Consider the following 71361-nt stretch of genomic DNA (forward strand, 5'->3'; position numbering starts at 1 on the left):
TCGAATGATGATCATGAAACACACAAACGGGTGTAATTCCATCGTTAGTTACTTTAGTGTTACAATAAAACCGTCTCTCGGCAATATGATGGAAATAAGCGTCACTGTCGGTAAATGTATACACCGGTCCCAAAGAGTCAGGGTCAATTACTTTTTTTTAAGAAATATGTTTAATGTGTATTATTATTATTATAGTTTAATATAAGCGTATTTTATAAATTTAATCTCCATTGATTCTATCATCATATTTTAAAATCAAAATGCTATGTTTTAAATTCTATTTGGGTTTCTCTCTCTCTCTCTCTCTCTCTCTCTCTCTCCCTCTCCCTCTCCTTCTCTCCTTATTAATTTAGATTCGACTATGTAGAAACGGAATTTAATTTCCAAATTAAAACACTGCATTGTAACAATATTATAATCGGTCTGCTTTTCTTTTATCGATGATGACAATAGAAATAAGGGTAGGGCGTGTGTATGTATCACCGCCGGTCAGTGTACACACCAGGTCACAAAGCTTTAAAGAAATATTTTTAATTGTTATCCCGAATATGTGTGTTAGAGTAATTCGTTTTGGTATATAATCATTTTGGTATACTAACAATTTGAACAAGCTGCCTCTACGCGCCTAGTCGTAAATCCAATCCTAGATTCTATATTTACCGATATTGCGCCCCCTATATAGTTTTTGATAAATTACTAATAATGTTATGGTATCGATAGATTGTAAGCCAGCTGAATGGTTAGTTCTTGAGTCTCGTAATGTAACGCTGTAGCATTAGGCTAGGGTTCGAGAATTGATTTGATACATATATATATATATATATATATATATTTTTAATATTTGTTTTACTCACCATCTTCTTTATTGACCATAGTTAAGGTTAACTACACGCGATTTGTCAACAAACAACGAAACCGATGAATGATTGTCGATTACACTGATGTGTATGTGTGGTGCGCGCTTTTAAATTCGTATTGAATATATCGTGCCTCCTCTTCCTCCTACCCGGCTTAATTTGCGTATGGTTTTCGAATGATGATCATGAAATACACAAACGGGTGTAATTCCATCGTTAGTTACTTTAGTGTTTCAATAAAACCGTCTCTGCAATATCATGGAAATAAGCGTCACTGTCGGTAAATGTATACACCGGTCCCAAAGAGTCAGGGTCAATTAATTTTTTAAAGAAATATGTTTAATGTGTATTATTATTATTATTATAGTTTAATATATTAAGCGTATTTTATAAATTTCATCTCCATCGATTCTACCATCACATTTTAAAATCAAAATGCTATGTTTTAAATTCTATCTAGGTTTCTCTCTCTCTCTCTCTCTCTCTCTCCTTCTCTCCTTATTAATTTGGATTCGACTATGTAGAAACGGAATCTTCTCTCCCTCTCCTTCTCTCCTTATTAATTTGGATTCGACTATGTAGAAACGGAATTTAATTTCCAAATTAAAACACTGCATTGTAACAATATTATAATCGGTCTGCTTTTCTTTCATCGATGATGACAATAGAAATAAGGGTAGGGCGTGTGTATGTATCACCGCCGGTCAGTGTACACACCAGGTCACAAAGCTTTAAAGAAATATTTTTAATTGTTATCCCGAATATGTGTGTTAGAGTAATTCGTTTTGATATATAATCATTTTGGTATACTAACAATTTGAACAAGCTGCCTCTACGCGCCTAGTCGTAAATCCAATCCTAGATTCTATATTTACCGATATTGCGCCCCCTATATAGTTTTTGATAAATTACTAATAATGTTATGGTATCGATAGATTGTAAGCCAGCTGAATGGTTAGTTCTTGAGTCTCGTAATGTAACGCTGTAGCATTAGGCTAGGGTTCGAGAATTGATTTGATACATATATATATATATATATATATATATATATATATATATATATATATATTTAATATTTGTTTTACTCACCATCTTCTTTATTGACCATAGTTAAGGTTAACTACACGCGATTTGTCAACAAACAACGAAACCGATGAATGATTGTCGATTACACTGATGTGTATGTGTGGTGCGCGCTTTTAAATTCGTATTGAATATATCGTGCCTCCTCTTCCTCCTACCCTGCTTAATTTGCGTATGGTTTTCGAATGATGATCATGAAATACACAAACGGGTGTAATTCCATCGTTAGTTACTTTAGTGTTTCAATAAAACCGTCTCTGCAATATGATGGAAATAAGCGTCACTGTCGGTTAATGTATACACCGGTCCCAAAGAGTCAGGGTCAATTACTTTTTTTTTAGAAATATGTTTAATGTGTATTATTATTATTATAGTTTAATATAAGCGTATTTTATAAATTTCATCTCCATCGATTCTATAATCATATTTTAAAATCAAAATGCTATGTTTTAAATTCTATCTAGGTTTCTCTCTCTCTCTCTCTCTGCCCCTCTCCTTCTCTGCTTATTAATTTGGATTCGACTATGTAGAAACGGAATTTAGATTCCAAATTAAAACACTGCATTGTAACAATATTATAATCGGTCTGCATTGCTTTTATCGATGATGACAATAGAGATTATGCACATAAGGCATGTGTATTGTTAGATTGTACACATAAGGCATGTGTATTGTTAGATTGTACACATAAGGCATGTGCATTGTTAGATTGTACACATAAGGCATGTGCATTGTTAGATTGTACACATAAGGCATGTGTATTGTTAGATTGTGCACATAAGGCATGTGCATTGTTAGATTGTACACATAAGGCATGTGTATTGTTAGATTGTACACATAAGGCATGTGTATTGTTAGATTGTACACATAAGGCATGTGTATTGTTAGATTGTACACATAAGGCATGTGCAGTGTTAGATTGTGTACATAAGGCATGTGCATTGTTAGATTGTACACATAAGGCATGTGCATTGTTACCGCACAAAATAAAACTGATGAGAAATTTAATTTCATTATGCAATTTTATCTTAATTAGTCAGTAAAACATTTTTTCATGGCTTACTAATGGAGATTTTGATGTAGTTTTATTTGATTAACAAATGGTAACATGCATTGATAGTTGACAAACATTTTGTGGTTTTAATAAAATGAAATAATTTATTATATAATATAGAGTAAATTACACAGAAAAAGTAATGTGATGATGTGTGTTTGCCTAGCCTTTGTTTACTGTGCACTTTCACATTGGCTGGAAAATGCCAGGGCAATTTACAGTCATTGTTGTCTTTCAGGTTTAGACTTATTATTATTAATTATAGAAGTGATTATTAATTTCCAATAGACCATATCATAAAAACCCATCAAAAACTGCGTTTGTGATTTTGTTCTCTTAGACCGTGGGCTGATGCTCAAAATTGTGACTTGTCGTGGTGCCACCCCTGGCAGCTACCCAGTTTTTATATATAAAGTTGTAAAAAAAATTTAAAACATAAAACACCAACTCGCCATCGTCGTAAATAAACAGTTTTAATAAAAAACGATAAACTACGAAGAAAAATCAACAGTTAAATACCAACGGTTGGACCAATCACAATTAACCTCTCATATGTGAGAAACAATCTCATCCAATGAGAAACGTTTTAACACAGCCGTGTGGCTCGGTTCATCGCGTCAATACAGAAACATGGCTGCGTCGGATGATAAACAAACGTTTTTAGAGGAAGAAGATGAGGAAAATACTCCAGATTATTGCTGTATGCACGTATCAAATTCCAAAGGAAAACTAGTAAAATTAACTGGGAAAGGTTATGCGAAATTTAAAGAATGCTGCTCACGTTGGAAGGTTCTGAATTGCCCTGAAAAGTAAAATTGCATCATCCTTCGTGTTCGAAGAATATGAGGCCACTAACAGTACACTACTCCTACCTAGTAGTAGTAGTACTACCGCCGACGAAGACGAAGAAGGACCGTCTACTAGCACTGCTAGTTTGACGTCTAGGTCAAGAAAAAGGTTAGCATTTTCTTTGTCTGTATTTTAAAACTATGCTAGATTGTTCGCTTATAGCTTTATATCGATTTATACGCTAGTGTAGCTAGCTAAAGCAAATTAACGCCGATCGAAAGCGAGGCAAGAAGGCTATGCTGGCCTCTACTTTAGGCTAGGCTAGGCTAGGTCTAGTCTATACCTAGTAGAAGTTTCTAGCTAGAATTCCGAATCGGAGCCTAGGGCCTTAGACTATGAATTCCGATTGTAATGTCCGATTCTTTTGGTATTGTCAACTGTCTACATACTAGATATTCAAATAACACAGTGTTGTTGTTACATTGTTTTTTTGTAGGATTAAAAGTGGTGGGATTCCTGGATACCACACTGAGTGTTATTCCAACTTCTGCAATATTATTATTACTAAGATTAAACGAGCTGAAGCACGGGACTTAAAGTGGAAAGGTAAGTTTCAGAATATATATAATAATAATAATGTCAAGCACCTATTGCCAAGGCATCTAAGCGAATAAAAATGAAAGGAAAAGAAAATATCTGTGAAAAGTATAACTGTACTCAACTGGTAAAATGTGTTCATTCATCGGCAACTTGCCTTTATTATTCCTAAATTCATCCTTTAGTTTCATTCCTACTCCTTTAACTGTCATTGTAATTTAGTATCTGGTCACATAGACACTGTAACAATAAATATTAATTATTGAACACTATTCTTTCAAAGCACAAGAAGTTTTGGAACCTAGTCCAAATGTTGAGGAAATTGCAGGTGATGAACACAACACAGCACAAGCTTCCAAGATTCTTTTGCGATCTATGATGCCTGAAGACCGTCCACGTGTTGATCGTGCACATGTGTTGCCACCGATATGTATTATTTGTAAGCGTGTACAATATGCAACTAACAACATTCAAGAAAGCGCAGAGTGGAGAAGTTGGTGCAGTGTGAGACCATTGATGGAGGATGTTTAAAAACAGCAGAAACGCTAAAAAAGGATCAAGAAATGCTGTTAAAAATCCACGATAAAGATTTGGTAGCTATTGAAGCTAAGTATCACCGATCGTGCTACTTAAAATACACAAGTGTATGTAGACGCTACAGTCGAACTGAAAACCCAGAAGTGGATCTGTACTGTCAATCGTATAACATCTTCTGTCAAAATGTTATTGAGCAGAGAATCATTAAAGATAACCAAATTTCATTATTTGCCAAATAGAATATCCTGTAATAATATATGCAATATCCAAGTCAAATTTATTAATTTTGTGATAATTGTAACTTGGTATATAGTATTTATGTTACCAAGTCTCTAATAAATGTGATGAGTATATAAATAAAGGTTGTCTATAGTATTTTACAATTATTATACACACAATACATTGACATAAAAATCATCTTTATGTTTGTTCTTTAAAATTGAAATAAAATAATCCTTTTCAATCACGTTTCCACTCTATTTTATAATTTATAACGTTTTGATACAAAATCAACAACTTCCAATGTAATATAATACAGTATCTGTGGTACTGCTATGTCTTACTACTGTATTACTATACAGACAGGTACAGTATTGTGAGCTTATTTAATTTATAAAAATGCGCCCTCTATTGGCAAACATAGATATTGTATAATGCAAAAGAATAGGGAGTTTTACATTTTGGCAATAGAGGGCGCATGTTTTTAATTAATAATCTTAAAATCGTTCTAATTAATTAATGTGCAACTTTTTTCACTGGCGAGTTTGGTTTTTATGATATGATATATGTGTAGAACAATTCTACAAAAGATGAGGTAGCTGCCAGAGGGTCACCACGAAACTCAAAAACTAAGCCACTTTTCAGTGTTCAGCCCACGGCCTATCTGTTATATAAAATCTTTTATTTTCTATTGAATAGGCTGACATGCAAGACTGATTTAGGAAGTCAGGTGATGCACAGAACGCGGCAAAGAGGGTGTTGGCACTTTGCATTACAATAAACACCTTATAGGCTGGTAGCGGACAATCCCATTGCTGGACCAGTGAATGGAGGATTCTTTTCCAGACAAATGATGTAATTTTATGGTTAACATTATTTATGAATTCATTAGTGTGATGTGAGTTATATATTTTTTAAATTTCATTATAGTAATTTGACTTTTAAGCTAGTAGAGCTTGTTGTATGAAGGTTTAAACAGTCTGGTTTAAAGCTAGTCCGTAATAATACAACACAATGGTTCATACAACAAACAGTAGCCAAAACATATTTTGGTTTATAATCCAACAGATATGTTGTGTGAGAATAAATGCTGTTTTAAATGTCTTATTAATTCTTTTTAATTGTGGTTTGCTGTCTTTAAATTAGCTTTTGATTGCCATGTTAATACTGAGACTATCTTACCTATTGATTGCCATGTTGATACTGAGACTATCTTACCTTTTGATTGCCATGTTTATACTGAGACTATCTTACTGTACCTATTGATTGCCATGTTGATACTGAGACTATCTTACCTATTGATTGCCATGTTTATACTGAGACTATCTTACCTACTGTAACAAACAATATTATTTATGTAATTATTAGAATCAGGGACATTTCGGATCAGTCATAGAGGAAACAATTAAATAGTTTTTTCCTCCATAGACCCAGATCCCACAATTAGGATATAAATGGGTGGTAGTTTGCAATAGTTATACAATTTTAAAAGAATGATTTTTTAAACTGAATAATCAACTATTTTATTATATGGTTTACAATTTTTATAAAAATGTTGATTTTCTCTTTGTGAAAAAAATTGGTCATACTTAAAATTGCAGTGTAAGGCAATAATTGTCCTTTTTAAGTGCTTATAACATCATGTAATTGTGCGTTATTTTATGAATTTCAATGATTGATCATAGATTAAAAACCAAAAGTCATTTAGTATTGGCACTTTGACAAAATTTAAGTCATATCAAGGGAAAACTTTCTACGGATTAAAAATGGCATGTTTCACAAGAAATTACGCGCGCAGCGCACACGCATTTAAAATTTCAAAATGCATTTATATTTACAAATTCTCGAGTACGATGATATTGACTGTGTAATTTTTGTGTGGCAACACTCGCGTCATCTACTGGGTCTTGAACTCGCGATGAAATTGTCATTCCATCGCAAGACAACGCCTCATGTACTGCGCCACGGAACTTGCTTGAAGAAATTAAGCAACTAAACTATTTAAACTATGCATACATAGCGCCTTCATTTGTTATTAGTCCTCCCTAGATGTGATGAAAGACCGTTTGTGATTGGTTAATACTCACAGTAGTAACTCAGTATGCGCGCGACGCGGTGAACATCCGGTGATTCGGCACGAAGAAGACGAATTATTATTTATTCGACCTACCTGATTATGATAATATTAATGTATAGGCTTATTGGTGGAAATTCTTCTGTTATTATTTAAACGACCTAGGCTAGTGATTATTTTATTGCCAAGGAATCAGTAATTACTGTATCTGTATATTATTCTTCGCAAGGTAAGGTGTCTATGCAGCTTGTTTACATACAATAAAAAAAGGAGGCCTAGCCTAGCTACCAGACCCAGCAGATATTCTACTTGTTGTTGGCTATGTAATATAACAGATATCGCCTTATATATCCTATCATAACAAACTATTCAAAACTTTCTATTATTTAAAAATCGAAGAAAATCGGGTCTCAGATCCATCCTATATATGTGTTTCTCGGAGACTTGGTTATCGGAGGGAAAGTCGGATTGAACGTTTTGAGATTTGTGGGTTCCAGTTATTTTGAGGAATTCCCTGCTACAATTGTAAATAATAGTGCAATGACTTTGCACAATAATAAAGTTAAACAGCCTAATTAAATTGCACAAGAGAAGCTGTTGCACAATTTGATACCACAAAAACCTAATGAGGAACATACATAGCCAATCCCATCACTCACTGCACAGCCGACCACTTTTCTTTCCAAAATTCTCCTCCACAATATTAGTTTGTGTGTGATTTGTATTTATTTCTTCTAGGTTGCATTTGCTATGTATTATTTGTATGGCATTTGATGGAATAAATGCTTGTTGAATTGAATTGAAGTCCTGGGTGGGCTATTGCACCATTGGTGACCTCTTAAGATCTAAAACTTTGGCATTTCTACTATACTAGTGGTACAGTAACTCACTGACAGACTATAGTAATCTACAGTTTAATTTCTGCGGACACAAGTTTGGACTGAAATATTGGAATCTAACAATGAGTAATCTAACCAGGCAGTTTTCTTGGGTGGTTTATAAGTTGTATTAAAGTCCAGTAATTGTTGTTACAAATAACTACATATCAATATCAATCCATGTGTTATTACAACATAGAAAGAATGTTGTAAACATTTTAAAATAAAGATTATAGATCCAATATGTGCTTCTACATGTTCACAAGTATTCCTTACATCATTGACAATCAATTTAATCATTATCATTGTCAAATTGACCTTTCACCTGCATTTAGATTAATATTTTTTCAAATTTTAATTTTTCCTTTGCTCTTCATGTCAAGCAATTTCAGTTGTTATTATTAATAACAATGTTAATATTTCATTTTATTATCACTCTGTGTAAATATAACCAAAATGGTAATAGTACAGAGAGTTATAAACTGCTGTGTGTTCTATTTATTATCTTTGTTTAACATTAGAATACAATGTTAATATTAAATCTATGGTAAAGATTATCTATAAACAATTGTATAACAGGAACTCAATAAAACAAAACAAACAAATCATTAATAACAATGTTAATAAAGATTATCTATAAACAATTGTATAACAGGAACTCAATAATCAAAACAAACAAATCATTAATAACAATGTTAATATTAAATCTATGGTAAAGATTATCTATAAACAATTGTATAACAGGAACTCAATAATCAAAACAAACAAATCATTAATAACAATGTTAATATTAAATCTATGGTAAAGATTATCTATAAACAATTGTATAACAGGAACTCAATAATCAAAACAAACAAATCATTAATAACAATGTTAATATTAAATCTATGGTAAAGAAATCTATAAACAATTGTATAACAGGAACTCAATAAACAAAACAAACAAATCATTAATAACAATGTTAATATTAAAATCTATGGTTTAAGATTATCTATAAACAATTGTATAACAGGAACTCAATAATCAAAACAAACAAATCATTAATAACAATGTTAATATTAAAATCTATGGTTTAAGATTATCTATAAACAATTGTATAACAGGAACTCAATAATCAAAACAAACAAATCATTAATAACAATGTTAATATTAAATCTATGGTAAAGATTATCTATAAACAATTGTATAACAGGAACTCAATAATCAAAACAAACAAATCATTAATAACAATGTTAATATTAAATCTATGGTAAAGATTATCTATAAACAATTGTATAACATGAACTCAATAATCAAAACTAACAAATCATTAATAACAATGTTAATATTAAATCTATGGTAAAGATTATCTATAAACAATTGTATAACAGGAACTCAATAATCAAAACAAACAAATCATTAATAACAATGTTAATATTAAATCTATGGTAAAGATTATCTATAAACAATTGTATAACAGGAACTCAATAAAACAAAACAAACAAATCATTAATAACAATGTTAATAAAGATTATCTATAAACAATTGTATAACAGGAACTCAATAATCAAAACAAACAAATCATTAATAACAATGTTAATATTAAATCTATGGTAAAGATTATCTATAAACAATTGTATAACAGGAACTCAATAATCAAAACAAACAAATCATTAATAACAATGTTAATATTAAATCTATGGTAAAGATTATCTATAAACAATTGTATAACAGGAACTCAATAATCAAAACAAACAAATCATTAATAACAATGTTAATATTAAATCTATGGTAAAGAAATCTATAAACAATTGTATAACAGGAACTCAATAAACAAAACAAACAAATCATTAATAACAATGTTAATATTAAAATCTATGGTTTAAGATTATCTATAAACAATTGTATAACAGGAACTCAATAATCAAAACAAACAAATCATTAATAACAATGTTAATATTAAAATCTATGGTTTAAGATTATCTATAAACAATTGTATAACAGGAACTCAATAATCAAAACAAACAAATCATTAATAACAATGTTAATATTAAATCTATGGTAAAGATTATCTATAAACAATTGTATAACAGGAACTCAATAATCAAAACAAACAAATCATTAATAACAATGTTAATATTAAATCTATGGTAAAGATTATCTATAAACAATTGTATAACATGAACTCAATAATCAAAACTAACAAATCATTAATAACAATGTTAATATTAAATCTATGGTAAAGATTATCTATAAACAATTGTATAACAGGAACTCAATAATCAAAACAAACAAATCATTAATAACAATGTTAATATTAAATCTATGGTAAAGATTATCTATAAACAATTGTATAACAGGAACTCAATAATCAAAACAAACAAATCATTAATAACAATGTTAATATTAAATCTATGGTAAAGATTATCTGATAACAATTGTATAACAGGAACTCAATAATAAAAACTAACAAATCATTAATAACAATGTTAATATTAAAATCTATGGTTTAAGATTATCTATAAACAATTGTATAACAGGAACTCAATAATCAAAACAAACAAATCATTAATAACAATGTTAATATTAAATCTATGGTTTAAGATTATCTATAAACAATTGTATAACAGGAACTCAATAATCAAAACAAACAAATCATTAATAACAATGTTAATATTAAATCTATGGTAAAGATTATCTATAAACAATTGTATAACACAGGGAAAATTTTCATTTAAAAATTTTGTTTAGCAATATTGCTAATCAAACTGATTTTTAGGTCGAGAAATATAGTTTTGTATAGTATTGTTTGCTACACAATTTTCAAAATGTGTAGCAATAAGGTTGTTTTGTATAGCTTTTTGCTACGCTACACTGGCGAAAATGTTCCCTGTAACAGGAACTCAATAATCAAAACAAACAAATCATTAATAACAATGTTAATATTAAATCTATGGTAAAGATTATCTATAAACAATTGTATAACAGGAACTCAATAATCAAAACAAACAAATCATTAATAACAATGTTAATATTAAATCTATGGTAAAGATTATCTATAAACAATTGTATAACAGGAACTCAATAAACAAAACAAACAAATCATTAATAACAATGTTAATATTAAAATCTATGGTTTAAGATTATCTATAAACAATTGTATAACAGGAACTCAATAATCAAAACAAACAAATCATTAATAACAATGTTAATATTAAATCTATGGTAAAGAAATCTATAAACAATTGTATAACAGGAACTCAATAAACAAAACAAACAAATCATTAATAACAATGTTAATATTAAATCTATGGTAAAGAAAAGATTATCTGATAACAATTGTATAACATGAACTCAATAATCAAAACAAACTAATCATTAATAACAATGTTAATATTAAATCTATGGTTTAAGATTATCTGATAACAATTGTATAACATGAACTCAATAATCAAAACAAACTAATCATTAATAACAATGTTAATATTAAATCTATGGTAAAGATTATCTATAAACAATTGTATAACAGGAACTCAATAAACAAACAAAACAAACTAATCAATTAATTTTTTTTAATAACAATTTTTACCCTGGATTTCTGTATAAATGTTATAATGAACTTTGACTTGTATTAATTGAGAATACCTGTTTTTAATCCCACTATCAGAAAGGATTACATAATTGCAGCCAATAAAAATCTAATTCAAACCAAATTAATAATAATATGTCTGAGAACTTACTTACAGTAGACAGATTAATTAACAATTGCAAAATGATTTTTTAAGCATTTTATAGCAATTATTTATAATAAAAACTAGATTTGAACTTGTCATGGTAATGAGTTAGGCTATTGCACAATGCATTGTAACACACACATACTATTATGTGCAATTGTACGAACAGCATAGCCGTAGGCTTAATCCATTTCAGTCGATCAAAGGGGTATTTCTACCGTTCAACAAGCGTCAACATTTGACCGTAATAGCATTGTAAACAGTTTAGTTGATGGTTAGTTTTTATTTTACGCAACTCGCGTTTATTTAAACATTTGAATATGATGACTTTTTCAAAATGAAAAATAAATTCATATGTCTGAAAGATACTTGTTTGAGTAAATTGGAAGAAAACTGATAAAAATTAAGTAAGGCAATAAGATGATGTAGCTGCTCACAATTAAAATAGTGAGATAGATAGTAGTTTTTGTTTCATTATGCAATGATAAATAAAAAAATAAAATTAATGTGAAGTAGGATTGCCCTTCCCATGGATTTATTTTTTCCTTCTTGATATACCTTACCAATAATTAACCAGTTTATAGGCCAATAAATAATATTATCAATACTATTATCACAATATAAAATGGCATAGTAGGCCTCTACTAACCAAACGGAGTCTCCCTAATTAGCCTTTAGTGAAAATTGTTTTTTATACCTAAACAATTCCTTCAAAACACACATTATTATCCTAAAGCACAACATATTATTAATTTGCACTTTTTTTTATAAAGCTAACATTATTATTATTGGTAATTTGTGAATCTTTATTTTACAGTTTTAATTCTACATGTTATCCTATTTCTTATAGAATTACTTTACATTTACCTACTCAATGTGCAAGGTGTCCTTTAAATTGAGTAAATGGCTCAGCCCAGAGATATATAAAGAGTTACAACATTGAATGATTAGAAGCCATTTGTTTATTTTGTATAGCGTTTTCCTGTAGTTCATGCATTATTTTTAGATCTATGAAATAATGCTTACGCCCGTATTCTTAAACTGGACTTTAGTCGTAGTTCGAGCTAAAACTAAAAAAATGACGTCATTTTAATTCATAAACCGAACTTCAACTAAATCGCCGACTAATTCAGGCTAACCTCGACTAAATCGAGACGGATTTTGATCGATTTTTTTAGTCCTGAAGGAGGCAGGCTAAATGGTCGACTAAATGGTTTTTAAACGATGTTTATAAAAAACGTAACAGTCATTGAGTTGTTATATTGGCCAGATATTGAAGAATGAAATATCTATATTTATATTAGCTTAATTAAATATACATTGGTATAAGTTATAATAATGAAAATAATCTTTATTTAGAACTGTATACAAATTACATTATTTTCTTCGCGCAAGTCCGACTTGAGCTACGTCACGCCATAGCGACAATGGGAGATGCGGCAATTCACCACGCGATGGAATGTTTAGGGGGCCTAGCGCTTTCTTGTCACGCTATGAAGTGCGTGGTTCGTCGCGATCATACTTTGTTGGGGGCCTAGAAAATATAAAAGTTACCGTACCGCCGTGGTTCCTAAATATATTTTGAAGATTTTATTTGTTGTTAATCAAATATACTTCACTGTTAAATTAATACTGATCTTGTTCTTATAATTAACGATTAAAATTATTTTTCATGTATATAGTCCTGATGCGTAAAAAGTGTTGTAAGAAATGGAAAGTGATATCAATGCGCAAAATTTCGTCTGCTCCTCAAATACTCTCTTGTCATTGGCCAATGTATAGCCTTTGTTACCCAGACGTGTGCAACTCGACTAAAAGCTCGACTTCATTAAGTCGAACTGCAAACTTCGACTACTTCGTTTTTTAATCGAATTTGAAGTAATAGCTCGAACTACGACTTTTTCAAGTCGAACTTCGAACTACGACTAAAGTCCGGTTTAAGAATACGGGCGTTAGATTCTGTTTATATTTTAGTAATTTATTTTATTAATGGTCTTGATTCGGTAGCCTATATGTATTTTTTATAATGAACAAAAAAATAAATGCTACATGCAAGTTGTGATAAATCAAGTCATATAACACACATATTCATCCCTCTTTATGGCTCTGTGTTTTTAACACAAACTGCTCCACCAACTTTATTAAAGATGTATTGTCCCTTGAAACACAAAAAAATGAAGGTCAAAATATTCTAAATTTAAATTGGCCATATCAAAGTAATATTAAAGTTATACACTTTAAGTCAAAAATTTTAGCCAAAAACAACAATTTTGCGTAATTAACAGGTAAATTAATTTGATTACATTTCGTCTGGAAAATCGTCGCGAGCGAAAGATAAACAAAGATTTCAAACCATTATGCATGATGCTAATTAGGATTGTTTACAACTCGTCACGGTTGAGAAGGTGTTCTCACACAGATCGAGAGGAAGTTTCATGATTATGCATACAGCGAGTAGCCAGACATGCGCGTTGCATTATAAGATGTGTTTTGATCGAAAACTTTGACTGGAAGTCAAAGTTATTTTTTGAACAAAAAAACATCTGTATTTCAGTTAAATGATTGAATTTTTTCCGACTAATTTTTGGTGAAAGTTTAATAACTATTATGATACTTCGAAATGAACCACTTTTTTCGGAAATCTTTTTTTAAATATTTGTTTTGAATTGGTCAAAGGGACAATACATCTTTAAATTTCCAAGACTCGTTCATCATTTCATTTGTAATAATTTGCCTTTATTATTTGCCTTTATTATTTTCTTTCTTTCTTTCTTTCAATCATCAATAAATCTTATAATGTACTAGCCCAATTATTTATTCTTTGCCGCAAGTACTTCCAGTGTTCTCCCCAGGATTCACATCAAGCGTCATGCTTCCGTCCCCCGATTTTTGGTAATTGACACCCTAGATGGCCGGAAATTCATGCTGAATGACACCTCTAGTTTGGTCGGAAACGACACTTATAGTGCACTACCTACTTTTACGCGATAAGAAAACAATTTTTCGTTCATTACGAATGTCAGGGGGAAGTCCCCAATTTTAAAAAAGGCCTACTCATCAGTAGGACAACTCTAATTGGCCGGAAATGACACTTCATAGCGCGTTAGCAAACAGCAAAACGATCGTAGCCTACTTTTTCCGCGGGTAAACATACGCAATAAGAAACATTTTTTGCGTTCATTACAAACGTCAGGGGGAAGTCCCCAATGACAAAAAATAGGCCTACTCGTCAGTAGAACAACTCTAGTTGGCCGGAAATGACACTTAGCGCGCTAGCAAACTGCAGAATGATCGTACTGTAGCCTACTTTTTCCGCCGGTAAATATACCCGATAAGGGGGATTAGTTCCCGATGAAATACAGCCCGACTAGTTAGTAGGACACCTTTAGTTGGCCGGAAAGGACACTTCATTTTTTTGTCTTTTATGGGCTCGTCCCACTTTTATTTCAGTTTGCAGTAAAAATTAAAAACAAAGGTCATGTTCTCCATTTTTCTTGTCACATGCAAGTGACGCGTACATATTTGTGATTATTGTTAAAACTTGTTTTATTTTAATGACATAGTATATTTAAAAGTGAATAAAAAAAAAATTTACAATTATTAAAAACATTTACTTATGACCTACATATATATACAAGCATGCTGAATATTGCGGATTTCATATAAATTATTAAAATTGTCTAGAAACATAATCAAGGGTTACATTTAAAATCACTTGAAATAAAAAAGGGCTACACATTTATATTAAAACTTATACAGCATATGTCACACAAATATAAAATACAATTGTAAATCGTAGGGAGAGAGATCTCCAGCACATATATATTTTAATTATTCAATAAGTCAAATATCTTGTCTTTACTATTTTTCCATTTCTGATCAGCAGTATAAAAGTCATACGAATAGTCATTAGATATGAGGTTTATAATTTCATTTTTAAATAGACCCCAAATATTTGCAGATTCTTTTTTTTTCTGTCGTTTCTAGTTCTTTATATATTATGGAGGATTTATATACAAAATGTAAAAACTGAAATTAATTCGTTTACAAGTTTGTTTGTTGTTCCCAAAATTACATTAACCCACTTTGGGAAGTCTTGCTGTACTGTAACCTCATTTGGAAGACACTGAACCAGCATATCTTTAAGCTTTTTCCAGACTGGTTGAATAGTTTTACATGCAATTAATAAGTGTTCTTCATTTTCTATATGATTTTTACACTTATTACATTTGTCTGTTGTGGATAATTTCCATCTTTTTAGTATTTTTTTACATATAAGGATTCGATGTAACAACTTAAAATTAAATTGAGCTACTTTTACGATGTGTTTCATTCTACATACTTTTCTATTCCATATTTCATTCCTGTCAATAATTTCATCTCTAAATTCTATTTCCCATTTCATTTGAGGAAAGGACACTTCATAGCGCGCTAGCAAACAGCAGAACAATCGTAGCCTTCTTGATTGGAATGCAAATGTATGATCGATGCAGCTAGCAAATGAATTGCGCCTAGCAATTTAATTATTTTTTATGGTGTGTGCATACGTAACCGACGAAAGAGTAATTAAATTTTACCAATCCATAGAGAGTCAATTAATTCAGTGTGGTATTGAAAATATCATTAATAATTTATTTGTTAATGCACATAACATTTTTACAAGAAAATATACAATCATTATTTTAACTTTATTTACAATATACAAGTTACCGCATTTTAAACGATTCAGGCAACAGCCAATACTAGAGATCGAAAGAGGAACATGGCAGGAACAAAACATGAGTTTACATCTCTCGGTGGCGGCCGATGAAAGTGCGTCTCAGTCGCAGTAACATTTTGTTACGCAGTCTTTTGTTTTTCGTCTAGTGGTCATGTCACGTGTCTCGTATGCATTGGGCACTTTATGCATGCCTCAGCTCTAGAAAGTACCTGCCTGTTATTAATCCATTTTTAGAAAGGTTGTGGTTGATATTTTTAAGCGTCACGGATAAGGTTTTAAGCGTCACAGCCGACCGTAAAGCGTCACGGCAGAGAACCCAAGCGTCACGATACGGTGACGCTTCAAGGGCCTGGGGAGAACACTGAATTACATTTTTTTAAATATAAGAAAACGTTTAAAGTATTTTGTTGCTCCTAATCTATACTTTACATGGGTTAATGGAGATAATTTTGACACAATTTGATCTGTATATCACATGACTTTTAAGTTTAACCCAATGTCGTAACTCTTTGTATATGGTACTGGCTCCGCCCATAATTTGTTCGTTTACATTGGTTGAATAGGAATTATGATATCTTCCTAACACTATCTTTGTTTATATTAAGTTTGCAAACGATAGATAGGTAAACACGATTTATATTTTCTATTTAATAGGCTGGTATGCAAGACTGATTGGGAAGTCATGTGACGCACAGAAGCAGTGACAATTATAAACACCTTATTATAGTCAAGTAGCGTCTGTTGATGTAGAGCTGTTAGTCAGACTGATTTACCAGTGGATGGAGGATTGTTTCCAGAGTAGGGTACCAACAATTCTGTTGTTCAGATTCAGTTGTAGTGTGAGTTTTTTATATTATTTTAACAGAATATTTAATTTAACTTTACAGAATTGTGCTTTGTTTTATGACAATTACAGGAATAGCAATACTTTGTTTGGAAATGTTGGTTCATGGCAACCCAGTTGCATCCATTGAAGTGTTTCTCAACTATTTTATTTTTACAGCAAAAATTGCAATACAATAAAATTACAGATTTTAATTCGAAATTCAGAGGCTTAAAAGGTAATCTTGGTGAACACTACAAGGGTGATCACTATCTTTTGCTCAAATTCTGCCTATGTTATCACTTACCTTTCATTTCAGGCTTTTCATTTAATAGCACATAAATTGTTCAATAAACTTGTGTTAAAATGTTAATATCAAACGTACTAATGTCTGTTGTTGGAGAGTACAAAGGTCACAGAAGTTAGGCTGCTGAATATCTTGTAGTACTAAGTATATATTGAACGAAACATGTCTGACATGAAAATAAAAAAAGGTGTATTAGCCTGATAGTACAGTGATACGCCCGTATTCTTAAACCGGACTTTAGTCGTAGTTTGAACTTTGACTTTAAAAAGTGTTAGTTACTGTACAGTTACAGGCTCTAGACCCCTTGATTTCTATGCTACAATTTACCCAATAAATATAGGCATATTTTGAACTTTAAAGGTCACTTCTTTTTAAAATTGAAAAAATGGATTGACACAATTATTGCGCATCAGTTTTTTGCACACAGTATTTTATTTATGCATTATGAAAAATGGAAAAAGTGGCTACCCTAAATCTGATTAAAATTGCCTCAAAAGACGCTAGAACGCGTTGCTTCAAGGGGCTTCGCCATCTGGACCCCCACCGGGGGCCCTTGGCGGCCCCTCCCTGACACCCAGCCTAGAGAGAGATTAACCAAATTATTAACCAAATAACTGATACGTTTTTCTGATACTCACAATTGCCTAGAGGGATGTTTTTGCCGTTTTTTTAGGGTGTAAAGTATAGCGGCCAAACTGAATGGGAGCCATTTGTTGTGTATTAATTAAAGAAAAGTCATAATTGCCGTTTGGGAAAATGAATCCACAAAACAATGTTTCCAGTTGTTGATCTTTCAATCAATTATTATGAACAAAATAATAATCTTCATTCAGTAACGCCAGCATACAAGTCATCTTCATTCAGTAACACCAGCATACAGGTCGTCTTCATTCAGTAACGCCAGCATACAGGTCATCTTCATGTAGTAACACCAGCATACAGGTCGTCTTCATTCAGTAACGCCAGCACACAGGTCATCTTCATTCAGTAACACCAGCATACAGGTCATCTTCATTCAGTAACGCCAGCATACAGGTCATCTTCATTCAGCAACACCAGCATACAGGTCATCTTCATTCAGTAACGCCAGCATACAGGTCATCTTCATTCAGTAACACCAGCATACAGGAGTCATCTGCATGCAGTAACACCAGCATACATCTCATCTTCATTCAGTAACACCAGCATTTATACAGGTCATCTTCATTCAGTAATATGCAGACATACAGGTCATCTTCATTCAGTAACGCCAGCATGCAGGTCATCTTTATTCAGTATCACCATACAGGTCATCTTCATGCAGACGTAACACCAGCATACAGGTCATCTTTCATTCAGTAACACCAGCATACATGTCATCTTCATTCAGTAACGCCAGCATACAGGTCATCTTCATTCAGTAACACCAGCATACAGGAGTCATCTTCATGCAGTAACACCAGCATACAGGTCATCTTTCATTCATTTAATGCAAAGGTTTCTGTCTGATGGAATTATGTTTTACATTCATATTTTCAGAAGAGAATGTGTAGTCTTACTTTTACACTAGAAGCTATCGGCATTAATAATTGTTAAATGAAGACACTGTATTTTTGCAATGGAAAGGTACGTTTTTAACAATTATTTCAAACAAAAATAACCAGCTCCAATATGTGTTGATATTATTGAAATATGTAACTATTAAAAACAAATTAAAATGTTTGAATAGTTATATTGACATACTTTATAATCAGAATTTATAGTTCAAACAAAAAGAAAACACTTTGATTTTAAGATATTCTTTTGAGAAAAATACTTCAAAATTCTTAAAAGATTATAAAATCCAAAATTATTTCTAATAATTTCCATCAATCATTCTCAATAAATACACGGGTATAAATGGATTATTTCTTACATTTTGACAGGAAACTTTTGGAAGAAGCTTGGTCAAGGAATGATTTGAAAACAATTAAACAAATCTGTAAGACGCAACCAGGTCTTCTGAAATCTATCAATAAGGTATAAAAACAGATATATTTTTATAATATTATCAAAGAAGAAATTCTTTTCATTAAAGTTTAAAATTATAGAGGATGTAATTTTATTTAATAGTTTAAAGCTTTTTTACTTAATGAATTACAATTCTTTTGCATTATCACACTGATGATGGAGGTATAACCTGCATATACTGATTAACCACATTAGGCTAAAAATAATAATATAAATACACACTGATGATGGAGGTATAACCTGCATGTACTGATTAACCACATTAGGCTAAAAATAATAATATAAATACACACTGATGATGGAGGTATAACCTGCATATACTGATTAACCACATTATACACACTGATGATGGAGGTATAAACCTGCATGTACTGATTAACCACATTAGGCTAAAAATAATAATATAAATACACACTGATGATGGAGGTATAACCTGCATGTACTGATTAACCACATTAGGCTAAAAATAATAATATAAATACACACTGATGATAGGGGTATAACCTGCATGCACTGATTAACCACATTAGGCTAAAAATAATAATATAAATACACACTGATGGGTATGGCAAGCCTCAGCTGTCTGGAGTATTCGAAATATTATATTATTAATAATGTGGTAAACCATTCTATTTTGTTCTACTCATGTATTAATAATGATAATTATGATTATTTACCACAATATTTAGCAGCAATTGTTGTTGTTTGTATTGACAAAAAACAAACAATTTCACATAATGTCTGTTGTCAGTATTTATAAACTTCATTATGATTCCTTTCCAGTTTGGTGACCCTCCATTACATTCATATCTGAGGGATCGTGGATATACTGCACCTACCTTAGAAATAGTGACTTGTCTCATTCAGCATGGGGCACCAGTAGCATTGCAAAATAAGGTAAATGTACAGGGATTTGCTAGTGTAGTAGGCTAACATTCTATAGATATGCTGTGGTAAACCATTCTATTTTGTTCTACTCATTTATTAATAATGATAATTATGATTATTTACCATAATATTTAGTAGCAATTGTTGTTGTTTGTATTGACAAAAAAAACAAACAATTTCACATAATGTCTGTTGTCAGTATTTATAAACTTTATTGTGATTCCTTTCCAGGATGGTGACACTCCATTACATTCATATCTGAGGGATCGTGTATATACTGCACCTACCTTAGAAATAGTGACGTGTCTCATTCAGCATGGGGCACCAGTAGCATTGCAAAATAAGGTAATGTACAGGGATTTGCTAGTGTAATAGGCTAACATTCTATAGATATGATGTGGTAAACCATCCTATTTTGTTCTACTCATTTATTAATAATGATAATTATGATTATTTACCACAATATTTAGTAGCAATTGTTGTTGTTTGTATTGAAAAAAAAAACAAACAATTTTACATAATGTCTGTTGTCAGTATTTATAAACTTTATTATGATTCCTTTCCAGTATGGTAACACTCCATCACATTCATATCTGAGGCATGGACACTCTACCTCAGAAATAGTGACGTGTCTCATTCAGCATGGGGCACCAGTAGCATTGCAAAATAAGGTAATGTACAGGGATTTGCTAGTGTAATAGGCTAACATTCTATAGATATGATGTGGTAAACCATTCTATTTTGTTCTACTCATTTATTAATAATGATAATTATGATTATTTACCACAATATTTAGTAGCAATTGTTGTTGTTTGTATTGAAAAAAAAAACAAACAATTTTACATAATGTTTGTTGTCAGTATTTATAAACTTTATTGTGATTCCTTTCCAGCGTGGTGACACTCTATTACATTTACATCTGTTGAGTGTATATACACCTACCTTAGAAATAGTGACTTGTCTCATTCAGCATGGGACACCAGTAGCATTGCAAAATAAGGTAAATGTGCAGGGATTTGCTAGTGTAATAGGCTAACATTCTATAGATATGCTGTGGTAAACCATTCTATTTTGTTCTACTCATTTATTAATAATGATAATTTGATTATTTACCACAATATTTAGCAGCAATTGTTGTTGTTTGTATTGACCAAAAAAAACAAACAATTTCACATAATGTCTGTTGTCAGTATTTATAAACTTTATTATGATTCCTTTCCAGGATGGTAACACTCCATTACATTCATATCTGGGGAGTGTACATAAACCTACCTTAGAAATGGTGACTTGTCTCATTCAGCATGGGGCACCATTAGCATTGCAAAATAAGGTAATGTACAGGGATTTGCTAGTGTAATAGGCTAACATTCTATAGATATGATGTGGTAAACCATTCTATTTTGTTCTACTCATTTATTAATAATGATAATTATGATTATTTATCACAATATTTAGCAGCAATTGTTGTTGTTTGTATTGAAAAAAAAAACAAACAATTTCACATAATGTCTGTTGTCAGTATTTATAAACTTCATTATGATTCCTTTCCAGCGTGGTGACACTCCATTACATTCATATATGAGGAATGGATATCCACTTACCTTAGAAATAGTGACGTGTCTCATTCAGCATGGGGCACCAGTAGCATTGCAAAATAAGGTAATGTACAGGGATTTGCTAGTGTAGTAGGCTAACATTCTATAGATATGCTGTGGTAAACCATTCTATTTTGTTCTACTCATTTATTAATAATGATAATTATGATTATTTACCACAATATTTAGCAGCAATTGTTGTTGTTTGTATTGAAAAAAAAAACAACCAATTTCACATAATGTTTGTTGTCAGTATTTATAAACTCCATTATGATTCCTTTCCAGTATGGTGACACTCCATTACATATTTATCTGAGGAATGAACTTACTAGACCTACCTTAGAAATAGTGACTTGTCTCATTCAGCATGGGATACCAGTAGCATTGCAAAATAAGGTAAATGTGCAGGGATTTGCTAGTGTAATAGGCTAACATTCTATAGATATGCTGTGGTAAACCATTCTATTTTGTTCTACTCATTTATTAATAATGATAATTATGATTATTTACCACAATATTTAGTAGCAATTGTTGTTGTTTGTATTGAAAAAAAAACAAACAATTTTACATAATGTCTGTTGTCAGTATTTATAAACTTTATTGTGATTCCTTTCCAGTATGGTTACACTCCATTACATTCATATCTGGGGAGTGGATTTAAACCTACCTTAGAAATAGTGACGTGTCTCATTCAGCATGGGGCACCAGTAGCATTGCAAAATAAGGTAAATGTACAAGGATTTGCTAGTGTAATAGGCTAACATTCTATAGATATGCTGTGGTAAACCATTCTATTTTGTTCTACTCATTTATTAATAATGATAATTATGATTATTTACCACAATATTTAGTAGCAATTGTTGTTGTTTGTATTAACAAAAAAACAAACAATTTCACATAATGTCTGTTGTCAGTATTTATAAACTTTATTATGATTCCTTTCCAGAATGGTGACACTCTATTACATTCATATCTGTTGAATGTACGTACACCTACCTTAGAAATAGTGACTTGTCTCATTCAGCATGGGGCACCAGTAGCATTGCAAAATAAGGTAATGTACAGGGATTTGCTAGTGTAATAGGCTAACATTCTATAGATATGCTGTGGTAAACCATTCTATTTTGTTCTACTCATTTATTAATAATGATAATTATGATTATTTACCACAATATTTAGCAGCAATTGTTGTTGTTTGTATTAACAAAAAACAAACAATTTCACATAATGTCTGTTGTCAGTATTTATAAACTTCATTATGATTCCTTTCCAGGATGGTGACACTCCATTACATTCATATCTGAGGAGAGGAGACCCTACCTTAGAAATAGTGACGTGTCTCATTGAGCATGGGACACCAGTAGCATTGCAAAATAAGGTAATGTACAGGGATTTGCTAGTGTAATAGGCTAACATTCTATAGATATGATGTGGTAAACCATTCTATTTTGTTCTACTCATTTATTAATAATGATAATTATGATTATTTACCACAATATTTAGCAGCAATTGTTGTTGTTTGTATTAACAAAAAACAACAATTTCACATAATGTCTGTTGTCAGTATTTATAAACTTCATTATGATTCCTTTCCAGTTTGGTGACACTCCATTACATTCATATCTGAGGGGAGGAGACCCTACCTTAGAAATAGTGACGTGTCTCATTGAGCATGGGACACCAGTAGCATTGCAAAATAAGGTAATGTACAGGGATTTGCTAGTGTAATAGGCTAACATTGTATAGATATGCTGTGGTAAACCATTCTATTTTGTTCTACTCATTTATTAATAATGATAATTATGATTATTTACCACAATATTTAGTAGCAATTGTTGTTGTTTGTATTGAAAAAAAACAAACAATTTCACATAATGTCTGTTGTCAGTATTTATAAACTTTATTATGATTCCTTTCCAGTCTGGTGACACTCTATTACATTTATATCTGGGGAGTGGATATAGACCTACCTTAGAAATAGTGACTTGTCTCATTCAGCATGGGACACCATTAGCATTGCAAAATAAGGTATTGTACAGGGATTTGCTAGTGTAATAGGCTAACATTCTATAGATATGCTGTGGTAAACCATTCTATTTTGTTCTACTCATTTATTAATAATGATAATTATGATTATTTACCACAATATTTAGTAGCAATTGTTGTTGTTTGTATTAACAAAAAACAAACAATTTTACATAATGTCTGTTGTCAGTATTTATAAACTTTATTGTGATTCCTTTCCAGAATGGTAACACTCCATTACATTCATATCTGAGACATAGAGCACCTACCTTAGAAATAGTGACGTGTCTCATTCAGCAAGGGGAACCAGTAGCATTGCAAAATAAGGTAAATGCACAGGGATTTGCTAGTGTAATAGGCTAACATTCTATTCTATTTTGTTCTGGTTTACCACATTATTTAGCAGTAATTTTTACTGTATTGTCTCATATTATGGCATATCTGCAGCATTGCAAAATAGGGTAATGTAGGCTTACAAAGAATTGTCAGGACAATTTCACATTTTATTGTTATCAGTATTTATAAACTTCAACTTCAGTATCAATTAGCCTCCATATTAATCAATAGTATTACTACCTCAAAGAGTAGTATTATTTAATCAGACTTACAGATATAGAATTCTCAAGTGTTTGATTTTTTTCACATTTTTCTCTTTTTACACAAAGCACATTCTAACAAGTTTGTTTTGATTTAGATATTCATTTATAAGTCAACTATAATTGTAATGTGTTGTTGTTGTTTTAATATTTCATTTGTATCTGGATAGTATCCAAATATTATTTTCTTTGAAAGTTTATAGTAAAACTATTTGTTGTTTTATATTATGGCTCAAACATTTTAACACATTTACCTACTGTTCCAAAGTAAACTTTTATTCAATTTATCTCTCTCTCTCTCTCTCAATGTTGAAGGCGGTAGACTATAAACAGCAGCGCTTAAGTTTTGGTTTGGATACAGGAGTTATAGGTGGCGCACTGTACAAGTTGATGTCATTTATTGGCAAATAGTAATTTCTATTCACGTCCTAATTTACAACCAATGTTAAAAAATAGTAAATCTACGTGTTATCACATGATGCTCTTTCATCCAATCTCTAGATGGTAAATGTTTGAGCCATGACTGTATGTATGTGATGCGTATTAAAGTGTGTTATATTGTATATCAATAATTTCTCAAAAACTACTAAGTAACTACACCCATTTTTTAATAGGATGGAAATACACCTGTCTCTGTTTTAGAAAGTAACAGGTGGATAGGGTACCAGAGAAAAACTGAAATTTTAAACTTCTTTAAAAGTAAGTGAAGTTTTAATTATTAAAATTTTGGAATCAACTAGTTTTCATTACAAACGATAAAGATTTGATTTTTTGTCCCAAATGAAGAAGAATGTCCAGATAAAGAAAATTAACATTTATGATATCATTCACAGGTTCAGATGGCAATAGATTAAATAATCCACTGGGATTGTAGTAAACATGGAAGTTGTGATATGTTGCAAGATGTAAAAACCTTATTTTTTATGATTTGAAAATTGCAAATAAATTAGAAAAATTATTTTGCCATTACGATAAAAATACACAAAAATGCAAACTTTAAAATTCCTTTGAATTAACAATATTGAATAAATTTGGCCACACTTTTTTTTTATGGAACGTCATTTTTCACATCAAATCAATCTCTTTATTCATCAATACATCAAAACAATTATACATAAACAAATTAAAGATTTGAAGATGAAAGGGACCTCAAAGAAACCCAAAGGGACTTGTGATAAAAGGACCACTATAAGCTAGTTACAAAAAAAACATACAAAAAATAAATTAATAAAATTAATAAAAATCCTGTATAGACAAATACACGGGATGCGCATTGTTAAGGAATATTTGAACTTTATTAATTGCATATAAATGTAAATGTAGAATATTTTTTTTTAAATGTAATCTATTATTATTTAAAATATGTATTCGCAATCGAGGCAAACAATTTACGATAGGAGGAGATAAATATTGAATTTAACAAGGCCATATAGATGTCTGCAGTCGCTTGCTCAAGTTAGTGTTTACCAACCGACCGACATAGTGAGTTGTCGAGTGGCGTTGCACGTGACTAAAAATCTAATTTTCTTGTTAATCCCATTTTTTGTTTCCACAATGAATGAATTTTCTTCACATACTTTAAGCCAGCTTAAGAATTCTATTTCTCTGTATGTAAAATTAAGCATCATACATAATGTATTTTACCTTGGCTCCTACAATTGTATTATCTTGCAACTTCTTATGCAAATAGGCACAAAATAATAAGTAATATTTGAGCATAAACGCTTAAATAATTGTAAAAGTTGTTATAAATTAATGAGCTTTCAGTAGAGTACTTACACACAGAATAATAGAATATTGCATTCATATTTTGTTTCTTTTTCTTCCCAACTTGTTGTTACTTTTTTCTGGAAGCCTAGTCTTAAAGTTTTATACTTATAAGGTTTCCTTCCACACATACTATGTTTTATTAATTATTATCTTACATGTTTATATAATTATTATTATATGTATTTTTAATATGTGTGGAGAATATTTATTTAATATTTATTGAATATTGCATTTAACGAATTGAATTGAATTGCAAATATTTATCCTTGGCTTGGTGTAGGCCTACTAAAAAAAGGTTGAGAATACAGAACCAAAACTGATAGTAATGTATGACAAAGTTAAACTTTTATAGTCTAAGGAACTTTCTTAGCCAATACATACAAGATTAAACCATTATAGGTAAGAGTTAAAAATCTATTTCAAAGACCCATTCCCTACAATTTTCGACGTTTTGTAAAAATAATGCAATATTACTTTAAAAACATTAAACCAGGTTATTCCTTGTCTTAGATGTACGTTTTATGGTAATTTATGATAAAATGAGAGAAAAAATGCACTACCTAAGTAGCTCGCAGTTTATTTATTATTATAAAGTTTATTAAAATCATTAATAAACTTATATTATATATTTGATACTTTCTGATCGTACCAGACGTAGCCATAGCCAGTGGAACAAAGCAATGATTTTTAACCAATAACGAATAATAGAAATAAAGCAATCAATGTTTAAGGATAGTCTGCCTAATTCTGATCCGACAGCCACGCTGGGTGTGCTGTTTCCAATGCCTAAAATGAATCTTGAAAAACGTGTCTGTAAATGATCAATTGGTGATAAATTCGAAAAGCCCCATGTCTCACTCCCGTAAATTAAAATTTGTAAAACTTTGTCAAAAATGTGTTTCCATATATTCTCTGGTAGGTATTGTGTTTTGCTATTAATTGATTGTAAATAGTATGTACGTTATTTGTTTTTTGACAATTGTGTTCAATTGTGTTATTCCACTGACCATTTGAATTGAAAACCACTTCCAAGTAAGTATACGATTTAACAACTTCCATTTTAATGTTTATGTAATACCATTTTTCATATTTTCTTAATTTTTCATCTTTTTTAAATACCATTATTTTTATTTGTTTACATTTACACTAAGACCCTATGTGTCACAAAATATTTCCAATATAATTATTAAATGTTGTAAGCCTTTACTGTGTCTGCGAATAGTAATAAATCAGCAGCATTATTAGCAGATAGTTTATAAAGCAATCCCCGAATGGTATTTTTTCGTTATTTTGATTTAGCTAGTAATTCATAAATATATTAAATAGAGATGATGGCAGGGGTGACCCTTGTTGTATTCCAATTGAACATTCAAATAGGAGCGTTAATAAGTTTCCTATTTTTACATGTGCTAATAATTGGAAACTAAATAATAATATATATGACGTCATATATATTATTATTTACGCCTATTCTTCTTAATTTTAATAATAGAAAATTATGCTTTATACTGTCAAGTGCACGTTTTAGATCAACGAAGCAACAAAATATTCTACCCCTTTTTTTACGTAGATATTTTTTAATTATCCTGTTAAGAATGAAAATATTATCTAATGTGCGGAATCCCTTGCGAAAACTTGATTGTTCTTGTTAAATAATGTTATTGTTTTCAGTTAGTTATTCTAGTGTTAAGGATGTTTAAAAATATTTAAATTAATAACAGTAGTTGTTAACTGTATACATTGTAGTTAAAAATATACATTATTATTTATTATAGTATATTCAGAATGAATGATTGCTTGTACACAGTCACCCACAAGTGTTTGTAAGGCTTTGTATCACACAGAGCCTTTATATATAACCTTATACCATTGAAAAAAAAAGACTTTTAATATAGTGTTTTTTATGAAAATATATAATATGTAATATTTTTGTTTTGTGCATTTTTTTAGATTTACCAAGTACTACTGTTGAGCAATTTCAAACACAATTTCAGAAACAGACAAGTGACGAACAGAAAACAAAACTTCTTAAGCCAGAGAGTGGTGAGTTTAAGAATAAGACCTGCTGTATGTTTTATGATTGTATCTATATATAATTTAACAGAATTGTGATTAAAATGGGATTTCAGTAAAGAGAGAATTAGATGCTAATGTTATTTAAAAAATCATTTCTGAGCGGTACTGTAAAAAGGCGAAAAAGTGTGCAACTGATAACAAATAACAAATGGAGAGATTTTATTTATCATAAATAAAACAAACAGTTGATTGTTTCCATTTAAAATACTGTAATAATGGAATGAAGCTAGTTTGCAGATTTATGTGGCATGCTTGCTTGATTTTTGCTTGATTGTTGATTTTTAGGTTATATGCATTATCATGCGATCACGCGATGTACGCGCGATTTAACGAAATAACGTTTGTAATCATATCTTCACAAGCATGAATCACTTTTAAACAAAATTTGGTACTCATAAATTTCAGGTCGATGTGGTTATGTTTTCACAGTGCGCAATCAAACATTACGTGGTCTACGCGCGATTTAACGAAATCACGTTTGTAATCATATCTTCACAAGCATGAATCACTTTTAAACAAAATTTTAAAAATAATATAGATCGTCAGAATGCTCGGGAACACGTATTTTTTATTTCATTTTCTTGAAGTGTACAGTATGTATAATATGTATGATTTGTTATGAAATTAAGAGAACAAAAGTTGATAAAGTCATCATTAATTGCATTTTAAATTAAAAAAAATTTATTTCGACAATCAAAAAATTATGACATTTTCTTAGGCCGAAATAACAAATTTCTTCTTTCAAAATAAAAGTTCATATATTAAAGTTAAAACTATATAGTTTGACAGTGCATCGTTTTTTAACATTTTTAAAGATGTCATCATAGTAAAACATTATAATTCATTGCGGTATGTAATAATCTATCTGCGCCAAAGTGGTTACTGCATAGTAAATACATGGAGGAATCTTTCTACAACTTTTAGTCAGTTGTGTATAGCTCGGTGGTCTGTGCTCGTGTCTATGGCATTTAAGGTACCGAGATCGAGTCTCACATTGGGAAAGGAAATAAGATTTTTTTTTATTATCCATATTGTTTGTTCAATTTTATTTTTTAGTGTATAGATTATACACATAATTTATAATGAAATCTATAAAATGTAAGTAATGTCTTTATTATTATGTAACAATGTGGTTTATGACATTATACGCAGAGGGATCTTTGATCGAATTGTGATACCAGCTATTGTATTCCCGTTAGCAAGATCCTATATATAAATAATTAAAGATTCTGAGAAAATCAATCAATCAATATATCTTTAAAAATCAATTATCTTTATTTAAATCAGTGATCTTTATTTAAATCAATGCATATAACCTATAATTCGTCATAGTGACTAATTAAATTCTAGTTTTTTTTAAACTTTATTTACTCCAGATGTTTAAAAAATCTATTAAAATCTTGATTCAATTTTCAGATATTGCTGCACGTGAATTAGATTTTCAGAAAGCATACAATGAAGCCTTGAAAGATGGATCCGTCCCAGTCAATCTTGGAATGCTTAAGGTGATTGGACAAGAAGGAGTTGGTAAAACATGCCTCATAAATGCATGTCTTGGAAAGATGTAAGTAGTTGGACAGTAAAATTGACATTACAAAATACATGTAGGTACTGCCTAATTATAACAATAATAGATAATAGAATTAAATTTTAACATTGTTTTGTAATTTTAAATGAAAAATCATTTTAATTGTTGACTAAATAACTGATTTAAAATGTGTATTTTATAAATAAAGACTATTGAAATAGTAACTATACTGGTATCTATAATTAAAAAGAGAAAATTGAATTTTACAGCACTAAAAATGAATGACATTCATTGTTGGTTTCAAATTATTATATTATTATTATATGTATCTCAGATTTGAGGAAGAACATAAAGTTACAGATGGCATAGCAGTGATAAGGACTGTAAGCACAACATGGAAAGAGGCTAAAGCTGATAGTGGTAAACATGAATACAAATTAGCATATTACTCTTCCCATCATCATAGGCTATGTAACAATATTTATCTTTGATCTCATTATCATAGACACAAACAGGCCCACAATGAAACTGAGATGTAGAATGGAATTCAATAAATGCATACAACTGTAGTATGATACAGCAATTGTTACTCTATGATCCCTTAACACACAAGCTATTGTTTGTTGATGTACTGTAATTGTAATTTTACTTTAAATAATCAATCAGTTAAAGTATTGTCACCTATTAATGTATCTGCTGAAATAATACGTACAAATGTCTTTTTTCTGTACAGGTAATCCTTCAAAACAGTATACAAAAATCGTCACTGACAAACTGAGAGAAAAGAAACCCAAAGACGTATGTCAATAATAGTGTAATGAAAACATAAAATGAATAAAGTAGCACCTACAGGACTATTGCAAACCAGACACTTACGCCCATATTCTTAAACCGGACTTTAGTCGTAGTTCGAGCTAAAACTGAAAAAATGACGTCATATTAATTCATAAACCGAACTTCAACTAAATCACCGACTAAATCAGGCCAACCTCGACTAAATCAAGACGGATTTTGATCGATTTTTTTTAGTCCTGGAGGGGGCAGGCTAAATGGTCGACTAAATGGTTTTTAAACGATGTTTATAAAAAACGTAACAGTCATTGAGTTGTTATATTGGCCAGATATTGAAGAATGAAATATCTATATTTATATTAGCTTAATTAAATATACATTGGTATAAGTTATAATAATGAAAATCATCTTTATTTACAACTGTATACAAATTACATTATTTTCTTTGCGCAAGTCCGACTTGAACTATGTCACGCCATAGCGACAATGGGAGATGCGGCAATTCACCACGCGATGGAATGTTTAGGGGGCCTAGCGCTTTCTTGTCACGCTAGGAAGTGCGTGGTTCGTCGCGATCATACTTTGTTGGAGGCCTAGAAAATATGAAAGTTACCGTACCGCCATGGTTCCTAAATATATTTTGAAGATTTTGTTTGTTGTTAATCAAAAGTACTTCACTGTTAAATTAATACTGATCTTGTTCTAATAATTAACGATTAAAATTATTTTTCATGTATAGTCCTGATGCGTAAAAAGTTTTGTAAGAAAATGGAAAGTGATATCAATGCGCAAAATTTCGTCTGCTCCTCAAATACTCTCTTGTCATTGGCCAATGTTTAGCCTTTGTTACCCAGACGTGTGCAACTCGACTAAAAGCTCGACTTCATTAAGTCGAACTGCAAACTTCGACTACTTCGTTTTAGAATCGAATTTGAAGTAATAGCTCGAACTACGACTTTTTCAAGTCGAACTTCGAACTACGACTAAAGTCCGGTTTAAGAAACAGTATACAAAAATGGTCACTGACAAATTGAGAGAAAAGAAAACTATAAACGTAATGTCAATAATAATGTAATAAAAACATATAAAGTATTAGTACCTACAGGACTATTGCAAACCAGTCACTTAGGGTTTCTTTCTAAATGAATCAATGAGGCATTATGATTCTTTTTCGATCATTTTATAATCCAATTTACTTAAAAAATTAAAGTTGATTTTGCTTTTGAGAGTAAATAATATTAGTTTTCTCTTATATTAAATTGTAAACAATACTGTATTTTACTTTGAATAAACATTTGTTTCTTTTTTATATCCATTTATTTTTTTTTTTTATGTGTCAGATTGACATGAAACCACCTATAGATGATGATGAGGATGGTATTGTTGTTAATGACAACAAAGGTGATTACAAAAATGAAGGTATGTAACTTTCCATTAAATTCTAATTATTATTACTAGATGGCACGCTCGCTTCGCTCGCGTACCATCTAGGTCGTGCCCACAGATGGTTCTCGAATACACAGTCATTTCAGCGTAACAAAACTGGCGATTTCAAATGTACGTACCGCAGGACTATAATACATTGTCATTTACAGAAACGAATAAATAGACACGATGATTTATGTAGTCAGCTAAAATTAGCACCCTGGGAATTACTTCCGAAGGAGAAACTTATTACAAATGAGTCCAAATTTTTGATTTGGACTCATTTAAAGAAACCCAATTTGTGTTTTGTATGTAACATATTAGGGTTGAGGGATGGGAAAGCGGATAGGTACAAAGAAGAACAATTTTTAAATATATTCTTTATCCACTCAGTAACGAAATATTTTGTTCATGTTTTATAGGCCTATAAATAATATACCTCTAAATACAGTAAAACATTTGCGATTTAATACTTGTTAAAACTGTCACTGTCATAATCGATTGAAATATTAAAGTACATGTCACGATACACCACTACGACGTTTATATTATTGGTAATTATTAATTAATACAAACGTTGAGAAGGAACTGTCAGTATAAAGTTTATTTGTATATAGTAATGTGTTTATATATCTAACAGTAGAGCCTATCCACAATCTCAGTAATAAAGTTTATTTGTTCATCATCATCATCATATCATCACAGTACGAACATTCACAGTAAGAAATGTTCGATTCAAATGAGGACCGAAAATAGTTTATAGGTATTTACAGTACAGTATTGTCAAAGTATTGCAAGTTTATTCTCAAAGGGCCCATATATTTACCTACCGTATGTGTTAAACCAAGGACTCATCAATTTACCTACTTGTGTTAAACCAAACTTTGGCAGACTGAGAGATTGGGATGTTCCATTCATCGCAAATCAATACATTTGTATAATCGTATATTAAATATATCAAAATAGTATTTTTTTAAAGAAAATCGGCCTGTCTTCAACATTATGATGCTGTACTCTAGCTGTTCAACCGGTTTTCAGCTATTAAAAACAATTATCGTAGGAAGAGATAGGAAAATGCGAAGCCTCCTCGCATTTTTGTGGCGGGTATTTTTTCAAGACGGACATCCATTAGACAGTGTATACCACGATCTGAAAAACCCCTATTTGGGGCAAATCGTTGAACCTAAATTTGTTTTAATCGTCAATAACTAATTATCTAACTTAATTTAATTAGTAAACAGGGTTACATCAGGTGGTTAAAATCAGTACCGAAAGTACGAACCAACTTTACATACCATCGAGTAAAAATTCTAGAAGTAAGGCGCGATTTACCGAATTTTGTCCTTACGTAAATTTATATATAGATTATATATTACATAGCCTATGTAAATACGCGAACGTGATTGGTTGAAACTGCATCACATGACTACCGCTGCGAGGATAGTAAATCGTATATATCCTCGAGAACGATGATATTGACTGAGTAATTTTCCCGTAATTATCGTGTCCCCTGTCATTAATCATATAAATTATCGAGTACGATGATATTGACTGTGTAATTTTTGTGTGCAACATTCGCGTTTGCCGATAAATAAACAAAAGTCATCTACTGGGTCTTGAACTCGCGATGAAATTGTCACTCCATCACAAGACAACGTTTCATGCGCTGCGCCACACGGAACTTGCTTGAAGAAATTACTCAACTAAACTATTTAAACTATGCATACATAGCGCCCTCATTTATTTTTAGTCCTCCCAAGAGGTGTTGAAACACCGTTTGTGATTGGTTAATACTCACAGTAGTATCGGGTACGCGCGCGACGCACTGAACATCTGGTGATGATTCGACTCGAAAGAAGACGAATTATTATTTATTCGGCCTACCTGATAATATTATTATTATTAATGTAGGCTTATTGATGGAAATTCTTCTGTTATTATTTAAACGACCTAGGCTAGTGAATATGTTATTTTCAAGGAATCATTAATTAGTAATTATCTGTATATTATTCTTCGAAAGGTAAGGTGTCTGGGCAGCTTGTTTACATACAATACAAAAAGGAGGCCTACCTAGCCTAGCTACCCGACCCAGCAGATATTCTACTTATTGTAATATAACAGATATCGCCTTTTATATCGGTAAAATATAAGATTAGACATCCCCTCGGGAATGATATTAAGTTCTTGGGAATTATATATTCCCTCGAACATAATATCATTCCCTCAGGGATGTCTAATCTTATATTTAAGCTCTAAGCAGTCAATATCTGTATAATATTACATTTTTTGTAGTCAAAACACTAATTTGCAATTATCTGTTTGCAATTTCTGTCATATTAAGTTTGTGCTGTAGTTATTTGAAACAGATTATTAATTAGATTTTCCAATTTAAAGTAACTTTTAATTTTTCTATAAAATTATTAAATTTATGTGATCAGAGTTGGAGGTAAAGCAACCTATCAAGTGTAACAATTATGGTGACATACTTTTCTACCTCTACTCTGACAACAATGATGACAACAATGATGACGACAATGATGACGACTCGGTGTAACAATGATTATGAAGACTGCAATGATGATAATGACAACAATGATGACGACTCGGTGTAACAATGATTATGAAGACTGCAATGATGATAATGACAACAATGATGACGACTCGGTGTAACAATGATTATGAAGACTGCAATGATGATAATGACAATTACAACAATGATGATAATTAGAACAACTATAACAATATGTTAATGACTTTTACAATGATTAAAATAATGATGCTTGTTTACATGTGTTGAGAGTGACCAAATTGTGTTTCCACTACAGATACTGATAGAGCTACTGAAGCTATTCCATTTGATACAGATCAGCAGTTAGATAAAGATGTAATCAAGAAACTTGAGGAAAAAAAGGAGGACCCCTTGGAAGAAACATTTAACATCTGGGATCATGGAGGTCAATTAATATACCATGGTATACATCGCGTAAGTTATAATATATGTATTTGCCTTGAAGTTAATATTATATTGAAATTGTTTAAATACTTTGTACACAGCCAGTTAAAAGAAAATGTCTCTGTCTAACATAATGGTATGACCAAGGTTTAATTTGTTCATTCAGTAATCGCAAAATTCTTTCCATGGTACTGCTTTATATAAATTGTTATTACAAATTTTGCCTACGTCAACAAAAAAAGTATTTTCAGTAACTGTTTTCAATCATAACTTATTTTAACAGTGTTATATGAATTTGTACTAGAAAAATGCTTTAATAAAAAGATTATCAATAGTAAATGTATAAACACAGTTTATAAAAAGACAAATAAAATGATACTTATTTATTAAGCTTTAAAGCATATTAATCAAATATTTGAATAAAAACAAATTGTGTTTTTGCAGATGTTCATGACATTACAAGCACTTTATATTGTAGTGTTCGACCTAAGTGTAGACCTCAATGATCCTGCTGTTTATATTGATTCCAATGGAGTAAGTAGTTTGCTATATATTTTATGCATTACAAAGAGTTTTATTTCATACCTTCCAAATGAGCTGCATACATTTACATATTTGAAACCTAACCATTTTTTAAAAAATTTTTGGTTAGAAATCATTTACTTCTTCATTTCATTTTAGTTGAACAAAGATAAAATGTTTTTTAAACTTTTTTTTTTTTTTTTACAGGAAAAGTGTGAACATCATTGGACCAATCTCCAGTTCATATTATCTTACATCCTGTCAGTTTATTCTCATAGTCGTATTGTGAAAGAAGATGAGGAGAATGAAGTTAACAAACCAACTATCCTTATTGTGGGTACACATAAGGGTAAGCTTGGTAAGACTGAAAAAGAACAAAATGATGAGGTAATCTATTTCTATAGCTATCTTAAAAATTACCTAAAAGACATATTACTGCTCTAAAAATATGAAGATACTTTATTAACCAACTTTATATAGGTATATAATAATAACAAAATTTTAAATATTATTTTAAATAAATATATATGTATATTACATTTTATAAACTTTTTGCAACCAGGCAAATATCATTTTTGAGAAGGTTCAAGATGTGCTTAGAGGAAAACTGTATGAAGAACATATCTATCAATATTTTGCCATTGAAAACAGCCGAGAAACAACAGATAAAAGCTTTAGTGATCTCAAAGAGGTTATTGAAAAGTTTATGGCCACTTTAGAAAAAGATGTTCCTTTAAAGTGGATGCGTTTTCGATGTGACCTTCAAGACCTCAGAAGGGAAAAACATTTTTCTTTGTGTCCTTTAGAAGAGGTAAACTTTATTTTGTAACCACATTAATAATCTTACTTTGAGCATTACAACTGAATTAATAGTTCCATGTTCTGCCACAGTGTATTAATCAGAGGAACTCTACACCCAAATGTATAGAAAACTCGGATTTCAAAATCTGAGTTTACTAGTTTCATTCTGACCACTGAAATGGACCGATCCATTATTAATCGGAGGGATTATAAAAATACATTATACCTTTTTATAAACATTTCATTGCAGTATTAATGTTATAAGTTAGGATTTGCAAAATTTTATTAATTTAATACATTCGTCTCAAAAGTACAACAATAAAATAGACATGAGAAACAAACATTGCCACATGGTAAGCTGCAATATTACTCTTTCATATTGAAAAATGGTATATAGTACTGATTAGATTTCTGTAAAGACAGTCTAATTTGAATGGATATAGAAACAATTTAGGAATGGAGACTTGCATGAGAAAACGGTTTAACATCTATAGTGCTTGCTTCTTCTATATTATCTAAACTGAAATACCAAATAAATGTATATCTACCATGTTTTAAAAACTGAATATGATTTCTATTTTAATTATGTTTTTAAAATCTAATATTATAACCATTATTTCTAGCTCAAAGTACTGGCAACTAAGAATGGTATTGAAAAAGGACAATCAATCCTTCTTAACTTCCTGTATGATCTTGGTGAAATTGTTTACATGCCTGACAACAAATTATTAAGAGATAAAGCAGTGTTAGATCCGATGCAGCTGGTTGAAATTGTTACTGCTTTTGTAACAGTCATTCCACCAAAGTTTCCAGTAAGTACAGTAGGCCCATGTAATATTTCAAATTGTAAATATGTGTTTGTGGTGTCACTCCTATGCAAGTTCGGTGCAGTTCCTTATTCCATTATTTTTGATCATAGTACTTAAGAATTCTTTTTTTGGTATAGAAGCCTGCATTTAGGAGACTTGACAAGGGCATATTGGAAGAAAAGTTGTTGCGAAAATTATGGAAAGAGCGTAAAGTTGACGAAGGAAAGAATTTTGAGTTCCTTGTGGCACTGATGATTCAATTAGGTTTCATTTGTGAAAAGACGACGACCAGCAGCCAAGATGTGGCAAGTACATCTACAGTAGGTTTTATTCAGTTATCTTTTTTAACATGTTATATTTTGTATGCAAGATTGTGTAAAAAATAATTTTTTTGGGATGATACATACTTTTTAATTAATTAATTAAATTTTACATAAAATTTCAAAATATTTGTAGAGTTATGACATATTCTGGTTAAACTTTCTGCTGAAGATGTTTTTAACATGTACAGGAAATGATTTTCGTTTTCTTATTAAAAGAAATTTAAATGGCATTTTACAAATCAACAATTTCAGGAATGTGTTGGAAAGCGATCATTCTTTGTGCCACTACGCCTTGCTTTCAAGACATCAAGTGAAGTGAAACCAGTGCCTGATGAATTTCCAGCTATCAGTATCTATTACGACTTTAAGGGATATCTGCCAGATTTATTGTTTCCATATATGATTATTGATTTCCTCAACAAATTTCAAAAGAAAGGCGATGACCCAATACTCTTGTATAATCATGCTGAACTTTACTTCAACCAAGATCATCATGTGACCTTATCTCTTGTCAAATTTCTGACTACAGACGAGGAGGATGAAAGAAAGTTCTTGTTAAAGGTACTGTATCATATAATTTCTTGTGATTAAGTCATTTTAATCTAAAAATAAACTTAAATTCAGATACCAAAACATTACTTTTCTTCTTTTTTCAGGTGACTATTAAAAGAACAAATGTTCCTAATGAAGCAAGTAATTTAGAACCCTCTTCTGAAGCATGTAAAGAAGTATGTTATTTCATATATCAGTTTTTAAAACTATATGATTTTTTATAGATATTTTTGTTGATTTGTTTTTTTTTGTATTTATGACATAGTTTAAAATAACTTAAATATTTAAATTCATGTTTGTGTAGTTTACTTGACGTGTAATATAATTTGTAATTTTTATTGATATACATTATTAATTGAATATTAAATTGATTATTGACAATTGATTTATAAAAACATTACATCTTAAACAAATAAATGATATAATCTTAATATTATATAAATTTAAAATACAAACAACTTAAAGTACAGTTATCAAAGCTAGTTTATAAGTGATTTTCACTGAAATGAAATTTTTATATGGTCATGAATCTTGGCCTCAATGCCTGCAATTAAAACTTTATAAACAATAATGAGGTTTATTGTATGGTGACAAGATTTTGTTACATTTGTGACAAAATATGTAAAATGTTGATAGTAGTGATAATTCACCTTATATTTGTATTTTAGGAATTTATTTCAATTATTATTGTTTTATTTTTTCCTTTATAACTATTTTGTATTGTAAATGTTTAGTGAACATTTTAAAAATGTGTGCTACATTGTTTATGTGTTAATTGCATGTTTTTGGATATTTACCTTTATATCTTTAGGTTTTGTTAACGATCCAGAAGTCATTTGCACCTACTAAAGATGGTGGTAGAAGAGGGATTCAATATGAGAGATGCATACTTTGTGGTGTATGTAGTGATACATCAGAAAAGAAACACATTCAAAATCTTGGTGATTTCCAGGACGAGAAGTTGCCATGCACCAAAACTGGCACGTATATGAGTATGGATGTTACACGTTACAAGCAGCTATTTGGAGGTAAGAATAAAAACAGAGACAGACAAGTTCGATTTTATTTCACTGATATATTTACTACTAGTACTACAACCATGTGTATTCGAATTTGGTGTAATGGTTATGTAACCAGCCTTTCAGTTGACTAACAATAGAACAGCAACGCCAAAAACAAACGGGTGAATTTGAAAATAATCATCAACAAACTTGTACATTAAATCTAATTATGTTTTAAAATTACAATTCACATATTATAACTGTTGCCTCTTGTACAAAAATGAAGTTTTTTGGACAAGTAGTTCTCGAGAAAATGCAATTTTAGTTTACTCAATACTTTAAGACTGTTCGCTGGCTTTTGAAAACACTAGCAGGTCTGAAAATAATTCTAAAAAGTGGTCCAGAATTGGGACCGTGGTCCGGATTGCCTCCAAAATTTAATGGAAAGATTTTGGGAAAGATCTTGTAATTACTTTTTGAGTAATCCTGCTAACAAACAAACAGACAGACAGACACACACGATTGACTACATATACCTCCTTGGCGGAGGTAAATAATAAAATTTATGTAAACCGATAAAATGTGGGGAAAAACCTAAATATACTAGTACTAGTACTATGATAAGAGGAATTAATATATCACAGTTAACAGCAGCATTTCACCTAACTCATATTTCATCATATGGCAATACAATTACGTAATGCATATAGCGCTTAACATTTTCAAAATTGATTTTGGATGAAATTGGAGTACGTTTCAGGCAATTTTAAGCGTTTAAAAAATTGCCATTAGTGCGCAGATTTTTCACAAGCCTTTATTTTAATAATTTCATCATATTTTATTCAACTCGAAATTGCGTAATACAAGCACCTCAAAAAGGACAGGCTAGGCACGTGTAAGTTAACAAAATGGTGCAAATATGCCAAGCTTTATAATTAATATAGGTCGTTTGAATGCTCGGGAACACCCATTTTGCATTTCATTTTCTTAAAGTGTATGTATCATATGTATGATTTATTATGAAATTAAGTCATCACTATATTGCATATTAAATTTAAAAAAATTAATTTTGACAATCAAACAAATTATGACATTTTCTTGGGCCGAAATAACAAACTAAACATTAACTTTCTTCCGTAAATATACTTTTAGTCAGTTGCATGGCTCGGTGGTCTGTGCTCGTGTCTATGACATTCAAGGTACCGAGATCGAGTTTCACCTTGGGGACGAAACGAAATAAGACTTTTTTTATATCCGTATTGTTTGTTCAATTTTATTTCTTAGTGTATAGATTATACACATGATTTATAATGAAATCTAGATAAAAAGTAACTTGTATCTTTATTATTATGTAACAAATGTGGTCTATGACATTATACGCAGAGGGATATTGATTGGATTGTGATATTGTACTATCAGAATCATTATTGATAATCTATACATTGTTACAACATGCTGCTATTAGCTGTGATATCTTCATTCCTCTTACCAGTAGTAGTACTATCAGAATCATTATTGATAATCTATACATTGTTACAACATGCTGCTATTAGCTGTGATATCTTCATTCCTCTTACCTTAAAAAAAGCTATACAAAACAACCTTATTGCTACACATTTTGAAAATTGTGTAGCAAAAAATACAATACAAAACTATGTTTCTCGACTTAAAAATCAGTTTGATTAGCAATATTGCTAAACAAAATTGTTAAATGAAAATTTTCCCTGTCAGTAGTAGTACTATCAGAATCATTATTGATAATCTATACATTGTTACAACATGCTGCTATTAGCTGTAATATCTTCATTCCTCTTACCAGTAGTAGTACTATCAGAATCATTATTGATAATCTATACATTGTTACAACATGCTGCTATTAGCTGTGATATCTTCATTCCTCTTACCAGTAGTAGTACTATCAGAATCATTATTGATAATCTATACATTGTTATAACATGCTGATATTAGCTGTGATATCTTCATTCCTCTTACCAGTAGTAGTACTATCAGAATCATTATTGATAATCTATACATTGTTACAACATGCTGCTATTAGCTGTGATATCTTCATTCCTCTAATACCAGTAGTAGTACTATCAGAATCATTATTGATAATCTATACATTGTTACAACATGCTGCTATTTAGCTGTGATATCTTCATTCAGTAGTAGTAGTAGTAGTAGTAGAATCATTATTGATAATCTATATATTGTTACAACATGCTGCTATTAGCTGTGATATCTTCACTCCTCTTACCTGTAGTAGTACTATCAGAATCATTATTGATAATCTATACATTGTTACAACATGCTGATATTAGCTGTGATATCTTCATTCCTCTTACCAGTAGTAGTACTAGTAGAATCATTATTGATAATTTCATATTTAGTTAAAATATTAACAATCTATTTGCTAATATCAAGATAGTTAAAATTCAAAAAATGTTAATGTTGGAGGTTTAATATTGTAAACCTATTTTATTTGTGTTGGCTGTTTTGTTTGAATCTCATTAGGATGCAACACAAGAATGTAGGCAAAACAAGTAATTTAACCAATGACAAGTGAATAAGCTCAGATGAGCTGTGCATTGCATCTTGGTATGCATCCATGAGATACTTTGCTAATGTTCATGTGATGTGCCCACATATGGACATGATGATGATATGTTTGATACTTTTTATACTTCTCCTGAAAATGACAAACTTAAATATATTTTGGGATACTCAGATAATTTAATTGATGAAGAGTGTGAAAATATTTTGGATAGTTTTTGTAAAAGATACCTAAAACAAGCATGGCAATTTCGAAATGATTCACTGAATTCCATGACTCAATAACTATGTTATCTACATTGCTACATTAAGTAAATTGAAAAAAAAGTGGGGGGGGGGGGGGGAGAGGAGTTGGGGGTTTTTCGTAATAAGCTGTGTTTATCAGCTGATTTTATTTTATTTTATACACTTTTACTATATCTTGTTTTGTATTCATTGTGTAAAGTAATGATCTACTGTATGTATCGATGTAAATTGGGGGGGGGGGGGTAGGATAGGGGTTGATAGTTGCTTTTGCCTTTTTTTACTTTTCTGTTAATTGTTATATTTTATATTGTGAAGGATGCACCTTTGTGCTAAGTGTGCCACCGATCTAAAGGTGTAATTCCAAATAAATAAATAAATAAATATATGATGTCATATCAATACCATATTTGGGCATATCACTCATATTTGGGCACATCACACTTTTTTTGTCAGACACGTTTGATAGTGTAAACAGAGTTTTAGTATTAATGCACTACTTTCTTAATGATCAAATCTCAATCATCCAGTGTAAAAGTGCCATGTATATAAACAAATCCTAACGTACTTTAAACATATACTTCTAATTTTTATCATTTTTAGGCAGTAGTGATGAGGATGAAAGAGAAGGAACATCACGGAGTCACCAACAAAGTGAAGGTAAGATACTAGTAGATAAAGATAGTGATATTGTGGAACAATATTCCTGATCCTATTAAAAATGCATCCACTATCTATTTCAAAACCCATCTTTTTTCTTTGTAATTTCTTTCTGTTTCTTCTCTCAGCGCTTTGGGACAATCTTTTGATTGTGTAAGCGCTTTATAAATCGAACAACACACACACACACATAATGATGATGAACAAGATTATAATAATTTTAAATTAAAAAGTTGGTTATAATGATGATGATAATATACTCTCTCTTAAATTTATGATCATATTATTATAGCACCAAGAATATAATGTTGATTATTAAGTTTAAAACTAGACTTGAAAGTGATTTGTGCAAACCCAAAAAAAAAATGTTTGTGAAAATTTGTAATGTTCAAGATTTGTGGTTATTTTGTACATGTTTGAGTTTTTGCGACGATAGCTTTCCATATATGATTGCATCAAATTACGATAGTACTGTACTTACACCAAATGTATAATTGTTTATGGTCATCATGGTCTAGATGGCAAAGACAATTAGACTCATGTAACAGATGATCGGGTCTAGGCTAGCCTATAGCTAGTAACAGGGGTACCCATTCAGTAATACTAGTACTATACTAGTTTACTACAGTAGTACTAGCAAGGCCTATCCTGCATGGGACACATAGTACTATACTAGTTTACTAAAGTAGTACTAGCAAGGCCTATCCTGCATGGGACACATAGTACTATACTAGTTTACTAAAGTAGTACTAGCAAGGCCTATCCTGCATGGGACACATAGTACTATACTAGTTTACTACAGTAGTACTAGCAAGGCCTATCCTGCATGGGACACATAGTACTATACTAGTTTACTAAAGTAGTACTAGCAAGGCCTATCCTGCATGGGACACATAGTACTATACTAGTTTACTACAGTAGTACTAGCAAGGCCTATCCTGCATGGGACACATAGTACTATACTAGTTTACTACAGTAGTAGCAAGGCCTATCCTGCATGGGACACATAGTACTATACTAGTTTACTACAGTAGTACTAGCAAGGCCTATCCTGCATGGGACACATAGTACTATATTAGTTTACTACAGTAGTACTAGCAAGGCCTATCCTGCATGGGACACATAGTATCATCACAGACGCATTCAATTCGAACCTGAACTAAATAAATTAGCATTAACACAAATGCATAAAATCAACAGTTCAATTGAGAAATAGTTTTACAGCAATGCATTAATCTTTGTTGGCAACACATTGGGAAAGCAAAACCAAGGACATGCCTCTACCCGCCCTTGGCTTACGTACCAGCCGAGCTATGGCTGCCTTCAGCCAACTACTGTCAAGTCCTTAATTTTAATTGTTTAATATACCAAAACTTGCCACATATAGCCAAGTCTAGAATGACACACATGTGACTGTCAATTTTTCCAGAATTTACAATATCAAGTTTTCCAAAGTTTACAGTAGTTTGATATTTCTTATTGAACTTGATCTGAACCTGACATAATTCCACAATATTTTTATTTTGAAATAGTAAAGTGGAGAGAGAACATAACACAAATTTAACATTTACCTCAATTACTTTTAAATTTTTTAAATTTTTTTTTGCTTTTATTTTACATTTTGTTGATATTCTATACTTATAATTAAACAAACAAATTATTTTCATTTTGGAAACAATAATAAAAAATAATAATAAATGTGCTATAATTTTATTTGCAGACAGGAACACAATTGCAGAATCGAAAACTTGCGACAATTTCCAAGATCTAAAAGCTGGTCTCAGTGGATGCTTTGACGGTGAAAAATACCGTTGGCTAAGATTCCTACTATTTTCTCACTTGAGTGTCAGTGAAATTACAAATCCACAGTTCAATGGACATAACTTACTCAATGCACTTGAAGACAAAGGTTTCATCTCACCAAGCAATGTTAACTTGCTGTTAGAGATTACAAATACATCTGAAATCCAACAGGCCAAAGATCTTGTATCAAAGTATATGACAGACAACAACATTCTGAATAGACATACTGGTAAAGCTAAGTTGTCACATTACAGAAAGCGACTGTTCAAGGCCCTGAATCAAGTTGACCCAGATGCATTACGTAATGTTACTGCTTACTATAAATTAACAAAATATAGCTTCTCCAATGTATGGGATGCAGTTCTCTATCTGGAGATTGATAAACAATTAGTAGATGATTTAGACAAAATAAATCGGTTTGCAGAACGTCTTAGCACAACAGCAAGTAACATACTACTTGGTATGCATTTCTACTTTATATTGTATTAAGTTATTTGTAATATTATTGAATCTTTCATTTATAAACAGTTTAAGTAATTATCATATATTATCATATTTATGATGCTAATCTACTGAATTTATTACAGTGGAAAATATTGTGTTTTATGAATTTATATTTATTTTTCATAATCTTAAAAAAACAATTACAATTTCCACAATAATCATGATAACTGTTATACTAAATTTATTGACACTGTTTTTCATTTGTATAGATCTCTCAGAAGATAAGAAGACTTAAGTCACATACTTAGCACAATGATGCAATAAACATGGACATTCTATTCATACAAATATTAGACGGCGTTAAAGTGTTGAAAACTGGTACCAGTACAATCTACCTGTTAACTCTTTTATCTGCAAATTGAGTAGTGATTTGGTTGCGATGTAATGTTAACATGTCATATCTCAATGTACAAAAGCGTAGATGTTTAGAAATTAAAACACACTAGTTATCCAAAAAAAAATATCTGTCCCCTTATAATAGGATTAAATCAACTATTTGGCACTCTCAAACGTGTCCCTGTCCCTTTAATAGGGTTAAATCAACTATTTGGCACTCTCAAACGTGTACCTGTCCCTTTAATAGGATTAAATCAACCATTTGGCACTCTCAATAGTGTACCTGTCCCTTTAATAGGATTAAATCAACCATTTGGCACTCTCAAACGTGTCCCTGTCCCTTTAATAGGATTAAATCAACCATTTGGCACTCTCAAACCTGTCCCTGTCCCTTTAATAGGATTAAATCAACCACTTGGCACTCTCAAACGTGTCCCTGTCCCTTTAAAAGGGGTGTCCCCTGATTAGGAGTTGGCTGTAGTGTTAAAACATATATTTCCCCTCGTTTTATGAGAAAGTGTCCCCTGAATGGCCCCGGGTGTACTAAAGAAGGGGTTTACTCCAGTAGTAAAGAGGAGGGGTGTGTCCCCTGAATAAAGGTGTCCTAGAGAAGGGGTTTACTCCAGTAGTAAAGAGGAGGGGTGTGTCCCCTGAATAAAGGTGTCCTAAAGAAGGGGTTTACTCCAGTAGTAAAGAGGAGGGGTGTGTCCCCTGAATAGGGGTGTCCTAAAGAAGGGGTTTACTCCAGTAGTAAAGTTCTATTGTTGAAAGATTTATTATAAGATTTCAGCGTACTAAACGGTACATGAATGTTAGCAACAAAAAAAAGAGGACAAAACAAAATAACAATACTGGAATATTACAAAAAATAACAGTAGGCCTACAAAACTCAAAAAATCATGTTACCCAAAAATATACATGGGTGGGTATAAAACATTGCTACTGTTCCTGCAGGCATTACCTATATTTAGAGATAAGACCATTTTAACTGTTTTTATATTTTGTTGAGATTACAGGCAAAAATCAAACGACCAACATACTTTTTAAAAAAAATAAGTAATTGGTTTAAGGTAGAAGAATATGTGCTACCCTCAATGCCATAAACGAATAATGGATTAATAAATGAATTGTAGATTATAATTAGCATGTCTTGAGGAACAAAATATCTCAACTTAAATAATATGCCTATTTTTTTTATTACATTTTGTAATAAACTATGAATATTATTTTTCCATGAAAGAAATTGATCAAACAAGCCTATCTACTTCATTTATTACATTCTCTCCAATATACCCCGATACAATTTTGTTTAAAATCTTTCTTCTGTTTTGAAAAATAATCCAAAGTTTATTAAAAACAAAAATTTTCTCCTGAAGGAATTCAACCTTGCTTGTCAAATGAAACGACAACATTATAGTACAGTACAGTAAATGAACTGAGATTAAATATTAAAAATAAAGAGGCAAAATACCCTTAACTGGAAGTAGTTGGAATGTCTTCCAATTTTTTTTTAACTTGTATGCTTTGTTAATTTATTATAAAAACAAAATGGGACAAAAACATATGCAAATGAGACCAGGTAAAAGGAAGTAAATAATTAAATCCTTGCGCCCTCTAATCCTTCCCCTTACCATACTAGACATAGACACAACTTTGTTGAATCTCACTGTGCTACTAAACGGCACTTTTCTAGCCCTGTTCCATAGTTGATCCGATTATTAAATGTTTGATGAATGAATTGTTTATAGTGTTAAATTTTTTTGTACTAAACTATATATTTTTTATATGAATGAATTTTATAATGTCAATTTGGTAAATGAAATGTTTTATATTTTGATGTTTTTTCACTTTCAATTAAATTTTGTAAATTAAACTCAATTCAGTATTTATGCTGTTAATGTTATGTTTTAATGTTATTCATATTTGTTAATAAATACTAATGAATGAAAAAACATATTTGTTTGTTTGTAAGGATAGTGTTTTTGAAGGGGGTGGATTTTAACATCGAGGAGATCATTATATCAAAATGTACGTGCTAGCTATTGTTAAAAATGTATTGTATATTATAGGAATAATATCCAATCCACCAATCCAGAGAATAATAAAAGTTCTTCGATATTACACTACACAGCGATAATTGTTACGCAGACAAAAATGGTGATTGCGCCCTCTATAAAAATTAAAGTTTAATCACCCCAACAAACCACTCGCATGTTTAATATCCTTGAAGAATGTCAAACATAAGATTAAGAAGTAAGTTTTTGTTTGCGTCATTATTATCATACCATATCATATACGGAATTCGTTATACTATATTGTTTTAATAGCAGGTCTTTCTTCTTTTAATTTTTGGATCTTATATTCGTATCCTAGACTGCGCCTAGGCTAGGCCTCATACTCTCTCTCTAGCTAGGCTAGGCCTAGTAGTCTATTGGTATTGCTAGGGATTCCCATTGCTAGTAGTTTAGTAGGCCTAGGCCCTACCTCTAGCCTTGCTCTAGCTAACAAAGGCCTAGTAGTAGAGTAGTAGGCAGGGAGGGAGTCTCCACAACTTGCTGTTAGTTAGGGAACGGACATCAACCCCGCAACCCCTGTCTCTGTCTGCTGGGGCTATATACCCTGGCCTTATCAATACACCAAGCCATCCATCTCGTTGGTCGAATCAGGTTTTACTTTGTTTATGAATGGAGAAAAAATATATTATACGTAAGCTTTTTAACCACCCAATCAGAAGTGAGTTGACGTTGTTTCTATACTTGTGTCACCACATAACAAACAGGCCTTCCTGGGGTTTCCCTGATCTCACAACATGCATTCAAACACCGTGTTGTGGTCTTTCATTTAAAAAAAACACAGTGTGGTGGTCTTTTGTTTCCATGATGCATCGAAACGACGAATGCATAGTTTGACGTAATGCGTAAAAAACTACTGAACTTTTCTATTTAATACTGAAATTTATTTTAACAATTTGAGAACTTGCAATGCACATAGAATATGATCATGGACCTATCTAATTTATAGGTCCATGGCATGATAAAGAAATTGGTACACTATTTAAAAAGTGTAATAAGGGATCATCTCACAGTGTGTTGATTGACTTGGTACTGTAGACCATTCACTGTGGCTGCTGTGTACAATCTCACAGTGTGTAGATTGACTTGGTACTGTACACCATGCACTGTGGCTGCTGTGTACAATCTCACAGTGTGTTAATTGACTTGGTACTGTACACCATGCACTGTGGCTGCTGTGTACAATCTCACAGTGTGTTGATTGACTTGGTACTGTACACCATTCACTGTGGCTGCTGTGTATAATCTCACAGTGTGTTGATTGACTTGGTACTGTACACCATGCACTGTGGCTGCCGTGTACAATATCACAGTGTGTTGATTGACTTGGTACTATAGACCATGCACTGTGGCTGCTGTGTACAATCTCACAGTGTGTTGATTGACTTGGTACTATACACCATGCACTGTGGCTGCTGTGTACAATCTCACAGTGTGTTGATTGACTTGGTACTGTACACCATGCACTGTGGCTGCTGTGTACAATCTCACAGTGTGTTGATTGACTTGGTACTGTACACCATGTACTGTGGCTGCCGTGCACAATCTCACAGTGTGTTGATTGACTTGGTACTGTACACCATGCACTGTGGCTGCCGTGCACAATCTCACAGTGTGTTGATTGACTTGGTACTGTACACCATGCACTGTGGCTGCTGTGTACAATCACACAGTGTGTTGATTGACTTGGTACTGTACACCATGCACTGTGGCTGCTGTGTACCATCTCACAGTGTGTTGATTGACTTGGTACTGTACACCATTCACTGTGGCTGCTGTGTGCAATCTCACAATGTGTTGATTGACTTGTAGACAGGTTCCATTTCTCAAAAAACGGCCTAGAAAACGAATCAAGAAGCATTTTTGGGTAGAAGCTGGGATCCACTTGGTTTAGGATATTTCGACCTCGCTGATTACGAATATGGCGGATCCCAAGCGAAATTCGGCCATCTAAGCCCTTAATTTGCATAATTAAAAATGGCGGCCATTTTTTATAATTACCCTATATCTCGAGAACCACTAGTCACAGATAATTAATTTTGGTGTCAAAATGTTTTAAATATATGGTTTTATATTCACTTTAATGACACATTTTCTCAAAAAATTGATGCAAGTCGTATTTCTGACATTTTGACCTTTGACCTTGATTTATCGTATCTCAGTAACCAATAATCGGAGAGACACGAAATAGGGCTCAAATTGTTCAGAAACTATACATTCATATTTATTATAATGAAATGTTTTTACAAAAAATGGCCGATTCTACAACTATTGACCTTTGAACTATTAGTCAAATATAATAATATAATAATAATATAACTTTGAAAATTGTGGTCTTATGAATTTTTTTTTCTTTTTAAATTGTTTAAAACATGTGTGTTTCTATCCAGTCTAATGGCATATTTTGTACAAGAATGGCCGATAGTATGGTTATTGACCTTTTAACTACAGCATAGGCCTACTGTATACTAAATATAATATAATTGCATAACTATGAAATTATTTATACACAATAATAATTAGTAACATTATAAAATTCACTGCCATCAAATATGATGTGTTATGATTTATATAGATTTAAAAAGGAATTTGAATACGCAAGTTACATTTTTTGAAATTTGAAATTTGAAATTACCTGCCATCAATATGATGGAGTGTGCTTATAGATTTTCTAAAATGTGAACATGTCAGCTACATTTGGAAATTACCTGCCATCAATATGATGGATTATGATTATAGATTTAAATAAAAATTTGAACACGTAACCTACATTAGAAAATTACCTGCTATCAATATGATGGATTATGATTATAGATTTAAAAAAGAATTTGAACACGTCAGCTACATTTGGAAATTTGGAAATTACCTGCCATCAATATGATGGATTATGATTGTATAGTACCTGCCATCAATATGATGGATTATGATTATAGAATTAAAAAAGAATTTGAACACGTCAGCTACATTTGGAAATTGGGAAATTACCTGCCATCAATATGATGGATTATGATTATAGATTTTAAAAAGAATTTGAACACGTAAGCTACATTTGGAAATTTGGAAATTACCTGCCATCAATATGATGGATTATGATTGTATAGTACCTGCCATCAATATGATGGATTATGATTATAGATTTAAAAAAGAATTTGAACACGTAAGCTACATTTGAAAATTACTTGCCATCAATATGATGGATTATGATTGTATAGATTTAAAAGAAAATGTGAACACGTACGTAAGCTACATTTGGAATGAACATGTTAAGGGCATCAGTTAAGATCATTCATGCAAAGGTTTCCGTCATCTTTAGCGTTGTTACAGCGGCATAAAGCTGTACATGGTAGTTTTGACTTCTTGCACCTACATCTATTGGCAGGTTATGTATCGTGTCTTGCATCCACAATAAATCATCTCTAACGAAGCAGTAGGAATAGCTTCATTTTTCAGAAGCACTGGTTGAAGTTTACCATTAGATAGCTCCCAACCAAAATATGTTGGTGATGGCAAATGCTGGATTGGCGATACAGCTTTTTTCCATACGAGTGCTTGGAAGTGTGCTCTTTTTATATGTTGGTGCACTGCATCGCTTGTTGGAGGTAATGCCTTTTTTTTTTAAAGCCTAACTTTATTGGTACTTTTAACTTGACCAACACCGTAAACGTAGCAAATGAATCTTTCCGATTTCATAATAACTTGGTCACTGATAGGTTTTCTCCCAGGTCTTTAATTAGTTCATACCTTTTTTTAATACTTCCCATGCCGATGCCTTTGAGTGACCACTTAGATATGAGCAGTGAAGAGTTAAATTACTGTATGTATGTATTAATATAATTTAACTCTTCCCTGGATATGAGGTAGTATCGCATCCACTAATAGTGTGGAATGGAATCAGTGCTTTTGCAGAACCCTCGGGCAAGGCTTGAAAAATGTCTTTTATAGATACTTTCTTTTTTTGGATGTCCCTGTCATCATCCATTTGGATACCATGCTTTGGTAGTGAGACACTAGAATCACTAGTACGTCTGTATCCCTAGAAGCAACTACAACTGTGTCGTATCGGACATTGGCAGCATGACAAGTCTCGTGTCCGATTCTTCATGGTCTGACCAGAGACAACGTATTCGTGTACAATTTTGATGATTTAACAACTGATTCTTTCATAAATCCACCAGCTGTGACAATTTCTTTGTCTATAGGAGCTTGACGAATCAACTCCTCTGATAGAAATCGTGTCAGATCTGCATTATTATCTTGTAATGCCAACAAGTTTGACCAGCAATTTGGCAGCGGTATTTCACCACTTTCTATAATTCGACGAATTGGTCTCTGTGTTTTGGTTCATCTTTGTCTGGTGGTGTCCTTTATCGACAGTTTTAAGTTAGGCATGCCATGTTAAAAAAAAAAAAAATTACCTCCAACAAGCGATGCAGTGCACCAGCATCATATAAAAAGAGCACACTTCCAAGCACTCGTATTGAAAAAAGCTGTATCGCCAATCCAGCATTTGCCATCACCAACATATTTTGGTTGGGAGCTATCTAATGGTAAACTTCAACCAGTGCTTCTGAAAAATGAAGCTATTCCTACTGCTTCGTTAGAGATGATTTATTGTGGATGCAAGACACGATGCATAACCATATAGATGTAGGTGCAAAAAGTCAAAACTACCATGTACAGCTTTAATATGCTACTGTAACAACGCTAAAGATGACGGAAACCTTTGCATGAATGATCAAAACTGATGCCCTTAACATGTTCATTCCCAATGTAGCTTACGTGTTCACTATTCTTTCAAACCTATACAATTATAATCCATCATATTGATGGCAGGTAATTTCCAAATTTCCAAATGTGGCTGACGTGTTCAAATTCTTTTTTAATTCTATAATCATAATCCATCATATTGATGGCTGGTACTATACAATCATAATCCATCATATTGATGGCAGGTAATTTCCAAATGTAGCTGACGTGTTCAAATCCTTTTTTAAATCTATAATCATAATCCATCATATTGATGGCAGGTAATTTTCTAATGTAGCTTATGTGTTCAAATTCTTTTTTAAATCTATAATCATAATCCATCATATTGATGGCAGGTAATTTCCAAATGTAGCTGACATGTTCACATTTAAAAAAATCTATAATCATACTCCATCATATTGATGGCAGGTAATTTTAAATTTCAACAAATGTAACTTGCGTGTTCAATTTTTTTTTAAATCTATATAAATCATAACACATCATATTTGATGGCAGTGAATTTTATAATTTTACTAATTATTATTGAGTATAAATAATTTCATAGTTATGCAATTATATTATATTATATTCAGTATACAGTAGGCCTATGCTGTAGTTTAAAGGTCAATAACCATACTATCGGCCATTCTTGTACAAAATGTGCCATTAGACTGTATAGAAACACACATGTTTTAAACAATTTAAAAAGAAAAAAAAATTCATAAGACCACAATTTTCAAAGTTATATTATTATTATATTATTATATTTGACTAATAGTTCAAAGGTCAATAGTTGTAGAATCGGCCATTTTTTGTAAAAACATTTCATTATAATAAATAAGAATGTATAGTTTCTGAACAATTTGAGCCCTATTTCGTGTCTCTCCGATTATTGGTTACTGAGATACGATAAATCAAGGTCAAAGGTCAAAATGTCAGAAATACGACTTGCATCAATTTTTTGAGAAAATGTGTCATTAAAGTGAATATAAAAACATATATTTAAAACATTTTGACACCAAAATTAATTATCTGTGACTAGTGGTTCTCGAGATATAGGGTAATTATAAAAAATGGCCGCCATTTTTAATTATGCAAATTAAGGGCTTAGATGGCCGAATTTCGCTTGGGATCCGCCATATTCGTAATCAGCGAGGTCGAAATATCCTAAATCAAGTGGATCCCAGCTTCTACCCAAAAATGCTTCTTACATCATATTTCAGAGGAAATAGAACTTGTCTATTGGTACTGTAGACCATGCACTGTGGCTGCTGTGTACAATCTCACAGTGTGTTGATTGACTTGGTACTGTACACCATGCACTGTGGCTGCTGTGTACAATCTCACAGTGTGTTGATTGACTTGGTACTGTACACCATGCACTGTGGCTGCCGTGCACAATCTCACAGTGTGTTGATTGACTTGGTACTGTAGACCATGCACTGTGGCTGCTGTGTACAATCTCACAGTGTGTTGATTGACTTGGTACTGTACACCTTGCACTGTGGCTGCTGTGTACAATCTCACAGTTTGTTGATTGACTTGGTACTGTACACCATGCACTGTGGCTACTGTGTACAATCTCACAGTGTGTTGATTGACTTGGTACTATAGACCATGCACTGTGGCTGCTGTGTACAATCTCACAGTGTGTTGATTGACTTGGTACTGTACACCATGCACTGTGGCTGCTGTGTACAATCTCACAGTGTGTTGATTGACTTGGTACTGTACACCATGCACTGTGGCTGCTGTGTACAATCTCACAGTGTGTTGATTGACTTGGTACTGTACACCATGCACTGTGGCTGCTGTGAGTACAGTACATGCCGTATCTGAATTTCCTCAACTCAGGATGAATGCCACTATACATTTATGATACAGTTTTGTCACAATTGTGTGCATTAACTATTATTACGTTATCAGATTTGTGATTTGTGATATGCATTATTTGTACTGACAAGTATCTGTCATCTATTATCATATCAATTGTCTGGTAAAATTGTCAACTAGATGTTGTCTTATGATTACCTCATCCTTTGGAAAGGACATAAAGTTGTGAACAACATAAATAAACATTTTATATGTCAAGTAGGATAATTATAGGTGCTGTGCTGTACTATGGCTACTGTAAATCTGAATTCAGTTTACAGTTACACCGTCGAAAATACTTTTTATTTTTTTGTTTTATTGACATTAATTTATTGTGACTTAAAAGTTTAATTTGTTTAAAAGAATATTACTATTTCTAATGTACAGTTTACTACAAAGGATTGTGTTGTTGTTTTTATGTGTTAGATTGTACACATAAGGCATGTGCATTGTTACCTCACAAAATAAAACTGATAGGAAATTTAATTTCATTATGCAATTATTTTATCTTAATTAGTCAGTAAAACATTTTTTCATGGCTTAGACTTAGAGCACTCTTCATACTAATGGAGATTTTGATGTATAAGTTTCATCCGATTAACAAATGGTAACATGCAATGACAGTTGACAAACATTTTGTGGTTTTAATAAATGAAATAATTTATTATATAATATAGAGTAAATTACACAGAAAAAGTAATGTGATGATGTGTGTTTGCCTAGCCTTTGTTTACTGTGCACTTTCACCTTGGCTGGAAAACCCCAGGGCAATTTACAGTCATTGTTGTCTTTCAGGTTTAGACACGCAAGTGACTATTAATCAGACCAAAACTGGTCAAACTAACATTACTATTTGTATGCCTAGTGACATTATTGACATAATTTCATAAACATCTTCATGTCGTACAACTACTCGTAACATTTTTCTCAACTTTCTATCATCTAAAAGTCGTAGTTAGTCATGCCTCAGGTCACATTCTATGGTCACCGTACAGGTAGGCTACTACATTAGTACTTCTATGAATGGATGACTAGCCGGTGACAATAACGCTAGTTGGTCATACCCAGTACCGTTTTGATTTTACGATCATTCGGGAAACCACCTCACGACGATTATACAGGCCTAGGAGCCGACATAGATCTCTAGTGGGATCTAACCGTCATAAGTCATTCCTCACATTCAAAATCTATTCTTTTAATTAACAAACATTTCCTTTTTCTACATTCTATACTACTTTTTTATATTCTACCATATTATATACCTATGTTATATTTTCGATCTTCTACTACTATGTACGATACACTTTATAAACATACACTATTGTACAACTCTGCATCACGCACATCGTACGCAAGCATTTCATTCTATTACGCGCACGCACTAATATCGAACATAGAGTATTTTAAACTAAAACCATACAACAACAAGACATCCACCGATTCAGTTCAAAACCATTTTAAGGTAAATTTTTAATTAATTATTTTCTATCCACTCTACCATTTTCATATAAAGATACCATGGAACCACGTCAGGTCAAGTTCAATATTGAATATCGAAACGTGGCAGGCTATATGGCGCTTGACCTTTGACAAGATCGCCTAAAATTTATAATTTAAATCTACGATACTTAGTATTGTATATTCAGGAATAGCCGCTCCATAGTCTCTTTGCTTTTCTTCCTTATATCTTATTCTTATTAACTCAAAATTATTTTTACTAACAAACATTACTATTTGTATGCCTAGTGTGTAAACCTTATTGACATAATTTCATAAACATCTTCATGTCGTACAACTACTCGTAACATTTTTCTCAACTTTCTATCATCTAAAAGTCGTAGTTAGTCATGCCTCGGGTCACATTCTATGGTCACCGTACAGGTAGGCTACTACATTAGTACTTCTATGAATGGATGACTAGCCGGTGACAATAACGCTAGTTGGTCATACCCAGTACCGTTTTGATTTTACGATCATTCGGGAAACCACCTCACAACGAAAATCTATTAACAGCTGCATGTGAGTTTGTTCTCTGTTTATATAAAATCTTTTATTTTCCATTGAATAGGCTGACATGCAAGACTGATTTAGGAAGTCATGTGACACACAGAACACAGCACACTTTGCATAACAATAAACACCTTGTAGGCGGTTAGCGTCCTTTGATGTAGAGCTGTACAATCCCATTGCTTACCAGGAGGAGATGGAGCGTTCGTTTTAGACATTCATAACCATGATTGTGTAATTTAATTCATTAGTGTGAGCATGGATTAAAGAATAGAAGGATATGCATCAACGTGAGATCAAGGGTTCCTTGACTCTCGCCGACAGACCGCGGACCGCCCACAATGTTACAGTTTAATTAACCGCATGGTAACAACGAAACGAACGAAACGGTCGCATGCCTAATATATTGTTTACTGCACATGTGCAACGACATTTAACCTTGTTGACTACGCTTCTTTCGCGCGTTCTTTGTTGCACTGTATGTATTCATACATATTTGAACAGTATAATCAGTGGCGTAACGGCTATGTGCGCTCACTGGCTAAACCGAAGCTTGGGGCCCATGAGCAGTGCCCAGAGGAACAGGCATAAAATATGTTGAAAATGCTAAAAACGTCCGAGGCCTCGATCTTTGAAACTTGGAGGGCCACTTAGGTTTCCTAAACAAGTGGCTTCAGGCCTCTGCCTCACGCCAATGAGTATAATGTTTATTGAAAACAGTTATTAAATTACATTGTATGTTATTGTGAAGACCCTAGTGTAGGCCTACTTCATTAATATACCAGATAAAAACAATACTATATTGTTATTGGCTTAGAATTGTAGATGCTATAATTTTAATTAGTATAGGTTTCTGCCGCGATTGATCTACGCTAATGTTTTAGGCCTATGACATTAAAGTAGCATTTTATGACCTGTAGTAGCCCTACATCTGAGACAATAACTATTTATTTGTTGTCTCAGCCTACATGTAAAATTACAAAATCAGCAAGGATACTAGGCCTAGGCCTTCTAGGCTTACTAGTAAACCATATGATTTGCCGACATTGATACTGCCTAGGTAGGCCTATGCTAATCTTAAGTGTAGTAGATACAACGTGTAATCATGATCTATATACAGTAGAACCTCCATTTTACGTATGGTACGGGACCGAAAGGCGTACGTAAAACAAGGGATTCGTAAAATCAAGATTGACCTTAAATTGACCCCAAATACGTAGAGATCGTAGCTAGCCGTATTTGCCTACTTCTGTACTGTGTACAGTATGCGTCACTAGCTTAGCTAGGCCTAGGCTATTCAGGCTAGGCTAGCAGGCCTAGCAAGATGTGAGGCCTAACTAGAAAAGTACAGTATATACAGGCTGTGCGATGTTTAAATAAAGTGTAAAATATAATTGTTTTCTATCAATAAAAACAGTCGCTGCTTTAGGGGGAATGCACATGCGTAGCTTGTTCCCCACACAGCAGAATTCCTCACACAGCCATGATTGTGGCTTTGTGTGCTTTGTTGTTGTTAAATTGCGCCCTCAATGTAAGAAAATGATGACGTCATCGGTTATTTTAAGCGTACGTAAAATCGAGGGAACGTAAAATCAGGGTACGTAAAACACAGGTTCTACTGTACTCACCGTTGTCTTACTTCTTGTGTGAATAATAATAGGTACTTCGTTTGTTCGTGATCAAGTTTGCCCTGCGTGTACTTTTCAAAACGACCGCTAGGTAACGAATCGCAACTATACATAGCCAGCCAATCCCGGATCAGGGATCGCTGTTTTCATTCAATTAGACCCGGTGATTGGATGTGATGTGGATGACATAACCACTAGCCAATCATCAGGCACTACAATTTAAATAATCACATCGATAATTAAGGAGATTTATGAAGAAACCACTGCTTAGCCATATATTAAAAACACGATTGTTGTATGGGTGAACACTGGCCACGCTAATAACAACATACATGGTCAAATGCATAATTTAATATTCTATAGATTAACGCAATTTTTAATGACAGAAGATGGCAGGCAAATAATGATAATTCAAATATAAAAATTGCATATTTTATTAATATTACCAACTACTTAAAATTACCAGTCGTAAGAAAGTGAACTTTTCGTAGTCCGATTGTGATGAAACTAAAACAGAATTATTCAGCAATATATTTTTGTTGTCAATTAATCATCGAGGCAGACATGTCAATAGAACATTCAGACTGCGCATACGATTTCTACATGGTTACGTTTTGGTCTAAAAAAATGTAACAGTTGATTCGCAGCGTTTTACAGAGGGCCGCGGTTAGAGTCACAGAGTTCAATGAGTGTGTTTGTTTGATTGGCAGCAGTGCTTTAGTATAGGCAAGCGCGTTGTAAAATCGTTTGATGTCACCGTCGATGCATATCCTTCTATTCTTTAATCCATGGTGTGAGTTATATTATTTGTTTTTATTTCATTACAGCAAATTTTAGGCTAATTTTACTTTTTGTAGTAATATGAAGGTTAATAAAAAGCTAGTCAAACAATAATACAATAACAATGTACGTTGGATTATAGTAAACATTAGCCAAAACAGGGTTCATTTATCCAGCAGAAGTATGTCGTGTGGTTTGATATGCTAAAGGCAAATTTACACAGACGAGCGGTAAAGGTGAGCGGAAAACTCACAACAGGATAGAAACAGATTTGATTTTGTAAAAATACCGCGCGGTAATTATGGATTCTGGCCAACCACCGAGATGATTGAAATGACATCATCTATCATATTAACAACTTTTTTTGCTCGAGTCTGTCGATTCAAAGCCGACAATAAATACGAGTGCTGTAGTAGGCCTAGCCTAGTTTTGGAATTTCTTACTCAGAAATATAAACAACTATGACGTGACTGTATAAGGATAGTGAAAAGAAAATATACATTTATAATGTTATTAGGCAAAAAGTCAAAACTTAGGCCTGTGTGTGCTAGGCCTACTGACAGTCAGGTCCATGCTCCAACTTTACGATTTTATTTTCTAATGTTTGGAACTTTTTCAGTGGTGGAGTTTTTTTAACGGTGACTTCAAACATATGATTCAAGAATACTGTGTAATTGAAGTTTACAAATCTTTTATTTAAATCTGTGCTATTCTTTTGGCTCACAAATTACCAGTATGCAGTTGAGTCAAATAGAATGTTCAAGTTTGGTGATATGATTAAATGCCATGTAGAGAATTTTGATAGTAAATTAATGTTATAATTCAATTTATTTGGATTTTTCTAATATTTATATACTATAACTTTGCATAAAGTACATAAATGGTTTGTTTTTTACAGAAAGTCATTTGGATGAAAAGTAATGGCAACTATTAAGGCAGTAACAGATTTATATCCTGAACTTTTAGAAATACCAAAAGATGATGTTGAATTTGGACAATGTATCAAAAAGGGTCAAATGAGCAACGTGTTTAAAGGTGTTTGGAAAACTAAAGATGATTTTCCAGTTGTGATTCAACGTCTCCATGTTCCGGACATTGATGTTCTTACTTTAAGAAAAATTAAAGCAGATGAAGAAAAAAAAGACCTTGGTAGAAAGTTCATTGTAGAGGTTCTAGGGGTCATTACCAATGACCCATGGAGCTACTGTATTGTAATGGAATATGCAGTCAATGGTTCATTATTCGATTATTTAAAGCAGAGACGAAAACAGCAGCAACCTCTGGAGAAGGACCAATTTTTCACTTGGACTCGCCAAAGTGCTCTTGCAATACAGTATCTTCATGATCTTGGCAAAATTTATTGTAACATCAAATCACCAAATTTTGTTATTACTGATAGATATAATTTGAAACTTTCCGATTGGACTGGATTTTCAATTTCTTTTCCATGGAAGGCCCCTGAAAGTTTTATAGATTGTGGGTCAGACATATACTCATACGGTGTTGTGATATGGGAAATGTGGACTTTGCGAGACCCACATGACACGGATAAGGTGGACAGTATGTATCCGCTAGATGAAGGAACGCCCTCTAAGTTAAAAGATATGCTGCATAGTTGCTGGGAGGTGGACAGAATGAAAAGGCCAAGTATTCCAGATATGCTGCAAACCATGGAGGATTTGTCTGTTACAATGGGGATTGAAATCAAAGATTTTATAGAGGTGTGTTTCCTAAATATCCTTTTCAATAAGATTTTAATCCAGTGAGTCTAGAGGTTCCCGGTGAAATTACAACCTCATCAAAAGCATTCAAACCCTTTACTTGGACTCGATATTTTTAGTCAACTGCTGTATGTAACTACAATAACATTTTAATTTTCTATAAAGTGAAATTCATTCCAATCCTCATTTTAAGATTTAAAGAATTAAAACATATACATAATTTAAAGCTATCACAATAAATTAAAAGAAAAATGAATTGAACACAATTAATGTATTAGAAATGCTTGCAGATATTATGTACATTAATACTAATATATTTTATTTTATAGATCCCAGAAGACTCTCCATTAGGTGATAGAGGGAGTGATAGTGATGTAAATGTAACAGGAACTTTAAAAAAGGTTAGTAAATAAAGTTTATGTGATTTGCCTATGAGTTTCATCTCTTTTGCCATTTTTCACATTCAAATATTTTGTTTATTCATGCCTAATTTTGCTCTTATAGACTATTCTCTTTCGTTGGGGTTTTTATTTTGAATAAAATGGGTCACATGATTTAGCTATGCTGTAATGTATGTCCTACTGTATACAACAGAGATCAATTCATACAGAAGCTACTAAGCAGACCATTTTGGTTGTACCAGATGTTGTGACACTCGACTGTAGTTGGCGGTAGGACAAGCCGTCTAGGGTCACATCTGGACGCAATGTCCCCGGAACCACCGGTAGGTGGCGCTGTACACGACTATAGCTGTAACGGGACACTCAATACTTTCTTAGCGGAATATCAGGTAAAAGACCTGTGACGTCACAAAGAACGTCGTCTTCAGCATGTCTTCGGAAGCAACGTCTTCGGAGGCATTGAGATGCTCGGAAATGTCACCCAAACAAAGTTCAAAGTTCAAAATGATCATGTAAGACAATGAATAGGACTTTCGAGTATAGAAAAGATGTCAACACTGTTCTGATTGGTCGGTTAAAATGCTTACGTATAATCATAGTCAATTGCCTATGGTATAATATATGTTTTATTCATTCATATACAAAGTAAAACCCGATTGGATCAACAAACTGGATGGCTCAGTGGGCTTGTATTGAGGCCAGGGGGGTGCATGATCGCTTCTGTACTTGACAGTTTTTAAAATATTTGTTTGAGAGAGGTTATTTAGAGGGTTAGGTTTTATTTATGTTTTCCTTCAAGACAAGTTCATAGTTGATAAAACTAAGCCGTCAGACAGATAGATACACTATTATTAGTATTAGACTAAACAACGATGCCACATACATGACCAATGTGAAGACACTATCCCAACATTCACTTCCAACATCAACATCAGTAGGTGAGATGAATAGGACTATTCATCATTACCCATACAGGGAATGCATCCTCTCACCACCAAAGTCCTTCATCAACAAGTCATCCTCCAAGCACAGGAACATAACACAAAGTATGTGGAACATCAAAACAGTTCAAGAATCGTTAGAAGACACTTCGCGATAATTGCCCCATTATCAACAAAATTTCAATGAAGATTAATGAAGCGTTGACTGCTGATAAGGTATCAAAACCCCAGCGACCTACTCTACTTATTTTAAGCAATATCGAAAAAGTCACACGTCGAGAAACGAAACTAATTATAGTGTAGGCATGTGTATCTCCCAAGATCCTCTTAAAATGATTGCTAATATCTATCGAATTATTGTTTACCATCTCGCCGCACATTGTCAAAATAAAATGTTAACCTGAACGGCGCTTAACTAGGCCAATATCATTTTCATTGCTAGGATAAGTGACACTGCAAATGGAAATAAAAATGTGAAGTCAAGTAACAAACATAATATAAAAGCATTTCTGAAACGAGAACATGAAGTGAACTAAGAAATGTAGACGATAGATTCACTTTTTAACTTACGATACAATAATTAACAGCAGTTTTGTTTCTTGAGAGATAATCAGAAACGTTGTTAATTTTCGTTCCTTTGAGTCTAAACAACTTCCTTCATTATAAGGTGAACGACCGTCATTTCTAATAAAATCGAGGAGGAAGAAGAAATCAAGATGCACATGTTTAAGTTGAATGAGTTCGTCATCAAAACATGCGTGTGTAACGTGTCATCATGCGCATAAACGTCACACGTAATGTAACAGCACAAGAGGCGACATCTGTCATATAAGCTTGTTTCTACGAATGTTATTATAGTTCGGATTTTCTTTTCTTTGCCGCCATCGAGTAACCTACCGTACTTAATTTGCTCGACGTATGCCGCTGCGGCACAACCTCAGAATACACATCAATATCGATACTGTATTATTTGTATCATTGTACCAGAACATTCTATAATACACCGTCACATAAGTATCACATGTGATACCTGTAACATGCCATAAGCCTAACTTAATATTAAACATTCCACATTTTACATATACATGTGAAAGAATCTGCCTATAATTTATAAGGGCAGACACTGATGTGTACAGATAATCGGATTAAAATCAGACAAAAATTCATTCATTGTTTGTATACAATATAAATAAAATAATAACCTGCATACTTTGTATACTGTACTATTCTCTAGTGCAATACAATATTTGACACTGACAGTGTTTGCAAATGGGTTATGTAGTATAATGCCAGATATTACTGAAATGAAAATACTATTATTTTTGCAGTGGTTTAGAAGTTTTTCTATTTGATTGTTTAACTATAAAAGTAATTCACAAGATTATACATACACAAACAAATCTAATTTAGTTTGAAAAATAATGTATTGAAATAAATGTTACAGAATTTATTTTTTGTACTGTAGATGACAACGCAATATGGTGAAATGGATGTAGATCCTACAACTTATGGTAAGTTTTTGAAAATTAAAATGTGATGAAAGGTGTATTTACTGTAGATATTAGATTCTGCTTATTTTAACAGTGTGAGCATGGGTGACATTGAAATTTCAGATTCTGATGATGATTCTGATTTATTCCATGCACTTTCAATGTAGTAAGATTTAATCAAACCAACTTTATGTTAACCATGTTTCTTCTTTTAGCCGACTTGTCTGCCATCTGGCAAGTCACACAGTGTTTAATTGCCTCAGTAACATGTACATCCATTTTAGGTCACGCAATTTAGTTCGAACTATGTCCCAATGGTGTTCGTGAGCAAGTTGAACTAACTGAGCAGTAAGTATTGAAGGTACAACGACACGCTGACCCCTAAATATAATCCCATTGTGAGTAGCTAACTCATCCTAAATTCTGTTTGCGTAGTGGCTAATGTCACAAACCGCATCTTCATCATCCTTATTTATAGCCGAATCGGAAATTTGTATTGGTAATCGCGAAAGGGAGTCTGCAATTAATTTAACTCATTACTTGGGTGTGTTGACATCATCTTTTGAAAACAAGATGGAGCTGATGATGAGCCAAAATAAACTGTACAAAAACGAAAAACACCATCATGTGTTATGAATGCTGTAAGGTCCCAACTATCAGAATCCAACTCGAGCTGGTGGTAAGCAGACTAATTTAGAAAAATGAGTTGCCCCTTGGGTCTCACTTATTAGCTCTTCCACTATAGCTTCATTCGGTTTCCATAAATCGACACATATTCTGATGTTACTGTTTTTTTCCACGCTACTACTATAGGCGACACCCACTCAGAAGAATCAACTTTTTCATTGATGCCTTCAGAAACCACTGTAATTCTTCAGAAACTGCTTGCCGCACCGTAAATGGAAGTTTACGTAGTTTTTGTTAAACAGGTTTTATATCAGGACAAACTTTGACCTTATGTGTAAAACTACCTAGCCTTTCTGAAAACAAACATGGAAACTGTGATTGTACATCATTAAAAGTAGTCTCATAACATGAAAGTGTGCTCCCTTCAATATTGGGTAGTAACAAAGTGCGAGGCAGCGAGGCACGCGAGGCAGGGAAGGCATGCGAGGCAAGTAAGAAATTTATGCGAGGCATCGTTTTACCATCATCAAAAAATGCGAGGCATCATTTTATCATTTCTCAAAATTGCAAGGCAGGAAATCACCGAAATTGAAGTAGCCTAGGCCTAGGCCCGCTAGGCTAGTTTCCTTTTGCACCTGCCTTGTATTTTAACCAACTTTATCCTGAATACCACAGCTTAGAATTAGTAGGCCTACTTTAATGAAGAAAAATCACATAAAAGTAACAATAAATCCATTAAATTGGTGATTTTACAGACGTTGTTTTTCTCGCATTTCGCACACTCAATGTTCAATATTTTGGTTTCTATGGAACGCCAAAAGAGCAAAATTAATTAGAGGGCTAAAAACTCTGTGGAATCCATTTATATTTAACGCATTATTTGGTGAAAATCAAGTACAATTTCAATAGATTTTGTCACTGTCAGTAAGGAAAAATGTTACTGTTCACCGGTGTACTGTTGATAATGTACACGGTTTCGGTAACCTTTTAAAGAATAAAATAGAAAAATTCATCATAATATCCTTAGTAGGATGTCCTAGGTCTAGACTAGGTAGTGATGTTGATTTAGGATCGATTATTATTCTTTGAAAACAGAACAGTATCAGCAGTAACATATTACAGCATTTTTATTGACAAATTAACAAATATATATTTCACCAATAAATGCATGTGAAATTGACGCCTTCCACTGAGTTTTAGTCCTCTATTATCGTTGCTCTTTTGACGCTCCATAGAAACAAAAATATTGAACATTGAATAAGTGAAATTCGCGAACAGTGTGCGAGAAACACGCCTGTAAAATCATTAATTTAAGGATTTATTTGTTACTTTTTATGTGATTCTTTCATTAAAGTACTCATGAGGTATACTTCTAAGGTGTGGTATTCACACGATAAAGTTAGTTATCAAATTTGGAGTAAAAATACAAGCGAAGGAAACTAGCGCCAGGTTTATTAGTACGTACATGGACAACAATAAATAAAAATCGTTCGTAATATACCTAGCTTACTAAAACAGGAATAGTGTATCATTATTAAATATTACACCAATTATTATTATATCAAAATTGATTAAATTATTTTCTACATAGGCCTCTTATCTAGGTTAGGGCTAAGCATATTAGCTAAAGTTTAATTTTAGGCCTAGTATTACAATTGTCGGACGTAAGTCTTTTTTCACACGCGCTCCAGAATTCTGTCGCAATTTTTTTCTTTGCGGCATGTTATTGGATCGCCATATCAGTTACCTTTTATTCACCGCCAGTTATTGAACTTGTCCTGGCAATCGCTGTTCACCTTATTTGCGAGAGAGGTACACGTGTTGTTCCTAGAGAATGGAATTTCAAAAATGTCTTTGGCACGCCGCTCAGAGAGAAGTCTGTGCGTTGCTGCTAAAACCACGTGCTATAGGAGGGGAATGCACCACAATCCTCTGAGCTGAGGGCTGAATCATTCCGCTACCTGCTAAATAGTACAGAGGGATTTTCCATCTCTCGGGTCTACCGGATCTAGGCGCAGGGGTGTGACAAAATATTATTTTCACTCTGCTATGTTCGAGAGACATGTGAGTGAACACGCTCGAAATGCCAACAAACATTGCAGTCATTTGATGAGTGTGTCGCTATAACAATTATTGTTTATCGAAAGTTGAAGACTGTCGTTCAGATTTTTGAACCGTAGTTTGGGCACTTTTGTAAAAGTAAAATTTGACACGATATGACTTGAATGAAAAAACAATCGTTACATAAAAATAAACAACATGATGAGTGTATACACGAATCTATTTAGATACGCTTGTATCGATTGATTATTAGGCCTATAATATAGCATAATAGCACGTTAAGATATGCCTCGCACCTTTTTGAAATTGTAAACTATATGCCTCGCATGCCTCGCACTTTTGGAAATGATAAAATAATGCCTCGCACAAATATTTGGCATGCCTCGCTTGCCTCGCTGCCTCGCACTTTGTCAACACTCTTCAATATTGATACCAAGGGCCTGTTAAAATATTGCCTTTTTCAACCACATAAAGTGTAGCACATTCTGTATTGAATTTAACCTTAGCATTAAAACAGCCTACCCGTATTTATCTTATGTGTTGTGTAACTTTTAATTTGAGTTGCGCATTTGCCTAATTTGTTTCTAGCAAAATGTTTATCAAATAATTTAAGAGACAGTAAGGATGTGATGCTGTATCAAATATAAGTTGCATATCAATAGTGTTTATTTTGACAGACACCATAACAGACTTCTTCCTTGAGGTAGCCATTGTACACAAAACATCATTTTCTGAATCACTTTATTGCAGTTTGTACTTGCAAACTCTAGTTTTTTAACTGATGAATTTCGTCCATGGTATACACTAGCAAAATGCCCTCTCAGACCATAATGCTTAGCCTCACAGTCTGTAGAGTTTGCTAAATGTTTAGTACCATAGATCCACACCTGTAACATCTCTTAGTGTTGGTATAACTATCATCAGGCCTTTCCGGGTATTTTTTAAATTTTGGCTTAGAGTTTAACCCCTGAGCAAGTGTTATCTGGGTTCGTTAATGATACTCGTCGCCAATTATGGTAGAGAGCAATAAAATAATACTAGAATAAACCGGTGGTTATTATTATTAGATTTTAATAACAGTCTTCTATTCCATCTCCTTTCCTACTACAGTACTCTACCAATGCGGTCTCCGCTACTGCCCTTATCGACAGACTATCGGATGCCACAGATGGTACCGTTTTGGTACTACCAGTCACGTATATCCTAATGAAATTTTGTGGAAGGAAATTGGCTAATGGAAAATCAAACGTGTTGGGGTAGGGCATAATCGTATCGGCCGCCAAACCTTTCTATTTGATCTAGGAAAGCTATGTGTTCTGTTGTTTGATAACCTGGCCAGGACAGATTCCTTTACGTTTTAATTTGTATAAATCTGCCTGTATACACTTGTGACCAATTATTACTCATTTAAGCATTTACTTGAACTTACTAAAATTGCAAACTGGTTTAATCTAATAAGCTTTCGTTAAATATTAAAAAAAAAACAAATTTATTATTTTTCGTTCAGTAAATAAACTAATCCCCCCCAACATTCCTAAATTATATTACGGCATCAGAGAAATTGAAAGAACAAAAGCAACAACATTTCTTGGCATTTTTATTGACGAATACTTATCTTTTAGTTCTCATATCTATATATAAATTTACGTAAGGGCAAAATTCGGTAAATCGCGCGTTATTTCTAGAATGTTTACTCGATGGTATATAAAGTTGGTTCGTACTTTCGGTACTGATTTTAACCACCTGATGTAACCCTGTTTACTAATAAAATTGAGTTCGATAAATAGTTATTGACGGTTAAAACGAATTTAGGTTCAACGATTTGCCCCAAATAGGGGTGTTTTTTGATCGTGGTATACACTGTCTAATGGATGTCCGTCTTGAAAAATACCCGCAGACAATAATACGAGGATGCTTCGCATTTTCCTATCTCCTCCTACGATAATTGTTTTTAATGGCTGAAAACCGGTTGAACAGCTCGAGTATAGCATCATAATGTTGAAGACAGGCCAATTTTCTTTAAAAAATACTATTTTGATAGATTTAATATACGTTTATACAAATGTATTGATTTGCGATGAATGGAACATTCCAATCTCTGTTCCACAAGTGTCTATTCCCTCAGGCGTCGTAAAGGCAAGTACAGGTACTGTATACTCATAACAGAAATTCGATCGATTTTTTTTTTCAATCTGTGCTGCAGAGGTTGGATATAAATTTTTTTTAAACGGATAATGAGCTAGCGTTTTCACTCGCCGTATATTATGTACACATCTTTATTATTGCAGTTAAACCACCCATATCATCACCCTTCCCTCACTGGCATGAGTAGCGTTGTAAAACCAGTAGAGGATAGGCCTACGGTACATCACATGCCCTAAACGCAGAACAACTTTGGTGGGTAGGGGGTGGGTAGGGTAGGAACCAAACTTAGAATTTGCTCTAAGAAACAATGTAAAACCATTAGGCCTACTAATTAAGTTGAGTTAGATAATTTAATATTTATTGATGATTAAATCGAATTTATGATTTTCCCCGAATAGAGGTGGTTTTCACAAATTGTTTTACATCATATAAACATATATACGTCGTAGTGATGTATCGTTACATGTACTGTACTAATTCAATCGACTATGACGGTGATAGTTTCAACAAAGTATTAAATCGCAATGTTTTACTGTGTTTAGTGGTATAGTATTTGTAAAACATGAAAACAATAAATATTTCGTTAATAAATGGGTAAAGAATATATTTAAAAATTGTTCCTCTTTGCACCCATCCTCTTCCCATCCCTCAACCCAAATGTTACATACAAAACACAATTTAAGTTTGTTTAAATTTGACTTAAACAATTGGTCTCATTTTGTGACAAGTTTCTCTTTCGGAAGTAATTCCCAGGGTACTAATTTTACAGTACATAAATCAGTGTCTATTTATTCGTTCCTGTAAACGACATGTATTATTGTCCTGCGGTACGTACATTTGAAATCGCCAGTTTTTTTAACGCTGAAATTATTATGTATTCGAGAACCATCTGTGGGCACGACCTAGATGGTACGCGAGCGAAGCGAGTGTACCATCTAGTTAATACAATTTCATTAAAACTATCAAGAGTGGTCGGTGTCCTCAATAAACTTAAACATGCCTTGCCTTCTTCCGTATTACTATTAATTTATAAATCACTTTTTTTTCCACATTTAATTTATGGTATAACCGTTTGGGGTTTTTACTAATTTAAACCGTATTTATATTTTGTAAAAAAGAGCTTTAAGATCAGTTTATAATGTACATTACCTCCACCATTCTGCTCCTCTTTTTGTCTTATCTAATACACTTAATATTTACGACTTACTTACAAAAAATGTTGCTTTATTTATGTTTAAATTCAAACATAATCAACTGCCCAGAATTGTTGATACTTATTATTTTCAAACTTTTAGTTCAGTTCATAATTATAATACCAGAAATAAATTAGATTATGCTTATGATTGTTTTAATACGGAGGTTGGCAAGCATGATATAACTTTTCAAGGACCAAAAATATGGAATTCTTTACCTGAAGAACTCAAAATTATTAATTTTATATCTTCATTTAAGTTCAAATTACATGAATACCTTATTTCTACTATTATTGTTTAAGCTAATATATATCTGTCTTAAGTTAAATTATAACTGCATTTGTTAAGTTAAATCCACTTTTGGTTACCCGCAGGTGCTGATAGTACTTTTGTTCTGTTTTGTTGTTTTGTTTAAAAATTACAAAAAAAAATAAAATAAAGGAAGTGGGTAGTTTTGTTGTACTATAGTTGTTTTTAATGCTGATTATAGAAAGTTGTTATAGTGTTTCACAAATGTACAGTATATTCATAATCTTAAAACAATATGATTAACATTAACAATAGTTACGATAACTAACTTATGCTTATTAATTATCCCAAGAGGTTCCCAATTATGTGTTGGGCCATTGGCACATGGTTGTTTCCTGTTCGGCCACATTTTTTTAAATATATATACTGTATATTTCTATATTGGAAACTTGCTTTTTTTCAGCCATTAGACTTTGATTAACCAATCTTGATTGGTCTATACTTTAGAACCAGGGAACTATTTTAATTAAATTGATAATCATCACCATGAAAAACATTTACTAGTTTTTGCTGCTTTTACAGTTTGAGTTTTTTTCCACAATTTGCGGATATTTGAAGAATATTTTGTAACAAATATTTTACAAAATTGTGTTGATTTCTTAAGGTGTTATTGTTGATTTTTGTGGTTTGCATTATTTATTTGCGGTTTGACACAATTATCTTCCAAAATTTCTATTTTCTTGTTTCATTTTGATGACTTCATCATGTTAATATTTAGAATAAGTGGATCCTGTAATTTCCTCTATGCTACACTGTATACAATGTATCCTGCAAATACTGTATATAGATTACTACTGTATGATGACACAAAATAACACATTCCAGCACTGTGAACATATTTACTTCATGTCATAAGAATGGTATAATCAATTTGCTGCACTCATTTTAACATGCATGCCTGTTGCTTTTGTGCAAATTTGTCCAAAGTGAGTTAGTAACATTTGTTTATATTGATGTTCATTCTTATTTCAGATTTGAACCATAAACCACAGACTCATGTCTCATGGATGTAAGTATTTCTGAACTTTTTTATTAGTATTTGTTTAGGTTTATTATTTTGTGTGTAAATTGGTCATATAAGCACAGATAGAACACAACTTTATATTGTCATTTTGGAATTTACGTAATTGTATATGTTTTATAACAGGCTTCAAAAGTATGTTTATGAAACTGTACATTTATATTCCACTATGACAGTATATAACGGGTTGGAAGATTTAAAAAAATCATCCTTGTCATAATTATTTCACCGAAATGATTTTTTAAATGATTATAATGCCTGCTGTATGTCACCATATCTTTAAATAGTTAGATTTATTTATAACACAAACACATACTCATTTGAATTTTACATATTTTTTTTAGCCTGAAATGGGTACAGAATTTTTGTAATGGTAAGTAAGCCTTTCTATTTTTTACAATTCAGTTTTAAGAATTAAAAATTTAATTTGAATATGTCATTGTCAAGTCAAGCTTTGTTTCTGTTTAAAAATGTATAATATAATTAGAAATAAAAAAATAAGAAATGTGTTCATTATGTGAAGATAAGATGTGAAATCACATATTATAGGCATATAAATGAAAATAAGGCAGTACGAATAAGGAATCTATATTATTATCTATATTATAAGAAAGCGAGTTTGTATGCTTGTTTGTTATAAACGTTGCATACTGCACGCATTCATACACATGGGGTACCTAAATTGTACGGGGAATGTTTATGATTTATATCAATATTTATTTTAGTTTGAATATTATCTGCCATCTTGGATCAAATGTAATGTCCTAAATGCGTATTAGATACTGGTGCTTGGCGTAATTAGGTACCTGTATCAAATGATGGGAATTGTACTGGGAAGGTTTTAAACTACACTAGGGTATAAAGTACTTGCTAGTTATATATAAGCACAAAATATGTGTAAAGGTTGTCAAAATTCTAGAGAATTACACAATTGCACAAAATAAATAATTTC

At 32.2% G+C, this 71361-nt stretch overlaps 3 protein-coding genes and 3 long non-coding RNA genes across 7 annotated transcripts; all 6 read left to right on the plus strand.

Moving 5' to 3' along the window:
* Positions 1-3589: 3589 nt before the first annotated feature.
* On the plus strand, positions 3590-5337 carry LOC140048049 (uncharacterized). Its single transcript, XR_011845039.1, has 3 exons — positions 3590-3951; positions 4280-4389; positions 4664-5337. It is a non-coding gene; the product is annotated as an uncharacterized lncRNA (long non-coding RNA).
* Positions 5338-5920: 583 nt separating this feature from the next.
* On the plus strand, positions 5921-19235 carry LOC140048051 (uncharacterized). The gene is made up of 3 exons (XR_011845041.1): positions 5921-6034; positions 17176-17360; positions 19170-19235. It is a non-coding gene; the product is annotated as an uncharacterized lncRNA (long non-coding RNA).
* A 2544-nt stretch (positions 19236-21779) lies between these two features.
* Positions 21780-23204, plus strand: LOC140047614 (uncharacterized). The gene is made up of 5 exons (XM_072092651.1): positions 21780-21858; positions 22080-22187; positions 22409-22519; positions 22741-22848; positions 23070-23204. The coding sequence occupies exons 1-5, from the start codon at positions 21808-21810 to the stop codon at positions 23202-23204; spliced, it is 513 nt and encodes a 170-aa protein (XP_071948752.1). The 5' UTR covers positions 21780-21807.
* An 843-nt stretch (positions 23205-24047) lies between these two features.
* Positions 24048-25407, plus strand: LOC140047941 (uncharacterized). Its single transcript, XR_011845000.1, has 3 exons — positions 24048-24151; positions 24371-24475; positions 25359-25407. It is a non-coding gene; the product is annotated as an uncharacterized lncRNA (long non-coding RNA).
* A 2633-nt stretch (positions 25408-28040) lies between these two features.
* LOC140046788 (uncharacterized) lies at positions 28041-47237 on the plus strand. 2 transcript variants are annotated; one of them, XM_072091518.1, is made up of 17 exons: positions 28041-28557; positions 30007-30154; positions 30453-30538; positions 30852-30916; positions 32251-32329; positions 35161-35318; positions 35733-35822; positions 36018-36197; positions 36373-36621; positions 37235-37423; positions 37558-37740; positions 37996-38304; positions 38400-38471; positions 39107-39323; positions 42696-42752; positions 44473-45015; positions 45269-47237. In XM_072091518.1, the coding sequence occupies exons 2-17, from the start codon at positions 30087-30089 to the stop codon at positions 45292-45294; spliced, it is 2571 nt and encodes an 856-aa protein (XP_071947619.1). In that variant the 5' UTR covers positions 28041-28557; positions 30007-30086; the 3' UTR covers positions 45295-47237. The 2 variants fall into 2 exon arrangements, with proteins under 2 accessions (XP_071947619.1, XP_071947620.1); XM_072091519.1 differs by lacking the exons at positions 28041-28557; positions 30007-30154; positions 30453-30538; positions 30852-30916; positions 32251-32329 and adding an exon at positions 34170-34355.
* A 12183-nt stretch (positions 47238-59420) lies between these two features.
* LOC140047615 (mitogen-activated protein kinase kinase kinase 20-like) lies at positions 59421-59910 on the plus strand. The gene is made up of 2 exons (XM_072092652.1): positions 59421-59817; positions 59900-59910. Exons 1-2 carry the CDS (start codon positions 59421-59423, stop codon positions 59908-59910), a joined length of 408 nt encoding a protein of 135 aa, XP_071948753.1.
* Positions 59911-71361: the final 11451 nt, after the last annotated feature.

Source organism: Antedon mediterranea, chromosome 4 (assembly GCF_964355755.1).
Source record: "Antedon mediterranea chromosome 4, ecAntMedi1.1, whole genome shotgun sequence".
Classification (NCBI taxonomy): Eukaryota; Metazoa; Echinodermata; class Crinoidea; order Comatulida; family Antedonidae; genus Antedon; species Antedon mediterranea.

Coding starts and splice junctions, on each gene's coding strand:
- LOC140046788 (XM_072091518.1), top strand. CDS start 30,087: ATGCTTAAGGTGATTGGACAAGAAGGAGTTGGTAAAACATGCCTCATA. Junction 30,155..30,452: donor AATGCATGTCTTGGAAAGAT/GTAAGTAGTTGG, acceptor TATGTATCTCAG/ATTTGAGGAAGAACATAAAG. Junction 42,753..44,472: donor GAGTCACCAACAAAGTGAAG/GTAAGATACTAG, acceptor TTTTATTTGCAG/ACAGGAACACAATTGCAGAA.
- LOC140047614 (XM_072092651.1), top strand. CDS start 21,808: ATGGTGACTTGTCTCATTCAGCATGGGGCACCATTAGCATTGCAAAAT. Junction 22,520..22,740: donor CAGTAGCATTGCAAAATAAG/GTAAATGTGCAG, acceptor ATTCCTTTCCAG/TATGGTTACACTCCATTACA. Junction 22,849..23,069: donor CAGTAGCATTGCAAAATAAG/GTAAATGTACAA, acceptor ATTCCTTTCCAG/AATGGTGACACTCTATTACA.
- LOC140047615 (XM_072092652.1), top strand. CDS start 59,421: ATGGCAACTATTAAGGCAGTAACAGATTTATATCCTGAACTTTTAGAA.